The sequence below is a fragment of the Hemiscyllium ocellatum genome, unplaced genomic scaffold (assembly GCF_020745735.1).
Source record: "Hemiscyllium ocellatum isolate sHemOce1 unplaced genomic scaffold, sHemOce1.pat.X.cur. scaffold_686_pat_ctg1, whole genome shotgun sequence".
In the NCBI taxonomy this organism is placed as follows: Eukaryota; Metazoa; Chordata; class Chondrichthyes; order Orectolobiformes; family Hemiscylliidae; genus Hemiscyllium; species Hemiscyllium ocellatum.
In genome coordinates, this window is record NW_026869171.1 from 1 (window position 1) to 69,499 (window position 69,499).

General features: G+C 53.1%; 1 long non-coding RNA gene across 1 annotated transcript; it reads right to left on the reverse strand.

Moving 5' to 3' along the window:
- Positions 1 to 19,336: 19,336 nt before the first annotated feature.
- LOC132814119 (uncharacterized) lies at positions 19,337 to 47,411 on the reverse strand. Its single transcript, XR_009644312.1, has 3 exons — positions 47,191 to 47,411; positions 32,700 to 32,915; positions 19,337 to 20,435 (listed from the first exon to the last, which is right to left on the reverse strand). It is a non-coding gene; the product is annotated as an uncharacterized LOC132814119 (long non-coding RNA).
- Positions 47,412 to 69,499: the final 22,088 nt, after the last annotated feature.

Below are 69,499 nucleotides of genomic sequence, written 5' to 3' on the forward strand. Positions count from 1 at the left end.
CCATTCCCGAAACAGGCGACTGACTGTGTGGAGTTTGTACATTCTCTCCGTGTCTGCGTGGTTTTCTCCGGTTTCTGCCACAGTCCAAAAATGTGCGGTTAGGTGAATTGGCCACGCTAAATTGCCCGTAGCGTTAGGTGTAGGGGAATGGGTCTGGGTGGTTGCGATTCGGGGGTCGGTGCGGACTTGTTGGTTCGAAGGGGCTGTTTCCACATGTAAGTAATCTAACCAAATCTAAATGTCGTCACAAACTCTCAGATGTTAGGAAGGATGTTTATGCATGGTCAACAGGACTGTGTTTCCCATTCCCTTTCCTTTAACGAGGTTGATGCCGGTTGTTCTGTCAAGTTTTATCCTTTAAGACCTCAGAGTAGTTTGATACGATATGAGTGTCTCACTTGGCCGATTCAGGAGACCATGTCTTTGCGTCTGGAGTCACTTTTCGGCCTGACCAAGAAAGCACAGGAGATTGACTTCCTGAAAGAACATTGGTGTAGAGATTGATGTAACAATCAACATTGGACACAAGATCACTATTACTGACACCAGATTTTAGGTCTCGATATTTTATTAATTATTTTTAAATTCCACCAGCTGCCAAAGCATTGGCCTAGTCTGGATTTGCAATCCAATGATATATCCACTACAGCACCTTCCACATGGGGATCTATCGGAAACCACACTGACCTGATACTTCGGTGTACTTGACAGCTCTAAGAAAAAAGTATTCCCACCAATTTGACTGTCATGATTCGATGAGGGTGTGGTTAAAGGTCCGATTGTAATTATCTCTATTCACGGACTGGGCATAGCTGAGTAATTTTCTATATTGCCAGAGAGATGTCAGAGTTGGAGCTGGAATGAAACACTTCCCCAGGAACACGCTTGTTGTGCAGCACATCTTCAGTCCTATTGCAGGAATGGGGTCAGGGCCATTGTCTTTTGTAATTACTGTTTCTTCACGTCACGGGCAGAGAAATCGAATGTGTTTGAACACTACCATATGTGATTCTGTGGGAATCACGATGAGTGTAAGGTGGATCATCATTCACTCAACACGTCTGGCTGAGGATAGTGCAGACACCACATCCTTGACTTTTTCATTGACGTACAGAGCTGTTCCGATATTTAGGATGAGAATATTTGTGGAGTACTCTGCTCCAGTAAATTGTTTAATAGTCCATCGACATTATGTTTGCATTTGGCAGGACGACAGAGCTTAGGTCTGATCTGTTAGTCTTGGATCATTTCCCCTCTCCATCAGACATTAGTTCTGCTGGTCGGATTTAACCAGTTGATTGCAGTAGCTTTAATGAGTTGTACAGGTTTAGGTTCACGTGATTCCGACCCTAGGCATGTTCACCCACACTCATCACTGAATATGGATCGGCTGATGGTAATGGTAGATTTATCATCAGGAAAATGTTACAGATTGTCGTTTGAATACAATTCTGTTTCTGCTGCTGCTGTGGTCTACAATATCTACAATTCAATTCTACTGACTGTCCCCCAGTTCACACCGAGACCCATTCACCCATCAGCCCTGTATTCAGTGACCTAACCTGGTTTCTGATGCGGTAACACTTGCATTTTCATATTCTCATTCTGCTGAGGGCCTCTCCTGGTGTCACTCCTCTATTTGTTACTTTACTGAATCCATTTAAAATAATGATCTAAATCGATTCTCTTCCACAACGTCAACTTCTGTATTTGAAGTGAATGTGTTCCCCTCTGTTATTCTCCCTGACCATGATTAAGAGTTCTGTAGTGTCAGTGATGCCAGATTTATGAAGTTTCAGAGTCAAGGAACTTGTGCACCATGCGTTATTGTTCAGTTCCAGTGTACAGCTCTCCATGTTGGACAGATGTTGAGCATCTTTGACATACTTCTTTGGAAATTTTCCAAAAACAGAAATTGCTTAAGAAATTGCTGAAGATGTTGCAGCATCTTCTGGAATGAATGCAGTGTTAAACATTCAGGTCCAGTGACCCTCTACAAAGATCTCCGTTTCTCAAGCAATTTGGTATTTTTATTACCAGTATCCATAGTTAGTTGTTTGTGAAAGTTTGTTCTTTGCCTATTCACTTCTGAGGGAGCTCAGCAGGTCTGTCAGCATCTGCAGAGACAGAGAAACGGCGTTAGTATTTCAAGCGCAGTGTGACACTTCTTCACAACTGAAAAGCATTGGAAACTTGGCTTTTTAATACCTTGCAGAGGTGGGAGATAGGTGACAGGGAAAATAGGGTGTGGCAAAGGAAACTGGCTTTTAGCAGTGGTGAATGTGAAGATGATACAAAATGAGTTTAAATTAAAGTGTGAATGGGGAAAGGAGTTCTCTGTATGGAGTGCAAGATAAAGAAGACACAATCACACAAGGTCATAGGAGGCCAGGAGGGAGAATGTTGACTATGTGGCATTATAAAGACCTGGCCATAAATACGTTTTCACTGTCGAGATCATCACCCCCTTTAGACAAAGGATATCAGGTGCTTGACTTCTTACTGGCACTAGTAAGCGTTTCATGCTGCCTTAGTATTGTAATAGGGAGAAAAAAACAAATCACAGTATGAAATGTGGGCTGAGTATTGTTTACCCTAGTTTCAAATTTGCAGTATTTATCTTTAAATGCTTGTTCTTAAAGTTAGTATTGGATGGAGTGTAGAAGGTTGAGGGATGACATTATAGAAGTATCTAAAATTATGAGAGATATGGATAGGGTGAATAGCCAAGGTCTTTTCCACAGGACGGGGAGTTCAGCCCTAGATGGCATTGGTTTAAGGTGAAAGAGGGAAAATTTACAAGGGAGGCCGGGGCAGTGTTTTTCCACAGCGGGTGGTGTGGGTATGGACTGAGCTGCCAGAGGAAGAGTGGTAGATCCATGTACAGCTGCAATATTTAAAACTCATTTCGACAAATATACGGATGGGAAACATTTTGAGGCATATGGGCCAAATGAAAGCAGATGGGACGAGGTTAATTTGGAAAACCTGGCCAGCACGGACATTTAGAACAGCTTCACGCAGGTTCACAATGGTTTTGTGAAAGTGAAATTATACTTTGCCCTGTAAAATCATGCAAAGTATTTCTGGAGAGGCCTGAGAATGTAACAAGCAGACTTGATAAAGGGGATCTGGCAGACACCAGGCTTTCCAGAGTTTTTCCACAAGTTTTACAAAATAAAATTTCTTACACAAGATAGAAGCTCGTAGGATGATGGGGAATGTATTAGCACGGGATGATGATTGGTTAGCACATAGAAATCGGAGAGTCAGGAGAATGAATCATCAATATAAAGGTGGTTCTGCTGGAGGACCACGGCTATCAGTCCGATGGCATCAGTTATTTACACTCTATACTGACAGTTTGAAGGAGAGAGCTGAGTGAAATATACATCCGAGTTTGAGAACAACATTGAGAATCAAAAGGCAGGCTGTTATTTAATGGAGAGGACTTCCACAAAAAGAACAGTACAAAGGGATTGGAGTGTTCCTGTGTATGAAACATAAAGTCAGCATGCTGATGCAGCAAGTAACTAGGTTGTTTCATTAGCCGGCTTCCAGGGATGAAAGGGCTATGTTAGTGAGAATCTCTAAGATTGTAAGGCGATTATTCATTGGGGTTTAAATAAATGAGGAGTGATACTGCTGAAAAATACAAGACACAGAAGGGACTTGAGAAGGTAGATGTGAGACGTCGTTACCATTCCTGAGTGGAGTCTTGAACTCGAGGACATAGATACCGAATATGGAATATCAATTTCTATCTGAGATACAAAGTGATGTCTTCTGTCAGACGGTAGTGAATGCCTGGAATTCCCTAACCCGGAGAGGTGTGGAGAGATACAAGGAGTCGGCGAGAAAGTGGAGTTAGACCTGGAGTAGATCAGCCATATTCGTATTAAATGACTGGGCATTCTTGAGGGGCCGAATAGCCTACTCTTGTTCCTATTTATTAATTTCACGTGCTATGCTTTTGAAAAGTTACTGGTTATTTTTCCGGAAGTTGTGTTGTGTAATGCTGCATTTGGGTGAGCAGAGGATTTGAGTTAACACTGGGTAGGGTATGGGGGCTGTATTCACAGTAAATCCGGCTCTGTAACATGACCCACATCTGGAGCAGACTTTGCAGAAAGGGGGAAGCCTGGAAACAGGGATTGGGAGTGAGTGTCACTTCCTGACCCAGCCTGGATTTTCCAAGTACATTTCCAAAACTGCACCCAACCATCAGAGTGGCCTTGATCTGCCCCTGTGTAGCACATCCCAAGAGCTGAATGGAACATCAGAACATAGGGCTGCAGGACACGAGGGGGCCATTCAGCCCTTTGACACTACTCCACCAGTAAATAAACTCGTGGCGTATCTCATTGTGGTCCCAGCTGCACTTTTCTCTCCATGCACCATTATCCCTGATTCACCTGTCTATGGACAATCAGACGAAGCCAGCCTCGATATAATATAACGATTCAGCCATTCCAAACTTCTGGGAAAGCGAATTCCCACTTGAACGAATTCGCACTTTGTGATTTTTTTTTCTTACTCCAGTTGTGACTGAGAATGGAGGATGTAACTCTTTCCTTTCCTAGTCCAACTCTTCCACGGCTCACAACAAATGTTAAATGTAACCAGGTTGGTGATATTGCCGATGGTAAAAGTCTCAGATTGTGTCAGGTTCAGTGATAAGAACACGTCAGGCAGATTTCTTTAGTCAGCCACAAGTTATTAACAGAACTAACGGAGGAGTATGTTGGATCTGTGGGTAACACTGCTGCCTCACATCACCAAGGAGCTGGGTCTAACTCCAACCTCAGGCGACCCTCTATGTGGAGTTTAAACATTCTCTCCGTGTCTGTGTGGGTTTCCTCCCAGTGCTCCAGTTTCCTTCCACTGTCCAATCATGTGCAGTTTGAAGTGGATTGCCCATAGTGCCCAGGGATGCGTAGGTTAGGTGGGTTAGTTATGGGAAATGCCGGGTTACAGCAATAAGATTGGGGGCCAGGTCGAGTTGGGATGCTGTTTGGTGGGTCAGTGTGGACTTAATGGACGGAATGCCCTGTCTCCACACTGTAGAGATTCTATGAAAATGACAATAGATTTGAACTATACAAACACCAGTGGGTACATACCTAATCCACTCTCCTCGAGGTCTTGCATGTTTCATTTTCATTCCAAGAGTAACCTGTTAAAGCCCTCATAATATAAGCCCTTTACCTCAGAAATACGTGAAATGAAATCTCTCTGAACTGCTTCCAATGTAATTACATCCTATCTCAGATAAGGAGACAAAAATACTAATCTCACAGTCAGATCATAATGTTTATAATTGTTTTCTCAAAGTGGTGTGTGAGTCTTTGGAACACGCTTCCCCACAGAGCATTGGAGGCAGAAATATTGAATATTTTTCAGGCACAGATGGAAGGTTCATAAATAACAACAGAGTCAATGATTATTGAGGAATGGGCAGCAATGTGCAGTGTGGGGTAAAATGTAGACAGTGGTATCAAATAACACAGCTTCAGAACCTCCAGGAATGTAATGCAAAATTAAATGATAATATTGATAAAATGTTAAGGGAGAATACAAGATGGTGGCGATCCAGAAGGTCTGATTGCTGGGCGCTGCATCAACACACGGGCAAAGTGCTTCTCTAATCCACCCCATCCCAACCATTTACTTAAAATTCAGCACTAAAAGAGCGACAGAATCTTTACGAATCCCGATTTGTAAAACGGAAATGACAGAACATGGGGAAAGGATCGAGTAAGTCCCAACAAGTGGTGCACCCGTCAGAAGCATCGAGCTGCAACCCACTCTGCTCGTTCGATCGACCCAGTTATCTCAGCACCTTCCATGCTCTCACAACTCTCTGTGTAAAGAACCCGCCTCCGACATCCCCTCTATACTTTCCTCCTACCAGCTTAAAACTTTGCAATACCTCCCACACAGTTATAGAATATTCTTGAGATTGCTGATTATGGAATGTTCCAGATAATGTTCCAAATAATTCCCAGTTTGAGGAAAATGGCAGTGTCCCAGTGTGTAACACATTAGAGGAAGGAGTAGAGATGTACATTTTTTTAAATCACACATAATTCAAACCATGCTGAGGCCATTCAGCCCTTCAAGTGTGCTCTAGCATTTAATAATATCCCGGCTGATCTGATGGTTTTCTCAGCTCCATGTTACAGGAACATTCAGTCATTCAACCCCCTGGGTTCCTGTCACTGACCAGACAGCACTCAGGCACTTTTACCCCAGTATTTTTTCAATCGCCTTTTTGAGGGCATTTCCCATAGGGACGGACACTCCTAACAATATTTTCCATCATCTTTATACTTTCATGCAACGGTCAGCATGCTTTACACAGGCCAAACAAAAATCTACACTTATTTTATGGTTATAAGTATCCCATCACACTTAGTAATTCAGGTTATTTCACTTTTCCCAAAATGCTCCCCCACTTTATCTCATTCACCTGTCCTGCCCTATTTCCCAATTGTAGGTCAAGTTTGTCCCTTCCCGAGTGGCTTCTCTATATATTACTTGTGGAAACTTTCCTGAACAGACTTAACAAATTACATTCTTTCTAAGTCCTTAACCATCTGGAAGCCCCAGTCTATGTTAGGAAAAGTGAAATCACCTATTATAACAATCCTATTGCTCCCGCAAGTCTCCCCAGTCTCCCTGCATATTTCTTCCTCTAATTCCCATTGGTTATTTGGAGGCTTATAGTGCAACCACTATAACATCACCATCCCCCTCTAACTACTTTGCACCATTCACCAAACCTCATTGGATATTATCTAAGTTATTTCAACTTTAAATACAGGTGTGGTACCCGCCTTAATCAGTACTATTGGCATTTAAACTGTTCCCATTTGCATCTCTCCATCGCAGTGATTTCCACATCCACGGCACCCCTTGTCAAGGTACAGTGGAGATATGGAGCTGCACATCCTGTCACTTACAACATTGGCTGCAAGTTTCCCCACACTGGGCAGCGATCTAACACAGTGTTACCGAACAGTGAAACAGCCTGGTTTTCTGTATGAATGAACCAGTGCGGACTGCACAGCTCCCCACGCTGGACATTTAGCCCATGACTATAGATCAAGCATTGGTGTGGGCTGCACAGAGTTCCATTCTGGATATTGCTGGGTTGCATTCAGCAGTACGGTAGCCAGATCTACACAGTGCTCCATCCTGAAAGTATCATGAATGGGCTGGTTTTGTGAGTTGGATTGCGAATGTGAGAGAATTAAACATCTGGCAATACCTTTATTTTGTGCTTTCATTCTTGTGATTGGACCCTTCAAATCCTGACTCATCCGGTTAGACCCATCCTTCTGGATAAGTCATGGTGACTGTTGTTACAGCATCTGGGTCTGCAACATGACCAACAAATGGAGCACAGGCTGCAGAGAGAACAGTCTCCGTAAAATGGAATGAGGGAATCATAATTAGATCAGCCGTGGTCTTAGTGAATGGTGGGGCAGGATTGAATGGACCACTAATGCAACTTATCATACATTTCTGTTTGTGCCATGCAAACCCACCTTCTCTCCCATTGTCCCATACTGGTGGGGAGTGAGGCACCTCCTCCTTTTCCTGCGTAACAGGATCCTCGGGCCTTACTAGCCTCCAGATTTCCCTGTTTCCCAGTTTCTAGCAGTTGAGTGATTGCCTCCTGTACCTGTGTCCCAGACTCGAGCTGTTGAATGACTGCCTCCTGTTCCTGTGTCCCAGTCTCGAGCAGCTGAGTGACTCTCTCCTGTCCCTGTGTCTCAGTCTGGAACAGTTGAGTGACTCCCTCCTGTTCCTGTGTCCCAGTCTCGAGCTGTTGAATGACTGCCTCCTGTTCCTGTATCCCAGTCTCGAACAGTTGAGTGACTGCCTCCTGTTCGTGTGTCCCAGTCTCGAACAGTTGAGTGACTCCCTCCTGTTCCTGTGTCCCAGTCTCGAACAGTTGAGTGACTCCCTCCTTTTCCTGTGTCCCAGTCTCGAGCAGTTGAGTGACTCCCTCCTGTTCCTGTGTCCCAGCCTTCAGCAGCCGAGTGACTGCCATCTATTTGTGAAAATTGATGTCCTCCACCTGTTCCTGTGTAACAGGCTCCAATCTCTCTGTGCTCACCTGCTGCTCCGGTGGAATGGAGTTGAGGGACTGAATGGCCTCTTCACATTCCTTACAGCTTCTCTTGACTAAAAGCCTTTCTCCTGTTTGTGGAAAACACCATTAAAATCTGAATGATGTATTTTTGTATTTGACTCTCAGTAATTGAGCAAACAAGCTGACTGACAGAATTCAGAACCTGAATAACCTCTTCCTGTTCCCGTGTTATACACTCAAAACTCAACAGAGTCTCAGTGATGTACAGCACGGAAAAGGACCCTTCGATCCAGTCGTCCATTCTAACCAAATATCCTAAATTAATCTCGTCCCCCTTGGCCCATATCCCTCTAAACCCTTCCCATGCATGTACCCATTCAAATGCCTTTTAAATGGTGTAATTGTGCCTGCCTCCACCAGCTCTTTGGGTGCTCAGTCCATAAACACAGCAGTCTCTCATTGAATGTGTTGTACCTCATTTCCCTTTATAAATCTTTCCCCTCTCACCTTAAACCTTTGTCCTGCAATTTTGGACTCGCCTATCCTGGGGTGACTGTTTACATTATCTATGCCCGTCATGATTTTATAAACCGCTTTAAGGTCCCCTCTCAGCCTCAAAACTTGAAAATACTCCCAGCCTATTCAAACTCTCCCTGTAACTCTAACCCTCCAACCTCTGCAATATTCTTTTAAATCACTTCTCCACCCTTTCAAGTTTGACAACATCTTTCCGACAGCAGGGAGACCAGAATTAAAGGCAATATTACAAAAGTGGCCAAACCAATGTCCTGGACAGATGGAATATGTCATGCAAATGCATTGACTCAAAGCACGCACCAATAAAGGGAAGATCACCGAGTGTTTTCTTCACTCCGCCATCTACCTGTGAGGGCACTTTCAAGGAACGAAGAAGCTGCACCACCAGGTGACACAGTAGCTCAGTGGCTGACATTGCTGCTTCAGAGCGCAGCGATCTGGGTTGAATTCTATCCTTGAATGACTACCTGTGTGGTGTTTGCACATTCTCCCTGTGTCTGCGTGCGTTTCTTCTGGGTGCTACGTTTTCCTGCCACAGTACGAAGATATACCGGCAAGTGTAGATTGGCCATGCTAAATTGCCCCAATACCCAGGGATGTGTGGGCGAGGTGGATTAGCCATGGGAAATGCAGGCTCAGAGGGACAGGGTAGGCGTTTCTCCAGTAGGATACTGTTTAGAGGGTGGGTGTGGCCTTGATGGGCAGAATAGCCTGTTTCGTCACTGGAGGGATTCTATAATTTCATTGGAGTTCCCTTTGAGTGGCAACTTTCGACAGAACTCTACCTACATATCTTGCCCTGATTTGTCTTGCCAAAATGCAACAGCTCACATTTATCTAAATTTAACTCCATCCACCACCCCTTGGCTCACCTAATCAACTTTCTCTCTGTTCGGAGATATCATTTTTCACTGTCGACTACACCACCAAATTTGGGATTATCTACAAGCTTACTGACCATACTTCATATACTCAAATACAAATGATTTGTATAAGTGACAAGAGGCAGTGAACTCACTGTTGATCTTTGTGCACACCATTGGTCACAGGTCTCCAAGTTTAATGAACAAATATCCAGTGTCACGCCCTGTCTCCAATATTCAAAAAAATGTTGGATCTAAATGGCGAGCTCTCCCTGGAGCCCAGGCAGTCTGACCTTGCTAACCAGTCTACCATGTAGAACATTTTGGTTTTCTTACTGAATTCCCTAAAGACAACCTCCCCTGTTCTGCCTTCATCAATCATCTTCATCGCTTCCTCAAAAAATTCCACTGAGTCAGTGAGACGTGATCTCCAATGTACAAAGCTCTCTTCAGTCCTTGTCCTTCTAAATGCATATACATCCTTTCCCTCAAAACCCCCTCCAACAATTTAGTCACCATTAGCGTCAGGCTCATCGATCTATAGTTACCTGTTTTTTTCCTTACTTTCTTAAATGATGACACTACGTTAGCAGCCCTCCAGAACCATGGCACCTCACCTGTGAAAATCAATGTTACAAATACATCAGCAAAATGCAGAGCAATCTCTTTCGTAGCTTCCCACAAACGTCTGGGATATAACTGGTCAGGTCCCAGGGATTTGTTCACCTTTATGTGTTTTAAAATGTCCAACACCTCCTTGTAATATAGACACTTTTCAAGATATTATTATACATTCTTCATTCTCTCGCGCTTGTAACTCCCTCCACATTAAATACTGAGGAGAAATACTCGTTTCATATCCCTCCCATCTCTTGTAGTTCCACGTATAGGTAGCCTTACTGATCTTTAAGGTGCCCTATTCTCTCCCTTGTTAATCTTTTGCCATTAAAAGATTTGTAGAATTTCTTCAATACCTCATTAACCCTATTTCTGAAGCCCCAATTTGTGTTCACATTTTTCTGGCCCGATTTCCCCGTTGACTATACACTTACTGCCTTTATACTCCTCTGGGGATCCACTTGATCTCAGCTCTGTTTACCTGACATATTCCTCCTTCCTTACCTTGACCAGAGCATCAATATATCTAGCCATCCAGCACTCCCTGCACCCACCAGCCTTGCCCCTCTCACTAACAGGAACACGTTGGCTCTAGACTCTCTAAAACCAAGTATTGATGGCCTTGCATTTTTCAACCATCCCTTTACCTGTGAATAGGGTATTCCAATCAGCCTTTCACAGGGCTCACCTAACACTTTCAAAATTGGTCTTGTTCAAAGTTAGAACTTTATTGTTTACATCAGGTCTTTCCTATTCCATAACTAATTTAAACATAATATTTATGCGTAACAGACTTGAAATGTTAAATAAACACTTCCTGCTCCTCTGTAACAGGCTCGAGGGGCTGCATGGGATCCTCCTGTCCCTTTATAACAGCCACAAGACATTAAATGACACATCAACCCCTGGATTATAAGCAGCCAATAAACTGTACCTGATGGAGGTCCATCCCTTCTCAGTTACAGAAACAATGAACTCCAGGTGCCCTCTCAGTAACACCTCATACAGCTGCAGCAACAAATCCTTTTATTTTGAATGATTTTGTTGGCAAAATGTGCTAATATTCCAGAGTTCCACCTTTTCAATTAGCAACAGGCTAATATGGACTGAATGGCCTTCTCCTATCCTTCTGTAAGAGACCCATAGGGACAGAATTGCTTCGGCCTGTTCCTGAGCAGCCGTCTCAGTGCTCTGTGTCAAGATTATAAAAGGATTTGAAAACAGGGTACTTAAAACCCAGCGTAGCCTCACACTGGTCAATAAGTATCATACTGTAGGTTAAGGCATCTAGAAACTTGCCCATCCGATGTTTTTTTTTATGTAGCTGATCTGTTATTTTATAACTACTTCCTTTCCTAAACACAGTGGAACACATATACACCCCTGCAGTGTTCTGTTAATAATATTGTATGCAAGGAAAAGTAAATAAAAAATTAAAGATTTATGGTCCATCCCTCAGCAACCATCATCCAATCCATCCAAAACCGGGAAATGTTCCCTTTTATAGTGATATGAAAAGTGATGTATGGAACTGGTTAACTGATTCTATTTTTTCAGTGACTGTGATTAATGCCAATCTCCATAGATTCTAATTGTCCCAGTGAAGGATTTACATCTTTTAATGATAAATGGGCGCCATTCAATGCGTTATCCCATAATATGAGTGGGACCATCACCGACAGCACTGACAGGGATCAGCAGATCCAGAGAGAGGGGGAGGAGAGATCATAATCTGAGAACATTAGACTGGAATGTTCCAACAATAGACAGGAGTTTATCCGATTATATTTGGTATCTTTCTGCATTTGATTCGTTGTCATTATCATCGCGGATCTATTACGCTCTTCTCTTTATGCAATATTTTTATTATCCCTTCCTGGCTATCGTTGGTGTTCCTGGTAAGTGTCACTATCCTTTTTTTTCTATAAACTGGTTATGACTGTATTACTGTTCTTTCATATTTTCTACACTTCTGTCCACTATTATTGTTCCTGTTGAAACTCTGAATCCAGATATTTACTCTACAGACCACTACTAACTACATAAATGAAGGTGTTCAATTACTGCCTCCCTCTGCTCTGGCAATGTTACTCATGCGTCTCTATGTTGACCTACTCAGTTTCAGCGGAGAACCGCAATGTATCGTATCTTTGTCTTTGTTATTTAAATATTAAGAGCATGGAGGTCACTGTCTACTGTTCTGGTTACAAACTCCACTTCCTTCCAGTGTTTCCATCCCATGCCTGGCCAATATCTGCAGCTGAAGCAGATGAGTCACAACTGTGGAAGATCCCTTTGATCATGAGCTGATTCCTGATACCATGCCCTGACCATTTCTAACTTGAAATACTTACCACTCCGCGATGTATCTCACTGGCTTATTCCATCTCCTGTTTGAACCTTGAGTTATAAAATACAGTCTTAATGAAGTTAATAATCTGCTGCTGACGCTCTCGGCTTCAACCCTGTTGAAGCAAATCTGATTCGAACACACACCAACCTCCCATCCATCTGTCATTCATGTTCACACGGATGTATATTGCTATTTTTATGGCAATGCCTTTATTTTAACATTCTCAAACACTTTACCTCATCTGTACACTCTGATGAACACACACACACGAAGCGAGAGCAAACCTTCCAATTGGAGACAGTAATCTGATGCGAGTATAGTTAGCATATAATAGTAAAGTTTGCAATGCTCTCCATGCTGGACAGATAGTGCAGTTTACTGAGCAACACACTAGCATGGTCTGTACAGCTGTCCATGCTGGGCTGTCATCTTGTCCCAGTTTATGTTGTTTGTGGTGTTCTGTGAAGCAGATTCAGAATTTGATGTAACAAACCATTTCAGATGATCTGACAATGCCTTTATTTAATGTTCTCATTCTTGTAATTTTACTCTCGAAGATCTTACTTCTCCAGTTAGTCCCACTGCTCTGTCTTTTCCCCCATTTTTCCACAACCTCCTTCCAGTTAATTAACTGTCTGTTTCTGTCTGTAATGTGAATCTCTCTGTCCCTCTGTATCTTTCCCTGGCCTTGGGTTTTGGCTATATTTTGTATCGAGTGCTGGCACTGTGTAGCTCAGAAACAGTGAAATGGTGTGAATCTGGCTGTTTTTCACTTCCCGGTATGTCCCATGTGATGGCCCATGGACAGGTGTGTTTCAGAAGTTATGAGACACATCCTTGTAACTTGGTCTGTACCTGTATTTGCCAACTCAGGTGACCTTGCGATCAGTAACACGGGGAAGCTCATTGAGTAAAGGACCAGGCATCTAAACTGTCTGACAATGCTGTCACTTTTTTTTAAAAAATGGTTATTTTATTTTTTTTAACAAGAGATCTTAAAGTCCATACTGCCTACTGTAAACATCTCAAGTAAATAACTTTTGGGGTTTTGGGTTTTTAATAAATAGTAGTAACAATGGCCAGCTCGCATAGACCAGGCTTTCTAGTTTTTTCCTTATAGCTGTAAGTCACCAGGTGCTTGTGTCCCAGAAGGGTTGGAAGTTTTAGTAAATTATCCAGAGCTGCTATTCTCTCTGAAGCTTCACTTGATGCTGTTTCCTCCTGGATTGGAGAACTGCATGTCTGAATGCTCCTTGTTACCATGGGGTGTGTTTAGGTGATGTTCATATATTGGAATAGTTCATTTGTAGACGGTTTTGTATCCATTGTTCGGTTAAGGCTTCCAATAGTTAAGTTATTCTCAAATCCTCTTCATTTTGTATGGATTTTCATTACATTAAATATATTGTGTTTTAATTAATGGTGAGTGGTTTGGCTAGTAGCATCATATCTGGAACTCTCACTTCGCATCTGCCTTTAAAATAAGAAAATGTTGGCATCCAAGCGACTTCCTTGAAATAGTTTGAGGCAGTCTGGTTGGTCTATAGCAAACTGGGGTTTCTTGTCTGGTTCTAAATTGATAATACCAAATTGGGTTTACAATTACAATCCCCACAATGTGCAAACAGGCCATTTGACCCAACAAGTCCACCCTGACCCTCCGAGGAGTGACCTACCCAGAAACATTCCTTTACCCTATTAGTACACATTTTCCCCAACTAAGGCATCTAAACCCCACATCCCTGAAAACCACAAACAATTTAGCATGGCCAATTCACCTGATATGCACATCTTTAGATTGCGGGAGGAAACCAGAGCATCCAGAATACTCTCATGCAGACACTGGAGAGTATGCAACAGAGACTATTGGGTTCAAAAGTCACATATAGTAGTTGTTGCGGATGTTGAATTCAGTTGGTTTAAAACGTGTTTTGTGTATAAAGATTCTTTCAGTGACTGAGAGTTCTCTGGGTGTGGACGAAGTGAAGTTGGGGGGTTTATAAAAGGGAATGAAGGTAAAGCTGTAGGAATTGACAGACAAGCTGGAGTTGGGGTTGTGTTTGTCTGTGAGAAAATGAGAGATAATTACAGCTATAGCTTGGCAATTACATTTGGTGGAACCGCCATCAGACTCTTTGGAAATGGCTCGAATTCAATTTGAAATGAGGCGACTTGAACATGAGAAGGAATTGAAACCAGTCAAATTAAAATGAGAAGTAGAAATAAAAGAAAAGGAAATGAAGAAGAACGAGAGAGAAGAAACCCAGAGCTTTTCAACTTCACAAGTTAGTAATTAGGAAAGTTGACATAGAAGTTGGAGATGAAGGTAGACGGTAGGTTGGATGAGGAGGATAGTAAGGATGAGCAATCCTTTAGTAGCCAAAGGCCTGATGGGGTTCTGTTTAAATATGCCCAGACATTGTCTAAATTTGATGAGAAGGATGGGGAAGGCTTTTTAATTTCATTTGAGAAAGTGGCTAAACAAATGCAGTGATCAGTGACCATGTGGATTTAGTTGATCCACCCAGAGCTGTAAGGTATTTGCATCCCGATCAGTGGGGGTATCTGGCCAGTATGAGGAGGTGAAGAAAGCCATCTGAAGGGCATATGAGCTTGGGCCAGAAGCTACAGACAGCGTTTCTGGAATCTAAAAAAAAACCTCCCTCGTTAAGCGTGCATTGAGTTTGAAAGAATCAAACAAAGTAATTTTGAAAGGTGGGTATTAGTATTAAAAACAGAGCAAAGGCTATGGCACTCTTAGAGAGATTCTTATTTTGGAGAAGTTCAACAATTCACTTCCTGCAGCCGTGAGAACTCGTGTGGAAGAGCAGAGAGTTACAACGGCAAGATTAGAAACTGAAATGGCTGATGATGATTGGGTTCAGAAATCAAAGTTTGGATTCTGTGAGAGATTGAGAAGAATGTGTGAGATCTTCTTAAAACATATGCCTATGAGAGTAAGGTTTACTGGTATAGGCCAGGAGTAGCAGGTAAAGAGGTTATAGCATTAAGAGGTACAGAAGTATGTAATTCTTTTATGCTGAGACATGAGGAGCTATATAATTCAGAGGGAGCATTGGAGAGATGAGGAGTGCTCCATTATGTAACGTGTGGTTGGGGTGTCCAGTGGAAACATCAACAGATTTATTCCACAATGGGGAAGGAGGCCTTGAGCTTGACGTTGGTGTTACAACATTTCAGCATTTAAATTGTGAATAACATACATGAGACAAGTCTTTATCACTGATCGTGATTCCTTAAAACTTTGGGGGCATTCAGGTGAAAAATTAGCAGTCTGTTTCAATTGAGCTTATTATTGCTGCCATTCAGTTTGAAATTATACAGGTGACAGGGCGAGAAAACTAAGTTTTGACACAGTCTGGAGACGTGGATGAAGAAAGACAAAGGCATTCTGTGGCAGGAGTAAAATGACTGAAATCGAATCTCGTTGTGAACATTTATATGCTCAGAGTCAATATCATATATATATATATATATATATATAATGCATTGCAGTCATAGAATCACAGAGTCATAGAGATGTACAGCATGGAAGCAGACACTTCAGTCCAACCCGTCCATGCCCCCAGATATTCCAACCCAATCTCGTCCCACCTGCCAGCACCCAGCCCATATCCCTCCAAACCCTTCCTATTCATATACCCATCCAAATGTCTCTTAAATTGTATCAGCCTCCCCCAAATCCTCTGGCAGCTCATTCCATCCACGTGTCACCCTCTGCATGAAAAAGTTTGCCCCTTAGGTCTCTTTGATATCTTTCCCCTCTCACCCTAAACCTATGCCCTCTAGTTCTGGACTCGCGACCCCAGGGAAAGATTTTGCCTATTTATCCTATCCATACCCCTCAGCCTCTGACTCTCCAGGGAAATTAGCTCCAGCCGGTTCAGCCTCTCCCTGTAGCTCAAATCCTCTAGTCCTGGCAACATTCTTGTAAATCTTTTCTAAACCTTTTCAAGTTTCACAACATCTTCCCGATAGGAAGGAGACCAGAATTGCCCGCAATATTCCAACAGTGGCCTAACCAATGTCCTGTCCAGCTGCAACATGACATCCCAACTCCTGTACTCAATACTATGACCAATAAGGGAAAGCATACCAAACACCTTCTTCACTATCCTTTCTATCTGCTACTAATAGAGGAAGATTAGGAAGTCTAACATGAATCCATCTTTGTATATTGATAGATCATTTTATTAAAGGTGGAGTTGTGAGGATACTATCACTGTATAAAGGTTATTTTCTCTTGTTTTTTTAAGAGAGGTTTTAAAGGCAGAGGTGCGGAACTGCTGTCTGAAAACAGTTTAAGTAAATAACTGAGGAGGCCTTTAGGTTTTATTAAAACGGTGATAACAATGGAAGGGCAGTGGCCAGCTCTCCCTGACCAGGGTTTCTCATTTTGTTTTTGGCTGCAGCATTCAGAAGCTGTTGGAGATCCTAGCAGGGTTAAAAGTTTCAATACATGATCCCCAGCTGCTTTTCTCTCTGAGATGGTTGTTGATGTTGCTTTTTCCTGGATCAAAAAAACTGCATGTAAGAATCTGTATTTGAATTTATCTTTGTGCCAAGCAGTATATACCAAGAAGGTACGGTATCTATTGTTTGTGTAACTGTTCCAACATATAAGTTCTCCCAAAATTTCTTTGATTGTATTTTAACTAAAGCATTTGAATAGATTATACTTGGCTTAACGTTGAGTGCTTTGACCAGTCACAACATATCTGGAAAATACACTTCACATCTCTCTTTCAAATAAGGAATGGTTTGGGTCTAAGTGGCCTTCTTAAAATATTTTGCGGGGATCTGGTCTGGTCCACAATATTTGTAGCCGAGGGGTTTCTGACTGACTCCTGTTGTTGAAAAGTTAGTGGAGGTGCTGGGGATGGTTTGCTGGAGGTTTTGCTCTGAGCTGCCTCAGACATTCAGTGAGACCGGAGGATTTGGTGACCCAACTTTGGATGGAGCATGGGGACTATGGTAACAGCATCTGGGTGTGTAACATGAACACCAAATGGAACAGAAGCTGCAGAGAGGGGAAGCTCTGAAACCACGGAGTGAGTGTGTGTTGGGAAAGGGATCTGCTGTATCCACCTCGGGTTTTCCAGGAGCAGCTTCCCAAGCTACACTTAACCCAGGAACAGAGTGTTGAGGGGATCTGGTCTGAAGTAGGAGCTGGTCACAGAGCGGTGTCACCTTCTTCAACACGACCTGCAGCTTCACGCCAGGGGGAAGATGGTGCTGCCGGTGGCTATTAGGGTCAGGGTTTCATTCAGCTTCTGTGATCCGAAACTTTCCAGGCCGGAGTCGGTGACAGCTCCGTCTTCTCCCAGTATCTCAACATCAGTGTCACCATTCGGTGATGGAGGATGTATATGGTGGATGAGATCAATACATTGCTTCTCCCTCAGCGGGAAGCTGCCAGGTGTATCCTTATTTTCCCAGTATAGTGAGATTCCCGAAGGTGAACATGGAATCTGCCGAGTAGCCATTACATGGGGAGAGGTAGAGGAACTGAAGGAGCTCACACTCTATTAATGTTACAGGTTGTCCATGTACAGTATATTATGTTGGTGAATACCCCTGTCCTGAAAGCAGCCATAGTTCCTTCATTCAGAAGCAGGCAGCCATTCCCATCGTCTACGGGTCTCCATATAGAAAGGAATAATTGTATCTTGGATAAAGGCCATCCCCTTACTACACGTTTCAAAACCCCATCCCCAACACCAACCAACCACATCAAAAGTATTCCATGTGTACAGAGAGCAATGGGGTCACTCGGATTGTCAATGAGCAGACCATCAGGGATGGAGAAAAACCTTCCATGTCTGAACGGGTCTGAGTGAACCCCCCAGTACACAGTATCATGAAGTCCTGTAATCCCTCTCCATTTCAGTAACATACTGCCTTCCATTATTCCTGTAAATGAAATTACAGGTTATATTATGTTGTATTGCACCTGCCAGATTATTATCCATTGTCTTTAACTTTCTGTATCTATTCGCAGACACTCCACCCTCTCTTGATAATTTAATCTCTTGCTTATCCAAGCGACATCACCAAACTCAGTATCTGGATATCTGTTCCAACCTCCTGATCATTGATGTAGATTGTAAATAGTTGAGGTCCCCGCACTGGTCACTGTGTGACTCCACTGGTGACGTTCTGACAAACTGATTAAGACTGATTTATCCGGAGAGCCTGCTTCCTGTTTGATAGACAGTCTTCCCTCTATACTGTGTATTACGGTCGAAAGGCTGAGTGTGGACGAGGAGCATCAGTCAGGAATCCAACCCCTCGAACCAGCTCCGCCATTGAATACAATCATGGCTGATGTTATCGAGGCCTCGGTTCCACTTTCCTGATAACTCTCCATCCTAAGACACTTTCTTTGCAGGAATCAGTTGAGGGAACTATCTCTGAGCTCCTTCCAATATAACAATACACTTTCTTCATTGAGTAGAAAAATTCTTTACACACTACTCCAATGTGATCTCACTAAGATCCTGTACAGAGGCAGCAAAAACATTACCAGGCTGCTGAAAGGTTTCCATCCAGTTCAGAGCAATCTCAGCTCTCTAGGGTAATACACAGCATTGTTTAAAATCATTGTCCTTCTCTACTCTACATGCATAACTCTAGAGAAAATCTCACAATAATGCTTGCGAAGAGCATGAATAACGTGGCGAGATGACCTCTAACATTAATTTTATTTAGAATCTGACCATTGGGGAGGTGCCAGAGTGCTGGAGAACGATTAGTACGATTCCACTTCACAGTAATCATGATTTGGAAATGCTGGTGTTGGACTGGGGTGTCCAAAGTTAAAAATCACACAACACCATGTTATAGTCCAACAGGTTTAATTGGAAGCACAGTAGCTTTCAGAGAACCGCACCTTCTTCAGGTGATTGTGGGGGACAAAATTGTAAGGCACAGCATTTATAGCAAAAAAAATTACGATATGATGTAACTGAAGCTACACATTGAAAATTACCTTGATTGTCTGTTGAGTCTTTCATCTGTTCAAAAACCATGATAGTTTACCTTCTTCCGTGTGTAAATCAAAAAACTTTTTTTTTAAGTTGCATTCTCAGGTTAACTGTAACAATTGGGTTATTTAGACAATATGTCGAAGGTGTTAGCGCCCTGTGTTCTCTGTCTATGCCATGATTTTAGATCAATTCTAACCTAAAAAGCCAGATAACAGAGTTTTACTGTTTTTGAGCAAAGTACAATGTAACTCTGCAAGTACAAATTCACCCCACAAAACGTATGGGCGCATGTGGGTCTTTGTGTCTGTCTGTGTGTACGTCTGTCTGGTTTGGGGGTTGTAAGTGTGAGAGAGAGTGTACATGTGTGTGTCGTGATTGCAGAGTGTCTTAATTCAGTGAGGGGGTGCATGTGTGAGTGGAAGTGTGTATGTGTCTGGGGTGGGGGTTTGCGAGTGTCTGTGAGAGAGAGGGTATATGTGCCTGCATGAGTGTAGAGTGGTCTAAGTCTCTGAGAGGATGCATGTGTGAGTATGGGAGTGTGTGTGTCTGTAAGGGTGTGCATGAGTGTCTGTGTGCATGTCTGTGTATATGTGTGTCCGTGTGTATGTGTGTGTATAGGAGTGTGTGTGTGTGTGTGTGTGTAACTGTGTCTGTGTATGTATATAGTGCAATGGTGGTCACCTGTAGTATGATGAACCAAAGGGCCCAGTTGAGGCCCTCCCTATGGGTACTGAACTTAGCTATCAGCCCTGTTTGGCTATTTTTCGCTGTTGACTGTCCTGAAGTCTGCCTTGGAGGATGGTCACCCAAGGTCGAATGTCCAGTACCGCAGAAGTGTCCCAACTGGGAGGCAACACTTCTGTCTGTTGATTGTGGTGTGGTGCCCATTCATCCTTTGTCGTAGCCTTTGCTCGGTTTCCCCAATGTACCATGCCTCCAGGCGCCCTTGCCTGCAATGTATAAGATAGACAATGTTGGCTGAGTCACATGAGTACCTGCCATGTACATGGTGGGAGGTGTCCTCACATGTAATGGTAATACCCATGTCCACATTCTGACACGTCTTGCAGTGCCTACCGTGACAGGGTTGTATGGCGCTGTCCTGAAAGCTGGGCAGCTTGCTATGAACAATGATCTGTTGGAGGTTTGGTGGTTGTTTAAAGGCAAGCAGTGGAGGTGTGGGGAAGGTCTTGGCGAGGTGCTCATCCTCATTGATAATGTGTTGGAGGTCACGAAGAACATGGTATAATTTGTCAGCTCCTGGGAAGTACTGAACAATGAAGGGTACCCTGTCAGTTGCCACAGCAAGGTACCGTAATAACTTCCTTAGGAGATAGACATGTGCTCCCTATAACAAAGTGACAAAACCTGAACAGAATACTCCAAGTGCGGCCTTACCAAAGTCCTGTATAACTGCAGCATAAATTCCCAACTTCCATACTCAATGTCCGGCCTGATGAAGGTCTGTGTGCCAGATGCCTTCTTCACTGCCCTGTCTACATGTGACTCCACTCTCAGAGAACCATGCTCCTGAACACCAAGGTCTCACTGCCCACTACACCCCTTAAGGCCCTCCCATTCGCAGTGCAACTCCTACCTTGAGTTGAGTTTCTAAAATGGAAGACATCACACTTCTTTATTAAATTCCATTTGCCATTTCTCGGCCCACTTCCCAACTGATTAAGGTCCTGCTGCAATTTCTGATAAACTTCCTCAATGATTATGCTCCCACTTATTGTAGTGTCATCTGCAAACTTACTAATCATGCCTTGTACATTCTCAACCAAATTAACCAAAACAGACAGCTATGGACCCAGCCTCCAGTCTGACAAGTATCCTTCCACTAAACCCCCTGCTTCCGACCATCAAGCCAACTATGCATCCAATTGGCCAGTTCCCCAGCATTCCACATGATGTAATTCTCCAGAGCAGTCTGCCATGTGGAACCTTATCAAAGGCCTTACTGTTATCCATAGAGACTATGGTTACCGCGCGGCCCTCATCAACCTGCTTGGTCACTTCATCAACGAACTCTAACAAATTTGGGAAGCATGATCTCCCACTCACGAGTCTCTGCTGACTGCTTCGAATCAAATCCTGTGTAAGTAATGGGTGCAGTCAATGGTGTGCTGTCCTTCATTGTAAGATAATTCGAGTACATAAGTAATGCCATCTTCCTGCTGTTTTAGGGCCTTGTTGGGACACACTCTACGGATTTGATCTCCTTTGTAAGGAATGATCTCCTTACCACAGACACGGGTGATGGTATCACGAGGATAGAGTGAAGAAGCTGAGCGTTTAATCAGTAGAGCTGTGAGAGACGAAGACACGGTGACGTTAAACATGAGGAGTGGCAGCGATCAGTTACTTCCAAAAGAGACATTGACAGGGAGAGAAATTCCATACTTTATCAAGGATTGGTTGGTTTGATTTATTGTCACGTGTACCTCAGGACAGGGAATCACTTTATTTATGAGCAGCGGAGGAAGATCATAGTCAGCATGGCCAGACAGATCATAGGGTGGAAATAGACTTGGACAGAGTAAGGCATACAGGTTACACTGAACAGGACGTGCACTAGACAAGATTAACATGAAGAAGATCAGCATTATTTGAACTTAGAGAGTCCATTTATCAATCTAACGTGACTTTCCTAATAGTTTATATGCCTAAATTAACTCTCCTCACGTTATTGTGTAGGCGGCGTGTGAACCCGTACTGAACGCCATGTTGCTCACAATCCCCAACAGCAGCCACAATACCTTCCATCTGAAACAGGTAGCCGTTCCCACCAGCTCCCGCCTTACACAGAGAACACCAGGCTGGCTTCTCGGAGATGGAAGGTGCCTTCTTGTGACTTCACACAAGACATATGGCTTCCCTCCTCACCGCGAGAAAACCGCATTAAAGTCCCACGTGTGTATCATGACAGATGGAGCTACGAGGAACAACGTGGAGCAGTCTGTCTGTGCAGCCTCTGCTCCACTTGTTCATCATGTTAGAGCATCAGTTAGGAGTCAGCGAGGACTGTTGATGCTGAAGATCAGAGCAGACAGTGGTTTGCTGGAAAAGCACAGCAGGAGAATTGACGTTTCGGGCATAAGCCGTTCATCAGGAATCAGCATCAATTACCTCATTCTGCCCCTGTGTAAGTGCATTGAGGTGGGAATGGCCTCCTCCTGTTCCTGTATAAGTGACTCAAGGGACTGACTGGCTTCTTCCTCGTCCAATTGGACAGGGCCAAGGGCCTGATTGGGTAACCCTGGTTCCTGTATGACAGCTCGATGTGCTGACTAGTGTGATGATGCTGTAGGTTTTAAGAAGGTATTTTGTTCTGGTTTCTTTTACGAGAGAGATTGAATGACCGTTACCAAGCTGGCTAGTTAAGACCACTTGAGTAAACAACTAGTGAGGCCTTAGGTTTATTTTACTGCAGATGGAATGGGTGTGGTCAGCTCTCGCAGATTAGGATTTCTGGGTTTTGGTTTCTCAGTAACATCAGAAATCATTGGGGTCTCCACCAAGTTGAAAGCTTTAGTGAATGTCTCCTGGCAGCTACTCTCTGTGAATTTTCTCTTGGTGCTGTTTTTAAATCCTGAATTGGAGAAATATTTGTGTCATTCAGTGTCTGAATATTCCTTTTTGCCAAGGGCTGTGTTCATGTGATTTTCCAGTATTGGAACAGTTCATTAGTATTAGGTCCTAGATCTATTATTCTGTTAACTCGTCCAATATAATTACGTTATTCTAAATTCTTCTTTCTTTGGTTTTATTTCATCTATCGTGTTTAAGTAAATGGTGTTTTGCTTCACACTGAGTTGTTTGACCAGTCACATTGCATCTGGAACAGACACTTTACATTTTCTTTAAAATAAGAAAACATTAGAGTCTCGGCTACCGCCTTCAAATATTGTCGAGGGGCTCTGGTGTGGCCCATCACACTAGAATCCTTCTCTTCCTGAGTAATAGGCTGGAGGCACTGAATGGGCTGTCCCTGTTCTTCTCCAATAGTGTCAATGGGCTGAACGACTTCCTCATATTCCTGTGAAACCAGTGTGAGGTGCGGAATGAACTGTTATTTTACTGTGGCAATGTGCAGTGTCAGACAGTCCTTTATATGAATGTTACGGACTCTTTAAAAGCACAAGCCTCAATGCAGTCCATGTCCTGCTGCACATGGACACAGTCCAATTCAGGAGCTGACGGGGGTGTCAAATTATTCTGAACATTGTGGAATCCTCAGTGACCATCCCCACTTCTGATCTTATGGTGGGGAGGGTGGGGGCGGGGAGACATTGATGAAGCAGCTGTAGAAGTTTGTGAAGAGGAAGCTACCCTGAGGATCTCCCACAGAGGTGACCCAGGACTGAGATGTTGAACATCTTCCTTTGTGCAATGCATGATTCCAAACACTGGAGAGTTTTCTCTGATACCCATTAAGTTCACATTTGTTAAGCTCCTTGATGTCAACAGAAGTCAACAGAAGCCTTGATATCAGGGCCAGTCATTTTTACCTGACCACTTGTGTCCTATCAGAGAGTTGAGGGCGATGAAGAATTGGGTATGAAAGAGGATTTGAGACCAAGAGCAGATCAGTCATGATCTTAGTGGAGGACAAGGCAGGTTTGGGGAGTGAACGACCTGGCCCTGTGTCTGATGTTCTCACATTCTGTTATTGGAAAGTTAGTGGGTGTTATTTTCATGAATGTTCTGTTACTGAATGTTGCCGTCAGGGAGACCAGAGGATTTTGTGAGCCATCTCTGGGTGAGGTATGGGAGCTGTATTCATAATGAATTTGGGTCTACAACATGACCAACAAATGGAGCACACGTTTCAGAGAGGGGAAGCTCTGTAAAGAGAGATGAGGGGCCTCTTTCATCCCCAGCCTGGGTTTTACAATTACATTTCCCAAATCACCTCAACGGGTGTGGGACAGTCTTGCAGGGCTGAATGATCTCCTCTGTTTCTGTGCAACAGGTTATAGAAGTAAGTAGTCTCTAAATGCTCCTGCCTAACAGGCTTAATGGTCTGAATGGAGCACAGGACCACGGGATTGAGGGACAGGAGTGAGTCATTAGATACGTTGAACCTTCTCCACCAGGCACTAAGATTGTGGATGATCAGGTTGGGGTCTCAGCCGCACTTTCCTGTCTGTGTCCCATTATCCATTACTCAGTTCTTTGTCAAATATTTCACTAACGCAACTTTCAATCAATGTGAACATAGAGGCACGATAAACTTCCAGTGAAGAGGATTCGGATTTGAACGGTACTTTCAGAATTTTTCGTCATCCCTCTTACAGAATCAGAGAGTCATACAGAACGGAAACAGACCCGTTAGTCCAATCTGTTCACTCCGATCAGATTTCAAATCTGATCCAGTCCCATTTGCCAGCATTTGGCCAATATCCCTCCTCTTTCGGATACTTTTTAAATGTGCGATTGTAACCGCCTTCAGCACTTCCTCTGACAGCACTTTATGTACACACACCACTGTGTGTGTGAAACATTTATCTTCAGGTCCCTTCTAAATCATTCGCCCTCTCCCCTCCAACCTATGCTCTCCTGTTCTGATCTCCCCTACCCTGGGGAGCAGAACATGCCTGTTCAGAATATCCATGCCCCTGATGGTTTTATAAACCTCTGAAATGTCACCCTTCAGCCTCTGACACTCCAGGGAGAAACACCTCAAACTAATCAACCTCTCGCTCAAGCTCAAACCTCCAGTCCTGGGACATCCGTGTAAATCCTTTCTGCAGAAAACCAAGATGTACGCAGTATTCTTAAAGTGGTCTCACCAACATCCTGTACAGATACAACATGCCACCACAACTCCTATACTCAATGCTCTGACTGATTAAGGCAAATTTGTAAAATGTGTTCTGTACCGCATTGCCTGCATTCGACTCCACTTTCAAGAACAATGTACCTGCAGCCCTATTTCCCTTTGTCTCACAACACTCACCAGGCCCTTACAATTAAATGTGTAATTTCTGCCCTGATTTGCCTACCCAAAATGCGTAACCTCGTATTTATCTAAGTTAAACTTCATCTGTCACACCTTGCCCCTTTGTTCCATCTATTTGTGATCTTGTTGTACTCTGAGATAATCTGCAACACCACTTTTCTGATGTCATCTGTAAACTTACTCCCTATGGTCCCAATATTTGCGTCTTCTCCCCTTGTCTGCGTGAGCTTCTGATGGGTGCTCCAGTTTCCTCCCACAGCCCAAAGCTGTATAATTCAAGTGGGTTGGTCAAATAGTCCATAGTGTTCAGCGATTTCTACTTTAGGTGCACTAGTCAGGGGTAACTGTAAGGGCATGGGAAGGTTAGTCTTTGAAAGGTTAGTATGGACTTGTTGGGCCGAAGGGCTTGTTTCCACACTGCAGGGATTCTATAAAAATAAGAATGGTAACAATAACAGGAGAGTCTTGTTTTAGCTCGTACACGTTACTGTGATGAGGAATAATGCAGGAGAGAGAGTGCAACAGGCAGTTTCTTCTCGGGCAGATGACATTTTCTCCCTCCCTGAGTTGAATCACACAATAATGTCATTCTCTCCCAATACTGGACCATGTGAGGTCTCCTTGTACATTGTCCAAACTATGTCTCCATCACATTCCCTGTTCCATGTCGGTGCATCATTGCTGCTGTCATACACAGAGCCATACCCTGAGCAGAAAATGGTCTCGGTCGATTTGAAGATATGTTTATATGTCCCTGTGTCATTAAAAAAATAAAATGGTTAATGTATTCAGAATACATAGAACATGGAACATAGAACAGTCCAGCACAGAACAGGCCCTTCAGCCCACCATGTTGTGCCGACCATTGATCCTCATGTATGCACATTTACATTTCTGTGACCATATGCATGTCCAGCAGTCTCTTAAATGTCCCCAATGGCCTCGCTTCCACAACTGCTGCTGGCAATGCATTCCATGCTCTCACAACTCTCTGTGTAAAGAACCTGCCTCTGACATCCCCTCTATACGTTCCTCCAACCAGCTTAAAACTATGACCCCTCGTGTTAGCCATTTCTGCCCAGGGAAATAGTCTCTGGCTATCAACACTATCTATGCCTCTCATAATCTTGAATACCTCAGTTAGGTCCCCTCTTCTCCCCCTTTTCTCCAATGAAAGAACTTCGAGCTCAGTCAACCTCTCTTCATAACATAAGCACTCCAGTCCAGGCAGCAACCTGGTAAACCTCATCTGAACCCTCCCCAAAGCATCCACATTTTTCCTATAATAGGGTGACCAGAACGGGACGCAGTATTTCAAGTGCGGTCTTACCAAAGTTTTATAGAGCTGCAACAAGATCTCACGACTCTTAAACTCAATCCTCCTGTTAATGAAAGCCAAAACACCATATGCTTTCTTAACAACCCTGTCCACTTGGGTGGCCATTTTAAGAGATCTATGTACCTGCACACAAAGATCTCTCTGTTCCTTCACACTGCCAAGAATCCTATCCTTAATCCTGTACTCAGCTTTCAAATTCGACCTTCCAAAATGCATCACCTCGCATTGATCCAGGTTGAACTCCATCTGCCACCTCTCAGCCCATCTCTGCATCCTGTCAATGTCCCGCTGCAGCCTACAACAGGTCTCTATACTGTCAACGACACCTCCAACCTTCGTGTCATCTGCAAACTTGCTGACCCATCCTTCAATCCCCTCATCCAACTCATTTATAAAAATTACAAACAGTAGAGGCCCAAGGACAGATCCCTGTGGAACACCACTCACCACAGACTTCCAGGCAGAATATTTTCCTTCCACTACCACTCGCTGTCTTCTGTTGGCCAGCCAATTCTGTATCCAAACAGCTAACACAGATACCGGTGTTAAAATTAATGTTTTAACAAATACAGAAATTGCTGGAAAATCTTGGTAGGTCTGTCAGCATCCAGATGCCTTTTACATGATGGAGTTGTACCAGCCTCCACCACTTCCTCTGGCAGCTCATTCTATATACACACCACCCTCTGTGTGAAAAGGTGCCCCTTAGGCCTCTTCAAAACCTTTCCCCTCTCAATTTCCACCAATATCCTCTAGTTTTGAGCGCCCCTAACCTGGGGAAAAACCTTGACTACAAACCCTATCCATGACCATTCTGATTTTATAAACCTTTACTGCTGCGAAATGTGACTTCAATCAACACGAATGGCTGTACTTTCAATGATCCTGGGCCGAAATGCTGACATTCAACACCGACACCTGTTCTTTCTCCATCAAGTCACAATTCTAAAACTAGTTTAATCAGTTTGTTCAGATATATTAGGAGACACTTCTGTGGGATTTACACCTAGACCTTTGTGCCCGGAGGTAGGGACACGAGCACCACTCAGCAATACCCATAAAGCTGTAACATTATTCTCCCGTGTGTTTGTTCATCAGTCTGTTATGACATGCTGAGACATACCTCTGCAACAGGCAGGACATGAATCCACACCTTCTGGTCCAGAGCTAGGAACACTACCAAACAATTTCAGGAATTGGAATCAAACCCAGAGTCATGGCTCAGAGACAGGGACACTACCCACGACACTACTATACCCAGATTTTGGGTCACATTTTAAGGTACAGCATTCAGCTCGGTGTGGATTTATTATAATCAGGTTACCATTACTGAACTACACAAAACACTTTGTTTTGTTAAACAAGTGCAAGATCGAAATTAACTCTGACCATCTTTAATCGCTATTATCTGTAGTCTACTATATTAGGGAAAGGAATCCTGCAGACATATTCTGCCCAATGAAGGGTCTCAAGTAGATCTTTATTACTGAACATCAGACACGGAGAAAGACCATAATTTCTGGTCCCAAAACACCGATCAGTATAACTCAACTCTCACATGTGTCTCAAACCATGAAATGATACCACGCCATGAAAGGATACTTTCCAGCCTCTCCTCCCCACTGACTGTGTCTGCAATCTGTCCCTCCTCCCTCTAACCACACAAGGCAAACCAAGCTCAGGGTCTTTGTGAAAATGAAGGCCGGAGTGTGCAGGCCTCCTGGAGAGGGGGGGGGACATTTTAAAATTAAACGGGGAAGGTGAGGAGGTGGTAATGTCACTCACTGGCTGAGGGGTGGCAGATGGAGTTTAGTTTGGACTAATGCGAGATACTGGGTTTGGTAAATCCAACAAGAGCAGGACTTATACAATTAAACGCAGGGCCTTTGGCGGTGTTGTAGAACAGAGACCTCGGCCATCAGGTATAATTCTTTAAAATTTGCATCTCATATAGGTAATGTGGTTAAGAAGGTGTTTAACACACTTGTCTTCAATGGTCAGACCTTTGAGTATCGGAATTGGGACGTCATGTTGAGGTTGTACAGGACATTGGTGAGACCTCTTCTGGAATACTGTGTCCAGTCTGGTCATCCTGCCCACTCATTCAACAGGCACACCAACCTGTGGGTGAAACATCTGCCCCTTAGGTCACTTTTAAATGTTTCCCCTCTTACCTTACAACTATGTCCTCTAGTTTTGGTCTCCATTACCCTTATAAAATACATTGACTGTTCACTTTGATATTATTGACCTTGATATTATTAACCTGGAGAGGGTTCAGAAGAGTTTAACCTGGATGTTGCTGCAAATGGAGAGATTGAGCTATAAGGAGAGGCTGGGTAGGCTGGGACTTTTTTTCCCTAGAGTATATTATATAGAGGGGAAACTTTGCAGAGGTTTATAAAATGATAAGGGGTACAGATAAGCTGAAGGGCTGATGTCTTTTACCGAGAGTTGGGGATTCAAAACTGAGTGATATTTTAAGGTGCGAGGAAAGAAGATTTACAAAAGTCATGAGAGGTAATTATTTTAGAAGAAGCTGGCTTGTGTGTGGAATGAACTTGCAGAGCAAGTGGTGAAAACAGGGACAGTTACAACGTTTAAAGGATATTTAGATCAGTACATGGATAAGACATCAGTTTGGATGGTGCTGTGAGCAGCTGCCCTCTCCCTCCCCCTCTCTGAGTGAATTCCTGTTGGTTTTCACCCTCTGCCAATGCCGGTGCAGTGGCGTGGGGAGGCCAGCAGAGGGTGACATTGCATCACTTTAAGCACCACAGAGACAGCCAGACTTGCCCCACACAGAGACACACAGATACACACACAGCAATTGTTAGGGCACAGCATAGATCTCATCTGGTAATTTAAACTAAACATAAATAAATGCTCAATTCACCTCGAAACTGTTAAAATATGAGTGACAGAGAACTCCCAAATTCCACTGATTAAATAAAAACAACAATGTATTTTTTAACACTGAAAGTGATCTGAAAGACCCTCTATCTCTTAACTGCTTATAACCAGACTCCAGCTCTGTAGTAATATACTGTTTCTGGGTCTGCCATCCTCTCATATCACAGGTACTTGTAAGCTCTCAGTTCAGAGCAGCATTCACTCTCTCTTAAAGGTACAGTACACGCTTTCAACTTCATCCCATTATACCCTGGTGAATATAGATAAGTGGAACCTATCAGGATTTCTCTTGCTCTGTGGTTTGTCAATATTTCATCTACTCTGTCTCGTATATGTCAGGATTTTTGTTGATCCATTGACAGTATGTCATTATTTGACTCTGTCCTTGGGAATATATCAGTATCTCACTTGCTCACACTCCTGTGTGTGGGACAGGATTTCAGTTGTTTCATGGGGACTGTGACAATCTTAATGTTTCTAAATGGTACCAAACCTGCAAGGATTGTAAAGTCTATGGAGGACAGTGTGGAACTCTAACAGGACAGTGACACGCTGGTAGATAGGGATCAACGCAGAGCAGTATGAGGTGATGCACTTTGATATGAAAGATAAAGAAAGACAGTTTAAAACAGGCCGTGCCATTATAAAGGGGCTGAAGGAACAGAGAGCGCCGCGTGTATATGAGCAAGAGCTTTGTTCGGGGGTCGGTGCTATAACAGATATACCGTGAGTGTGAGGGAGCAGAGAGAACACAGTGACCCTTATCCTGACAGAGCGGGGAAGGTTTTTGATGCATGTGCTGTATTGCTGGACATTTCTTCAGATCACAGAAACTGCACTGAGCTGGGTGGGGAGCACAGACCATGCTCAGTGGGTCTGCTGGTGTGGCTCTCTCTGGGAAGAGAATGGTCACCCTCTGTACTAGCCCATCCACCAGGACCTCCGTGCCCCAGTCGACAAACCGTGGTGTAATTGCCCCATATCTTTCATGCTCGGGGTAAACTGTACAGGGCAGCTCCTAACTGAGAAAGGTCAGCCGTGTACCCATTGGCCTTTTAAAGACGGCACCAGTGCCAGGGGTCATGGAATATCCAGGGGCACCCGGGCGACTGTGAGTCCCTCCAGCCATGATGGGTGGGAGAACCAAGCTGGTACTGAATGAGAGGGACACTATGGTGGGGGTGGGGTGTGTGGGTCGTCAATGAGTTGTGTTTGATAGGATAGCACCAGGAATCTAGCTTGGCCACGTACAGATAATCTCTCTGCCCAGTGAGTCAGAGATTCTGTTGTAACTACTCCCAATTACAAAGCTGTAGAACAAACGTTCATCCAAACTCCATCATTTCACCTCACACCAATGTCCCCTTTTCCCGTCTTTCCTGGGAAGACTGGCTCATGTAACCGGATGCTATCGAAGTGTCTACATTTCAGTATTCTGAAACCTGAGAACACAGCCGTCCATGACACTATCTCTCAGTCTCCTCCTCTATGTCTATACCACAAACCCATCCCATGTGATGATATTTAAACTGATTCCCCCGCCATCTCTCTCTGGCAGTGATGTTCACACCCACAGCACCCCCTTGACATGGCACAATATCGATATGGAGCTGTAAATTGGTGGGAGCTGGAGGTCCTGTCACTTCCAGCATGGGCTGCAAGTTTCCCCACACTGGGCAGGGATCTAACACAGTGTTACTGAGCAATGCGCTGGGGTGGTGTACACAGTCCTACATGCTGGGAGGGTAACTGCTCCTGGGTTACAGATCAATGCACTGGGGTGGGGTACAGAGTCCTACATGCTGGGAGGGTAACTGCTGCTGGGTTTACATATGAATTCACGGGTGATCACTGCACAGGTCTCTGTGCTGGTCAGACTGTCTGGTTGAGGTTTATAGATAATACAATGATGTGGTCTGCACAGCTCTCGGTGCTGGACAGATATGTAACCTGTGCACAGTGTATCATGGTGGTGGGGTGAATAGGGGTGAAAAGTGATAGACAGGTCAAGGAGCTCCACGGGACGTTCTGTCCCCGACATTCTATAACTGACATTCCCCGGAACGTTCTGCCCCCGACATTCTATAACTGACATTCCCCGGAACGTTCTCTCCCCAACATTCTATAACTGACATTCCCCGGAACGTTCTGTCCCTGACATTCTATAACCGACACTCCCCGGAACGTTCTGTCCCTGACATTCTATAACTGACATTCCCCGGAACGTTCCGTCACCGACATTCTATAACCGAAATTCCCCGGAACGTTCTGTCCCTGACGTTCTATAACCGACACTCCCCGGAACGTTCTGTCCCTGACATTCTATAACTGACATTCCCCGGAACGTTCTGTCCCTGACGTTGTTTGTTTGTGAACGGCCGGACGTCAGTGAATTGAACAAACGATAAGATCCCGAGGGAGGAGATCCCGTTCCAGGGAGAAGGAGACACTGTTCCGAAGGCCCCTCAGGCAGTTAAAGGGGTGAATACGTTTTCCCTGCGTTTACATTTCTTCACGACACAGGATCGACCACAATTTAGACCAAAATACAGGAATTCCCAAACTCTGTTTGTCTTCAGGAAACTGGGAGAGAATCCTTCAGGACAGCAACATTCCCACCCTCCGTATTAGGAACTGGGAAGGAGTGACCTGTGCCTGCTCTCGAGTGATCGAGTGTGTCGGAATGTTCTAGAAACCATCTGTCCTTATGGATGTGTCTCTGTGTGTTTGGGGAGGGAGGGTTTCTTGTGGTTTCTGTCACATTTTTGTCAGTAATTCCGACCTTCCCATTTGTTATTCCAGGTCCAATTATTTTAATAAATCCCTGAATACAGGGACACATTTGAAAATCTCACTGGGTCCCCGATCAAACGGGTCCCTTTGCCTCCAGGCTGATGGATAATGGGTTTGTTTTCCTTCCTCACAGTTAACGTAGTGACCATCTACGTCCTGCTTTATAAAGATTGTGGATTGTCTCCATGTGTCAGACGTTACCTGGGGGCCATGGCAGCGGCGGATCTCCTGGTCATTATCCTCGACCTGATCCTGAGACACATTCCCATTGTTTATCGGGAACAGTTTTATTTCCTGAGGTACTCTGTCCCCGTGTGTAATATCCACGCCGCCCTGCTTTATGCAGCCACTGACTGCTCTGTCTGGTTCACCGTCACTTTCACCTTTGATCGGTTTGTGGCCATTTGTTGCCAGAAGCTGAAAAGTAAATATTGCAGTGAGAAAACGGCGGCTGTGGTTCTGGGAGCAGTGACTGTGCTGAGCTGTTTAAAGAACATTTCCTGGTATTTTATGCTCATGGCTCGGTATCGGCTGATGAACGCCCCCTGGTTTTGTGATGTAACAGACGCTGTTCAATTGTCCAGTGTCTGGGTCACAATCGAGTTCCTCCACCACATTCTAACCCCGTGTGTCCCATTTCTCCTGATTCTGCTGCTCAATGTTCTCACCGTCAGACACATTTTAGTGACCAGCAGAGCCCGCAGGAGACTCCGCGCTCACACCAATGGGGACGCTCAGTCTGACACTGAAATGAGAAACCGAAAAAAATCCATCATTTTACTGTTTGTGATCTCGGCCAATTTCATCCTGTTATGGTCAACGTTCATGCTGTATTCTATATGGAACCGGATGAGGTTTATTGTGCATACCCCTGTGTTTCTCGATTGGTTTGTGCGGGAATTGGGCTTCATGCTGCAGCTCCTCAGTTGCTGCACAAACACCGCGATTTATGCCGTGACCCAGACTAAGTTCAGGCAGCAGCTGAAGAATGTGCTGAAATATCCCTTCACCCAAATCCATCCATCCATCAAATTCCCTCATTAATCACACCATCCGGGATTTTCTCATTTCAGTTCAGTGTTTCAGCGATGGAGCAGCCTGTCGCTATGGTAACAGACTGAGGGGAGCGCTGGTTTGTCCCTCCTTATCCCACAGGGGGGTTACAGGGAAACATTTCAATGTTTCTCACAACTCAGGGGCCAGTGAGAAAAGGCACCATCCCACTGACTGTATCCATCACTTCCATTTGTAACCAATAAAAATGCTGATTACAGCGTGCCGAGCAGCAGAGGGACCGATGTTGTTGTGTGTCTTTGTGTTGGAGAAGCTGAGCTGGAGAGAGACAGACTCAGCCCCGAGTCCTGGTCCTCAGGGAAGGGGAGGGCACCGCGCCCTGAGCTCAGGAGCTGGGGTTAACTCCCTCTGTCCCCCCACTGCAGCCTGGCCTCCCCATTACCTCTCCCCTTCACTTTCTCCTCAATTCTCTCTCTCTCCCTCATCACCTCTCCTCTTCACACTCCCTCGTTTCCCCTCTCACACACAATTCCCCCAACCTCGGTTTCTCCACCTGCCCACATCTTCCCTATCCCCTCACCCTCACTCTCTCTGTCCTGCTGTCTCTGTCTCCCTCCAGCAGTTCCATCTCTCCCCCATTTTCCCCTCCTCCTACCTCCCACATCTCACCCCCCCACACACACGCAGCCTCACGACCAACCAACCCCACACCGCACAGTCTCTGGGTCAGAGGGAGAGGGAAGGAACAGGGAGACTGAATGTGTCTGAGACAGAGGGAGGGAGGGAAGGAGGGAGAGCGATTCAGTCAGAGGGAAAAGGAGGAAGGTGGGGGAGAGAGAGAGAGACACTGATTGAGGAGGGTCAAGAGTGAGAGAAGGTGGAGGGAGAGTGAAGGAGAGGGGGAAGAGAGAGAGGGGGCACGGGAGAGATAGGGTGAGATAGGGGAGGGCGAGAGATGGGATGGAGGTTGGGGAGGGAATGTCAAGAGGGAGGGAGAGGGCGAAAGAGGGGATGGGAGAGAGAGGGAGCGCGAGGGGGGACGAAAAGGGAGGGAGAGGGCGGGAGATAGGAAGGAGGGAGGGGACGAAGAGAGAGAGGGGAGAGTTTGAGAGACGGAGGTTGAAACAGAGGAGTGAGGGAGTGAAGGGCAAGAGAGAGAAGCACGAGAGGGAGAGAGAGTGGGAGAGGGAGGAGAGAGAGGGGGGAAGGCGAGAGTGAGGAGGATGAGAGAGGAGATGTCGAGAGAGGGGAGACCGGGAGACGAGAGGGAAGGGAGGGGAGGGTGCGACGGGGGGGGGGAGGGCGAGAAAAGGGGGAGGGTGTGAGAGGGGGAGGGCGAGAGACGGGGAGGGCAAGAGAGCACAGTGCACGAGAGGGGAGAGGAAGGTGAAGGCGAGAGTGAGGGTGTGAGTGAAAGAGGGGAGGGCGAGAGAGGGAGGAGAGGGAGGGGGATGGGCATGAGGGAGGGAGAGGGCGAGAGGGAGGGAGAGGGCGAGATAGAGGAGTGCGAGACAGGGGGAGGGTGAGAGAAGGGATGGTGAGAGGGGCGATGGCGAAAGAGGGAAGGGGGTTGGCGAGAGAGGGGAGGGGTGAGAGAGGGGAGGGAGAGAGAGAGTAGGGAGAGACAGGGGAGGGAGGGGAGGGTGCGAGGAAGGGAGAGGGCGAGAGAGGATAGGGTGAGAGGGGGGTGGGCGAGAGAGGGGAAGGAGGGAGGGGAGGGGGTGAGGGAGGGTGAGGGTATGAGAGGGAGTGGAGGGTGAGAGAGGGGTGAAGGTGAGAGAGGGGAGTGTGAGAGGTGGGAGGGCGAGGAAGGAGAGGGCGAGAGGGAAGGAGAGGGCGAGAGGGAAGGAGAGGGCAAGAGGGAAGGAGGGAGGGAGGGGGAGACAGGGGAGATACGGAGGGGAGGGCGCGACAGGCTAGGGAGGGAGGGGAGGGTTAGAGAAGGGTGAGGGTGAGAGAGAGGAGGGCAAGAGAGGGGAGGGAATTAAGGGCGAGAGATGGAGTGCAAGAGAGGGGAGGGCAACAGAGAGGAGGGAAGGGAGGGCGAGAAGAATGGAGAGGGTGAGAGAGGAGGGCAAGTGAGGGGAGGAAGGGAGGGGAGGGCGATAGAGGGGAGGGCGAGCGCGGGGTGGGCTTGAAGGAGGGAGAGGGAGTGAGATGGAAGGGAGGGAAGGAGAGGGTGAGAGTGGAGAGGGATGAAGGGGAGGGCAAGAGAGGGGGGAGGCAAGATGGATGGAGGTGAGGGAGGATGGGGAGGGCGAGAGAGGGGGAGAGGAAGGGGAGGGGACCGTCAGAGAGGGGAAGGAGGGAGGGGAGGCCGAGAGGAAGGGGAGGGGACCGTCAGAGAGGGGAAGGAGGGAGGGGAGGCCGAGAGGAAGGGGAGGGGACCGTCAGAGAGCGGAAGGAGGGAGGGGAGGCCGAGAGGAAGGGGAGGGGACCGTCAGAGAGGGGAAGGAGGGAGGGGAGGCCGAGAGGAAGGGAGAGGGCGAGACAGGGAAGGGAGGGAGGGGAGAACAAGAGAAAGGGAGAGCGAGAGAGGATAGGGCGAGAGAGGGGGAGCGCGAGTGAGGGGGGCAAGAGAGGGGGAGGGTGAGAGAGGGGTAGAGGGAGGGGAAGGCAAGATGGATGGAGAGTGCGAGAGAGAGGCGAGGGCGGACAGAGAGAGGGCGGACAGAGAGAGGAGGACAGACTTAGGGGAACAGAGACGTGTGGACAGAGTGGGGGACAGAGAGCTGGGGGACAGAGTGAGGGACACAGAGAGGGGGGGACACAGAGAGAGGGGGGACACAGAGAGAGGGGGGACACAGAGAGAGGGGGGACACAGAGAGAGGGGGACACAGAGAAGGGGACAGAGAAGGGAGACAGAGAGAGGGGACAGAAAGAAGGGGATAGAGAGAAGGGGATAGAGAGAAGGGGATAGAGTGAGAGTAACAGAGAAAAGGGGACAGAGAGAGGGGAGACGTGGAGAGGGGGACTAAGAGAGGGGGACAGAGAGAGGGGAGACAGGGGGGGGGAAGAGCGAGGGGAGACAGAAGACAGGGGGGCAGGGAGGGTGGACAGAGCAAGGGTGGGACAGAGAGAGGAGGAAGAGAGAAGGGATACAGAGAGGGCGGTGACAGAGAAAGGAGGACAGACTGAGGGGAACAGAGAGACGTGGGGACAGAGGTGGGGACAGAGATGTGGGGGAAAGTGAGAGTGGGGGACAGAGTGAGGGGGACAGAGAGTGGGGGGACAGACAGAGAGCGACAGAGGGAGGGGGACAGAGCGAGGGGTGGCAGACAGAGGTGGGACAGAGAGAGGTGGGACAGAGAGAGGTGTGACAGAGAGAGCGGGGACAGAGAGAGCGGGGACAGAGAGAAGGGGGACAGAGAGAAGGGGGACAGAGAGAAGGGGGACAGACGGGGGGACAGAGAGAGGGTGGACAGAGCGAGGGTGGGACAGAGTGAGGGGCAGAGAGAGGCTGGACAGAGGGGGGTGACAGGAGAGGAGGACAGACTTAGGGGGACAGAGACGTGGGGACAGAGACGTGGGGACAGAGTGGACGACAGAGAGCTGTGGGAGAGAGGGGGGTACAGAGTGAGGGTCACAGAGGGGGAACAGAGAGGGGGGACAGAGAGAAGGGGGTCAGAAGGGGGAACAGAGAGAGGGGGGAACAGAGAGAGGGGGGACAGAGAGAGGGGGGGACAGAGAGAGGGGGGACAGAGAGAGGGGGGACAGAGAGAGGGGGGACAGAGAGAGGGGGGACAGAGGGAGGGGGACAGAGGGAGGGGGACAGAGGGAGGGGGACAGAGGGAGGGGGACAGAGAGAGGGGGACAGAGAGAGGTGGGGCAATGAGGGGGACAGAGAGAGGTGGGGACAGAGAGAGGTGGGGACAGAGAGAGGGGATCGGAGTAGGGGACAGCGAGACAGGGGACAGCGAGACAGGGGACAGCGAGACAGGGGACCGAAATAGGGGGACAGAGAGAGAGAGAGGGGACAGAGTGGGGGGAAGAGATAGGGGGATAGAGAGAGAGAGCGGGGACAGAGAGAGGTGGTGCAGAGAGGGGGGCAGAGTTAGGAGCACAGAGAGAGGGGATCAGGTAGGGGGTGGCAGAGTGTGGGGACAGAGAGTGGGGGACAGAGAGTGGGGGACAGAGAGTGGGGGACACAGAGTGGTTAAGAGAGATGGAAAACAGAGCGGGGGACACGGGGGGAAATAGAGGGGGTACAGAGACATGGGGGACAGGGAGAGGTGGTAAGGAGAGAGGGGGGTCAGAGAGAGGGGATAGAGAGGGGGGATAGAGAGAGGGGATAGAGAGAGGGGATAGAGAGAGGGGATAGAGAGGGGGGAATAGAGAGGGGGGAATAGAGAGGGGGGATAGAGAGAGGGGATAGAGAGAGGGGATAGAGAGAGGGGATAGAGAGGGGGGATAGAGAGGGGGGATAGAGAGGGGAGACAGAGAGGGGAGACAGAGAGGGGAGACAGAGAGGGGAGACAGAGAGGGGAGACAGAGAGGGGGGACAGAGAGGGGGGACAGAGAGGGGGGACAGAGAGGGTGGGAATGGAGCGAGGGGTGGACAGAAAGTGGAGGACCCGGGGGCAGAGAGTGGGGGACAGAGAGTGGTTAAGAGAGATGGAAAACAGAGCGAAGGACACGGGGGGAAATAGAGGGCGTACAGAGTCACGGGGGACAGAGAGAGGTGGTAAGGAGAGAGTGGGGTCAGAGAGGGGGGATAGAGAGGGGGGATGGAGGAGAGAATGGAGCTAGGGGTGGACAGAAAGTGGAGGACCCGGGGCAGAGAGAGAGTGACAGCGAGAGAGGGGTGACAGAGAGTGGGGGAGAGAGTAGGGGACAGAGAGTGGGGACAGTGAGAGGTGGTAAGGAGAGAGGGCGGTCTGAGAGGTGGGATGGAGAGGGGGGACAGAGAGGGGGGAACGAAGCGAGGGGTGGACAGAAATTGGGGTACCCAGGGGCTGAAAGAGGGGGACAGAGAAAGGGGCGAGAGACAGCGGGGGACAGAGAGAGGGGGACAGCGAGAGAGGGGGGCAGAGAGTGGGAGACAGAGGGGGAAACGGGGGGTACAGAGAGGGGGACAGAGAGTGGTGGTGACAGAGGGAGGAGGCAGAGAGAGGTGGAAAGTGAGAGGGGTGGACAGAAAGAGGGGGGAGCAGAGAGAGGGGAACAGAGAGAGAGAGCGCGGACAGAGAGAGAGGGCCATCAGAGAGGAGGGACAGAGAGAGGGGAATCAGAGAGAGGTGTTAAGGAAAGAGGGGGGAACGGGGAGAGGGGGAACAGAGAGGGGGGTACAGAGAGAGGGGGTACAGGGATAGGGGGACAGAGAGCGCGGGCGGGGGGGCGCGGAGAGAGGGGACAGAGAGTGGGAGACAGAGACTGGGAGACAGAGACTGGGAGACAGAGTGGTTAAGAGAGATGGAAAACAGAGAGAGGGGGACACAGGGTGGGACATAGAGAGGGTACAGAGATACGGGCGACAGAGAGAGGTGGTAAGGAGAGAGGGGGGTCAGAGAGGGGGGACAGAGAGAGGGCATAGAGAGAGGGGGAACAGAGAGGAAGTGGGGCAGAGATGAGGGGGCAGAGATCAGAGAGACAGAGCGAGGGGGCACAGAGAGAGAGAGAGGGCAGACGAGGGGACAGAGAAAAGGGGACAGTGAGGGGGGACAGAGTGAGGACGGACAGAGAGGGGGAACAGAGAGGGGGTGGACAGAGAGGGTGGGACAGAGAGAGGGGGGACAGAGAGAGGGGGACAGAGAGAGGGGGGACAGAGAGAAGAGGACAGAGAGAGGGGGACAGTAAAAGGGGGACAGAGAGAGTGGGAGATAGAAAGGAGGCACAGAGAGGGGGAACAGAGAGGGAGACAGAGAGATGGGGAATAGGGAGAGAGGGTGGACAAAGGCGGGGTACAGAGAGAGGGACAGAGAGAGGGGGACAGAGAGAGAGAGGGGGACAGAGAGAGGGGGGACAGAGAGAGAGGGGGACAGAGAGAGAGGGGGACAGAGAGAGAGAGGGGGACAGCGAGAGGGGGGACAGCGAGAGGGGGGACAGCGAGAGGGGGGACAGCGAGAGGGGGGACAGCGAGGGGGGACAGCGAGGGGGGACAGCGAGGGGGGGACAGCGAGGGGGGGACAGCGAGGGGGGGACAGCGAGGGGGGGACAGCGAGGGGGGGACAGGGAGAGATGGTGGACAGAGAGGGGCTACAGAGAGAGGGGGACCGAGAGGAGGGGACGGGGGGGGGATAGAGAGATGGGCACAGAAAGAGAGAGGGCAGATATAGAGGTGGGGACAGAGAAGGGGGCACAGTGAGAAGGGGACAGGGGGGGAAAAGAGAAGGGTCAGGGTGAATAGAGAGAGGGTGGACATAGAGGGCCGGACAGAATGAGAGGGACGGGGGCAGAGCGGGGTGGGGGGTGAACAGAGGGAGGTGTCAGAGAGTGGTTAAGACGGATGGAAAACAGAGAGTGGAGAACACAGGGGGGGGAATATAGAGGGGGTACAGAGACACGGGGGACAGAGAGAGGTGGTAAGGAGAGAGGGGACACAGCAGGTCAGAGAGGGGGGTCAGAAAGGGGCGACAGAGAGAGGGGATAGTGGGGGAATCGGTGTGTAGGGTCAGAGAGAGGGAAACAGAGAGAGGGGGACAGGGGGGGGACAGAGAGGCGGGGACAGAGAGGGGGGACATGTGAGGAGGACAGAGAGAGGGGGACAGAGAGAGGGGAACAGCGTGATGGAGAAAGAGGTGGGGAGAGTGAGAGGGAGGGGAGTGAGAGGCGGAGAGAGAGGGGGTAAAGAGAGAGGGGGACGGGCAATGGGGTTAGAGCGAGGGGGACAGAAAGCGGGGAACAAAGAGTGGGGAACAAGAGAGTGGGCCAGAGAGCGAGTGGTGGACAGAGAGAGGTTGTCAGGGAGAGGGCACAGAGAGAGGTGGAATAGAGAGAGGGGGGATAGAGTGAGGGTGACAGAGAGAGGGGGAGAGAGAGAGGGCGAATGGGGGGAAGAGAGAGGGGGGCTGGTGGGGGAGAGAGAGAAGGGGGAGGGAGATGGGGACAGCTCGAGAGGGGGAGAGAGGGGTGACAGAGAGCGGGGGACAGAGAGGAGGGAGGTAGAGACGAGGGGTACAGAGAGCGGGGGAAAGGGTGCATTGGGATAGAGTGGAGGTGGCACAGAGAGAGGGGACCACATGAGGGATAGAGAGGTGGGGGGAGAGAGCGAGTGGAGTGAGGGGGGAGAGATAGAAGAGGTACAGAGAGCGGAGTACAGAGCGAGAGGGACAGCGAGCAGGGGGCAAAGAGAGTGGGGAACAGAGCGAAGGGGACAGAGCGAGGGTGACAAGGTGCGGGGGACAGAAAGCGGGGAACAGAGAGCAGGGGACTCAGAGAGGGGGGATAAGGAGAGAGTGGGACACAGAGAGTGGGACACAGAGAGTGGGACACAGAGAAGGTCATGGAGAGGGGGAATAGAGAAGTGGGGGACAGAGTGAGGGGGACAAACTGACCATGTTTCAGACACATCCTGCTGTTATTTTTCACTGATTGTTTAAAATGATCTGAATCTTCTGAAATGGGGAGTGGCTTCCATTTCAAATGACAACACCAGAGTGCCTCGGGGACGCTGAGGAAATGATCAGGGAATTGCATCTGTTCCTTTCTATCCTCTGCACTCTGTACCACAAGATAGTGCTCCCTCAGTACCACAGATAGTTCTCCCTCTATACCTCAGAAAGTGCCCCCTCAATACCTCAGAAAGTGCTCCCTCAGTACCTCAGAAAGTGCTCACTCAGTACCTCAGATAGTTCTCCCTCAATACCTCAGATTGTATTCCCTTAATACCTCAGACAGTACTCCCTCAATATCTCAGATAGTTCTCCAGCAATACCTCAGAAAGTGCTCCCTCAATACCCACGTAGTTCTCCCTCAATACCTCAGACAGTGCTCCCTCAATACCTCAGACAGTGCTCCCTCAATACCTCAGACAGTGCTCCCTCAATACCTCAGAAAGTGCTCCCTCAATACATCAGATAGTATTCCCTCAATACATCAGATAGTACTCCCTCAATACCTGATAAAGGGCTCGCTCAATACCTCAGATTGTTCTCCCTCAATACCTTGCTTAGTTCTCCCTCAGTACCTCAGGATGTGCTCCCTCAATACCTGAGATAGTTCTCCCTCAATACCTCAGATATTTCTCCCTTAATACCTCAGAGAGTGTTGCCTCAATACCTCAGACAGTGCACCCTCAGTACCTCAGAAAGTGCTCCCTCAGTACCTCAGAAAGTGCTCCCTCAATATCTAAGAAAGCACCACTTTGTTGTGTTTAACCCCCAAAGCCCCTCAGACAGTAGCTCCACAAAACATTCACACCCTCAACACTTCAGGGCTCAGCCCAGCTCCCCCCTCAGACTGTGTTCAAACCCCTTCAGACGGTAAGGACCCACATCCACCCCTGTTCAAGGTTGGAGCCCATGTTCCCAGAACATGACTTGTCTCTCTGGATTAATTTTAGAATTCCTACAGTGTAGAAGCAAGCCATTCCGTCCATTGGCCCCACACTGACTGTCTGAACAGCATCCCACCCAGACTCACATCCTCTACTCTATCCCTGTAATGCTGCATTTCCCATGGCATCTTTGGGCTGTGGGAGGAAACTGCAGCACCCGGTGTAAACGCGTACAGATACAGAGAGAATGTGTAAACTCTACACAGACAGTCACCGGGAGTTAGAATCAAACCACTGAGGCACCGTGCTGTCCTCTCTCCCTGGATGTCATCTCATCTAACCTTTTACTAAGCAGTCTCCCATGTGAAACCTTCTCATCTGTCTCCTTGGTCATCCCTTCAAAAGCTCCATCAAGTTGGACACATCATTTCCACAAACAAAGCCAAGCTGACCATCCCTAATCAATTCTTGTTTTTCCAAATGTATGTAAGTTGTCTCTCAGAATGCCCTCCAACAGCTGACCCACCACTGCCATCAGGCTCACAGCTCCATAGTACAATGGCTGTTCTTTGCAGCCTTACTTCAATAATGGCCCATCATTAACCACCCTCCAGTCTTCAGGCACCTCACCCGTTGTCACTGATCGGTCCATCTGACAAGGCCATCTCCATCCTTCTGTAACCTAAGGCTATCCTCCTCAGTATTTATCACCCAACCAATCTTCATATCATTCATGAACCCAATGATTAACCATCCACCATTCAAACCTACATCTTTTCTATCAGCCACATCAGCAAGTCCCCAACAGTGAGACATGAACGGACAGAGATTTCTCATTGGGCCGTCACTGTCTGCTTCCTGGCACTCAGCATTCTGCGCCAAATTCCTGGGATCTGGAGTTTTTGTGTTCACTGTCAGTTTCCGGTATGGATCCTGATAAAAGCCTCACTGACCTCCAAGCAGGCGACAGGAAAGTATTGCCCTTATTTACACACCTGGTCACCTCCTTAAACAGTGCAATCCTATTGGTCAGACCTGACCTCCCCTTAACAGAACCATTCTGACTGTTCTCCATGAAATCCAGTCTCTTTAAATGCTGATTAATTCTATCTCCCAAAATTGCTTCCAACAGACGTCCCACCCACGATATTAGCCTGACCGGCCTGGAGCTGCCTGGTATATCCCATGCTCCCTCTTGAATAACAGTACCACATGGTCAGTCTGCAGACACCCCTCCTGTGGCCAGAGGGGATTTGGAAATGTTTGCTAGTGTACCTGTCACTTCCTCCATCACCTCATTCGGTAAACTGAGATACATTTCCCCCGTCTTTGGAGATTTATTGGGTTGTAAGAAGGCCAGACCACTCAGAACCATCTCTCTCTATATATGTTTACTCATTTAATTGTATCACAGAGCATCTCCACGATTTATTATCAACCCTGTCCCAGTGAGCACTGACAAAATGCATCCATTCACTACACCCTCTGGGTCCATGCACAGACTCTCACTGTCTTCCACAGCCAACTCTTTCTGTCATTATCAATTCACCCTTAATGTCACTGTAAGGAACTTTCAGGTTTTTATTTCCCCTCTTAGCCCTCCTCTCTCCCAGACAATTACCCTGCGATACGATTTGGAGGAGTGTGGATGTCATTCTGGAAGTGGATTAGCATTGGGAAGCTCACAAATAAGAAACACACGACTGTGCTGAGTGTGGGGCAGTGGGATCCATTTGGGATGAGCAGACGGAAGCTGAGGAATAAACCTCAGCCCTGCAGCATGAAAATATCCCTTTGAGCTGGCAGGTCAGTCACGTGAAACGAACCCTCCAACCCTGGGAAAAGAGGATGGAACCTCTTCAAGTTCAAAAACCAAATGAAGACGGTCTGTTTGAACACAGTCTCTGGAATCTGGACACGGGAATCATTGCTGAGCAGGGTCTGTAGGACGCAGAAGCAGAAATGTACTGAACAATTCCAGATATTCCTCGTAGACCACAAGACATGAGAGCAGAAATTAAGCCATTCAGCCCATCTGACAGTGTGGCACTCACTCAGTACTGACTCTCTTACAATGCAGGTATCCCCCAGCCTGATGCGCTGACAGTGCAGCACTCCCTCAGTATTGATCCTCTGACAGTGCAGCACTCCCTCAGTACTGATCCTCTGACACTGCAGCACTGCCTCAGTACTGACCCTCTGAAACAACACACCCTCAGAACTGACACACTGACCGTGCCGCACTCTCTCAGTAATGACCCTTTGACAGTCCATCACCCTCTCAGTACTGACCCTCTGACAATGCAGCTCTCCCTCAGTACTGACCCTCCAACAGTGCAGCATTCCCTCAGTACTGACCCTCCGACAGTGCAGCTCTCCCTCAGTACTGACCCTCCGACAGTGCAGTATTACATCAGTACTGAACCTCTGAGTGTTGCAATCTCTCTGGACTGACCCTCCGACAGTGCAGCATTCCCTCAATACCGCCCCTCTGACAGTGCAGCTCCCCCTCAGTACTGATCCTCTGACATTGCAGCACTCCCTCAGTACTGATCCTCTGACAATGCTGCACTCCCTCCACACTGATCCTCTGACAATGGTGCACTCCCTCCACACTGACCATCTGGCAGTGCAGCACTCCCTCAGTACTGATCCTCTGACACTGCAGCACTCCCTCCACACTGACCCTCTGACACTGCTGCACTCCCTCCACACTGACCCTCTGACAATGCTGCACTCCCTCCACACTGACTCCCTGACAGTGCAGCCCTCCCTCAGTACTGACCCTCTGACAGTGCAGCACTCCCTCAGCACTGACCCTCTGACAATGTAGCACTCCCCCCACACTGACCCTCTGACAATGCTGCACTCCCTCCACACTGGCCCTCTGACAGTGCAGCACTCCCTCCACACTGACCCTCTGACAGTGCAGCACTCCCTCAGTACTGACCCTCTGACAGTGCAGCACTCCCTCAGTACTGACCCTCTGAAACAACACTCCCTCAGAACTGACACACTGACCGTGTAGCGCTCCCTCAGTAATGACCCTTTGACAGTCCATCACCCTCTCAGTACTGACCCTCTGGCAATGCGGCAATTACTCAGTACTGACTGTCCGACACAGTGTGGCGCTCCATCAGTACTGACCCCCTCACAGCGCGGTGATCCCTCAGTACTAACCACCTCAGAGTGTGGCGCTCCATCAGTAGTAACCCTCTCACAGTGCGACACTCTGACAGCATGGCCATCCATTAGCACTGACCCTCAGAGAGTGCGCACTTCATCACTACTGACTCTCTCACTGCATAACAATCCCCCCGTCCTGACTCTCTGTCAATGCTGCACTCCCTCCACACTGATCCTCTGACAATGGTGCAATCCCTCCATATTGACCCTCTGACAATGCTGCACTCCCTCCACACTGATCCTCTGACAATGCTGCTCTCCGTCCACACTGATCCTCTGACAATGCTGCACTCCTCCAACACTGACCCTCTGACAATGCTGCACTCCCTCCACACTGATCCTCTGTCAATGCTGCGCTCCCTCCACACTGATCCTCTGACAATGCTGCACTCCCCCAACACTGACCCTCTGACAATGCTGCACTCCCTCCACACTGATTCTCTGACAATGCTGCACTCCCCCACACTGATCCTCTGACAATGCTGGACTCCCTCCACACAGACCCTCTGACAATGCTGCACTCCCTCCACACTGACCCTCTGACAATGCTGCACTCTCTCCACACTGACCCCCTGACAATGCTGCACTCCCTCCACACTGACCCCCTGACAATGCTGCACTCCCTCCACACTGATCCTCTGATAGTGATGCACTCCCTCAGTACTGACCCTCTGACAGTGTAGCTCTCCCTCAGAACTGACTCTGACAGTGCAGCTCTCCTTCCGTACTGACCCTCTGACAGTGCAGCACTCCCTCAGTACTGAACTTTGGATAGTGCATGCTCCCTCAGTACTGACCCTCCGACAGTGCAGCACTCCCTCATTGTTGACCCTCCGACAGTGCAGCACTCCCTCAGTACTGACCCTCCGACAGTGCAGCACTCCCTCATTGTTGACCCTCCGACAGTGCAGCACTACCTCAGTACTGACCCTCCGACAGTGCAGTACTACCTCAGCACTGACCCTCTGACAGTGCAGCACTCCCTCAGCACTGACCCTCTTTTTTCTATTTCATGGAGTCTTGTGGAAATGTGGAGACATAGGGTTTGCAGATTCTGAGGAAGTATGAGCGAGACACACAGTCCAGGCCCTGTCTGAAACTCTCTGTAATAGACTATTCAGAGGCACAGTGTCACAGAGGTACACAGCTTGGAAACAGACCCTCCTGTCCAACGTGACCATACCAACCAGATATTCTCATCTCATTTCATTCCATTTGCTAGCACTTGGCTGATATCCCTCTGACCCCTTCCTATTCACATACTCATCCTGATGGCTTTCAAATATCACAATTGTACCAGCCCCGATTACTTCCTCTGGCAGCTTCCTGCATGCCCTTGAATAAGTGCTCAAACATTCATACTGTCAATACAAACTCCAATAAACACCAACCTACGAAAGGCTATCACTGTCATCTTCAACCCACCCTTTGCTTCATCGTTATGCTGATTTCAGCACAGGGACAGAAACTGTCTTAGTGACCATCCACCGTCACCCTGTAATAAACTTATTTTCAAATGGGGCTTGCATGTGATTCCCACCCCCTCTAATAGTTACCTGGAAGGTGGGGGTGAGCTGTACTCTCCTGCTGCAGTCCCTGGGTGCCCCACAGTGATGTCAGGGAGGGAGCTCCAGGATTTTGACCTGAACCCTGTAAAGAGCTCTCTTCCTGGAGTACCTTTTTAAAGTTGGAAAGTTAGTATAGACCAGGAGGACCCGAGAGCTGCTGTCCTGTCAGAGAGAGAGGCCTGGTGGGTGACACACCTCAGGTGAGGGGCGAGGTTGAGAAGCTTGGGCCTTCATGGTAATTTCAGACATGATAGAGATTGAGCCAACAGTGTTGGCATCACGATCCAGTTAGCTGAGATAACTGACCCCACTTTGTAGCAGAGGGGATTCAATCCCTTGAACAGAGCAAGCTTGAGAATTCAACACTAAAACCAATCTGTACGGACCCGCTGGAGACCTGAAACATCAATACAGAGATTGCTGAAGAAGCTAAGCATGTCCGGCAGCATCTCTGATGGGAGAGGGAGAAAGAGACAGAGACAGAGTTCACCTTTCAATCCAGTGATTTCTGCGGGAAAGCTCCTACAGAACAGACCGTTTTGAGGAAGGGTCACTTGAAATGTGAATTGTTCCTCTCTCTCCTCACCGTTGTTACTGAATATCCCCAGCCATCTGTTTGCTTGAGAATTTGATCTGAGCTGATCCAAGCGTCACTGAGTCATTCAGTCTGTGCTCAATGCCCTGAGGCTGCTTCTGCTGAAAGTTGACAAACAGGTTTACGAGGTGTTCTGGGGATAAACATACTGGGGGATGGTTTCTAAGGTATTGAGGGAGCCCTATCTGTCAGTACAGGGTGCAGATGGTCGAAAGGTACAGATACACTTCATAGAACATAGGACATAGGACAGTACAGCACAGAACAGGCCCTTCAGCCCACGATGTTGTGCCGAAAATTGATCCTTATGGAACATAAACTTAATGTACAAACCCTCACATTTCTGTGACCATATGCATGTCCAGCAGTCTCTTAAAAGTCCCCAATGACCTCGCTTCCACAACTGCTGCTGGCAACGCATTCCATGCTCTCACAGCTCTCTGTGTAAAGAACCCACCTCTGACATCCCCTCTATACTTTCCTACAACCAGCTTAAAACTATGACACCTCGTGTTCACAATTTCTGCCCCGGGAAAAAATCTCTGTGTGGGTGGTAGTGAGGGTCAGGCTGGGGGCGGTGAGTGGAGAGCAGTGAGGGTCAGGATGGGGGCGGTGTGTGGGTGGTAGTGAGGGTCAGGCTGGGGGCGGTGTGTGGGTGGTAGTGAGGGTCAGGCTGGGGGCAGTGAGTGGGTGGTAGTGAGGGTCAGGCTGGGTGCGGTGTGTGGGTGGGAGTGAGGGTCAGGCTGGGGGCGGTGAGTGGACAGCAGTGAGGGTCAGGCTGGGGGCAGTGTGTGGGAGGTAGTGAGGGTCAGGTTGGGTGCGGTGTGTGGGCGGTAGTGAGGGTCAGGCTCGGGACGGTGTGTGGGTGGTAGTGAGGGGCAGGCTGGGGGCGGTGTGTGGGTGTTAGTGAGGGTCAGGCTGGGGGCGGTGTGTGTGTGGTAGTGAGGTCAGGCTGGGTGCGGTGTGTGGGGGTGGTGAGGGTCAGGCTGGGTGCGGTGTGTGGGTGCTAGTGAGGGTCAGGCTGGGTGCGGTGTGTAGGTGGTAGTGAGGGTCAGGCTGGGTGCGGTGTGTGGGTGCTAGTGAGGGTCAGGCTGGGGGCGGTGTGTGGGTGGTAGTGAGGGTCAGGCTGGGTGCGCTGTGTGGGTGGTAGCGAGGGGCAGGCTGGGGGCGGTGTGTGGGTTGGAGTGATGGTCAGGCTGGGGGCGGTGTGTGGGTGGCAGTGAGGGTCAGGCTGGGGCGGTGTGTGGGTGGCAGTGAGGGTCAGGCTGGGGCGGTGTGTGGGTGGCAGTGAGGGTCAGGCTGGGGGCGGTGTGTGGGTGGCGGTGACGGTCAGGCTGGGTGCGGTGTGTGGGTGGCAGTGAGGGTCAGACTGGGTGCGGTGTGTGGGTGGTGGTGAGGGTCAGGCTGGGGGCGGTGTGTGGGTGGTTGTGAGGGTCAGGCTGGGGGCGGTGAGTGGACAGCAGTGAGGGTCAGGCTGGGGGCGTTGAGTGGACGGCAGTGAGGGTCAGGTTGGGGGCGGTGTGTGGGTGGTAGTGAGGGTCTGGTTGGGGGCGGTGTGTGGGTGGTAGTGAGGGTCAGGCTGGGGGCGGTGGGTGGGTGGTAGTGAGGGCAGGCTGGGGGCGGTGTGTGAGTTGGAGTGAGGGTCAGGCTGGGGGCGGTGTGTGGATGGCAGTGAGTGTCAGGCTGGGGGCAGTGAGTGGATGGCAGTGAGGGTCAAGCTGGGGCGTTGTGTGGGTGGTAGTGAGGGTCAGGCTGGGTGCGGTGTGTTGGTGGTAGTGACGGTCAGGCTGGGTGCGGTGTGTGGATGGCAGTGAGGGTCAGGCTGGGTGCGGTGAGTGGACGGCAGTGAGGGTCAGGCTGTGGGCGGTGTGTGGGTGGTAGTGAGGGTCAGGCTTGCGAGGTGAGTGGGTGGTAGTGAGGGTCAGGCTGGGTGCGTTGTGTGGGTGGTAGTGAGGGTCAGGCTGGGGGCGGTGAGTGGATGGCGGTGAGGGTCATGCTGGGGACGGTGTGTGGGAGGCAGTGAGGGTCAGGCTGGGGGCGGTGTGTGGGTGGTAGAGAGGGGCAGGCTGGGTGCAGTGTGTGGGTGGTACTGAGGGTCAGGCTGGGGGCGATGAGTGGGTCGTAGTGAGGGTCAGGCTGGGGGCGGTGTGTGGGTCGCAGTGAGGGTCAGGCTGGGTGCGGTGTGTGGGCGGCAGTGTGGGTCAGGCTGGGTACGGTTTGTGGGCGGCAGTGAGGGACAGGCAGGGGGCGGTGTGTGGGTGGTAGTGAGGGTCAGGCTGGGGGCGGTGTGTGGGTGGTAGTGAGGGTCAGGCTGGATGCGGTGTGTGGGTGGTAGTGAAGGTCAGGTTGGGGGCGGTGTGTGAGTGGGAGTGAGGGTCAGGCTGGGGGTGGTGAGTGGGTGGTAGTGAAGGTCAGGCTGGGGGTGGTGTGTGGGTGGCAGTGAGGGTCAGACTGGGTGCGGTGAGTGTACGGCAGTGCGGGTCAGGCTGGGGTCAGTCAGTGGACGGCAGTGAGGGTCAGGCTGGGGCATTGTGTGGGTGGTTGTGAGGGTCAGGCTGGGTGCGTTGTGTGGGTGGTAGTGAGGGTCAGGCTGGGATCGGTGAGTGGACGGCAGTGAGGGTCAGGCTGGGGGCGGTGTGTGGGTGGTAGTGAGGGTCAGGCTGGGGTCGGTGAGTGGACGGCAGTGAGGGTCAGGATGTGGGCGGTGTGTGGGTGGTAGTGAGGGTCAGGCTGTGTGCGTTGTGTGGGTGGTAGTGAGGGTCAGGCTGGGTGCGGTGAGTGGGTGGTAGTGAGGGTCAGGCTGGGTGCGGTGTGTGGGTGGTGGTGAGGGTGAGGCAGGTTGCGGTGTGTGGGTGGTAGTGAGGGTCAGGCTGGGTGCGGTGTGCGGGTGGTGGTGAGGGTCAGGCTGGGTGCGGTGTGTGGGTGGTAGTGAGGGTCAGGCTGGGGCTGTGTGTGGGTGGTGGTGAGGGTCAGGCTGGGTGCGGTGTGTGGGTGGTAGTGAGGGTCAGGCTGGGGTCGGTGAGTGGACGGCAGTGAGGATCAGGCTGTGTGTGGTGTGTGGGTGGTAGTGAGGGTCAGGCTGTGTGCGGTGAGTGGACGGCAGTGAGGGTCAGGCTGGGGGCGGTGAGTGGACGGCAGAGATTGTCGGGCTGGGTGCGGTGTGTGGGTGGGAGTGAGGGTCAGGTTGGGTGTGGTATGTGGGTGGTAGTGAGGGTCAGGCTGGGTGCGGTGTGTGGGTGGTAGTGAGGGTCATGCTGGGTGCGGTGAGTGGGTGGTAGTGAGGGTCAGGCTGGGGCCGGTGTGTGGGTGGTGGTGAGGGTCTGGCTGGGTGTGGTGTGTGGGTGGTAGTGAGGGTCAGGCTGGGAGCGGTGTGTGGGTGGTGGTGAGGGTCAGGCTGGGTGTGGTGTGTGGGTGGTGGTGAGGGTCAGGCTGGGGGCGGTGAGTGGACGGCAGTGAGGGTCAGGCTGGGGGCGTTGAGTGGACGGCAGTGAGGGTCAGGCTGGGTGCGGTGTGTGGATGGCAGTGAGGGTCAGGCTGGGGGCGGTGAGTGGACGGCAGAGAGGGTCGGGCTGGGTGCGGTGAGTGGGTGGGAGTGAGGGTCAGGCTGGGTGTGGTATGTGGGTGGTAGTGAGGGTCAGGCTGAGTGCGGTGTGTGGGTGGGAGTGAGGATCAGGCTGGGAGCGGTGTGTGGGTGGTAATGAGGGGAAGGTTGGGTGCGGTGTTTGGATGGCAGTGAGGGTCAGGCTGGGTGCGGAGTGTGGTGGTAGCGAGGGTCAGGCTGGGTGCGGTGTGTGGATGTCAGTGAGGGTCAGGCTGGGTGCGGTGTGTGGTGGCAGTGAGGGTCAGGCTGGGTGCGGTTTGTGGGTGGCAGTGAGGGTCAGGCTGTGGGCGGTATGTTATTGGTGGTGAGGGTCAGGCTGGGTGCGTTGTGTGGGTGGTAGTGAGGGTCAGGCTGGGTGCGGTGTGTGTGTGGTAGTGAGGGTCAGGCAGGGTGCGGTGTGTGGGTGGTAGTGAGGGTCAGGCTGGGTGCGGTGTGTGGGTGGTAGTGAGGGTCAGGCTGGGTGCGGTGTGTGGATGGCAGTGAGGGTCAGGCTGGGGGCGGTGTGTGGGTGGTAGTGACGGTCAGGCTGGGGGCGGTGTGTGGGTGGTAGGGAGGGTCAGGCTGGGGGCGGTGAGTGGACGGCAGTGAGGGTCAGGCTGGGGGCGGTGTGTGGGTGGTAGTGAGGGTTAGGCTGGGTGCGTTGTGTGGGTGGTAGTGAGGGTCAGGCTTGGTGCGGTGAGTGGGTGGTAGTGAGGGCCAGGCTGGGGGCGGTGTGTGGGTGGTAGTGAGGGTCAGGCTGGGGGCGGTGTGTGTGTGGTAGTGAGGTCAGGCTGGGTGCGGTGTGTGGGGGTGGTGAGGGTCAGGCTGGGTGCGGTGTGTGGGTGCTAGTGAGGGTCAGGCTGGGTGCGGTGTGTAGGTGGTAGTGAGGGTCAGGCTGGGTGCGGTGTGTGGGTGCTAGTGAGGGTCAGGCTGGGGGCGGTGTGTGGGTGGTAGTGAGGGTCAGGCTGGGTGCGCTGTGTGGGTGGTAGCGAGGGGCAGGCTGGGGGCGGTGTGTGGGTTGGAGTGATGGTCAGGCTGGGGGCGGTGTGTGGGTGGCAGTGAGGGTCAGGCTGGGGCGGTGTGTGGGTGGCAGTGAGGGTCAGGCTGGGGGCGGTGTGTGGGTGGCGGTGACGGTCAGGCTGGGTGCGGTGTGTGGGTGGCAGTGAGGGTCAGACTGGGTGCGGTGTGTGGGTGGTGGTGAGGGTCAGGCTGGGGGCGGTGTGTGGGTGGTTGTGAGGGTCAGGCTGGGGGCGGTGAGTGGACAGCAGTGAGGGTCAGGCTGGGGGCGTTGAGTGGACGGCAGTGAGGGTCAGGTTGGGGGCGGTGTGTGGGTGGTAGTGAGGGTCTGGTTGGGGGCGGTGTGTGGGTGGTAGTGAGGGTCAGGCTGGGTGCGCTGTGTGGGTGGTAGTGAGGGGCAGGCTGGGGGCGGTGTGTGAGTTGGAGTGAGGGTCAGGCTGGGGGCGGTGTGTGGATGGCAGTGAGTGTCAGGCTGGGGGCAGTGAGTGCATGGCAGTGAGGGTCAAGCTGGGGCGTTGTGTGGGTGGTAGTGAGGGTCAGGCTGGGTGCGGTGTGTTGGTGGTAGTGACGGTCAGGCTGGGTGCGGTGTGTGGATGGCAGTGAGGGTCAGGCTGGGTGCGGTGAGTGGACGGCAGTGAGGGTCAGGCTGTGGGCGGTGTGTGGGTGGTAGTGAGGGTCAGGCTTGCGAGGTGAGTGGGTGGTAGTGAGGGTCAGGCTGGGTGCGTTGTGTGGGTGGTAGTGAGGGTCAGGCTGGGGGCGGTGAGTGGATGGCGGTGAGGGTCATGCTGGGGACGGTGTGTGGGAGGCAGTGAGGGTCAGGCTGGGGGCGGTGTGTGGGTGGTAGAGAGGGGCAGGCTGGGTGCAGTGTGTGGGTGGTACTGAGGGTCAGGCTGGGGGCGGTGAGTGGGTCGTAGTGAGGGTCAGGCTGGGGGCGGTGTGTGGGTCGCAGTGAGGGTCAGGCTGGGTGCGGTGTGTGGGCGGCAGTGTGGGTCAGGCTGGGTGCGGTTTGTGGGCGGCAGTGAGGGTCAGGCAGGGGGCGGTGTGTGGGTGGTAGTGAGGGTCAGGCTGGGGGCGGTGTGTGGGTGGTAGTGAGGGTCAGGCTGGATGCGGTGTGTGGGTGGTAGTGAAGGTCAGGCTGGGGGCGGTGTGTGAGTGGGAGTGAGGGTCAGGCTGGGGGTGGTGAGTGGGTGGTAGTGATGGTCAGGCTGGGGGTGGTGTGTGGGTGGCAGTGAGGGTCAGACTGGGTGCGGTGAGTGTACGGCAGTGCGGGTCAGGCTGGGGTCAGTCAGTGGACGGCAGTGAGGGTCAGGCTGGGGCATTGTGTGGGTGGTTGTGAGGGTCAGGCTGGGTGCGTTGTGTGGGTGGTAGTGAGGGTCAGGCTGGGATCGGTGAGTGGACGGCAGTGAGGGTCAGGCTGGGGGCGGTGTGTGGGTGGTAGTGAGGGTCAGGCTGGGGTCGGTGAGTGGACGGCAGTGAGGGTCAGGATGTGGGCGGTGTGTGGGTGGTAGTGAGGGTCAGGCTGTGTGCGTTGTGTGGGTGGTAGTGAGGGTCAGGCTGGGTGCGGTGAGTGGGTGGTAGTGAGGGTCAGGCTGGGTGCGGTGTGTGGGTGGTGGTGAGGGTCAGGCAGGTTGCGGTGTGTGGGTGGTAGTGAGGGTCAGGCTGGGTGCGGTGTGCGGGTGGTGGTGAGGGTCAGGCTGGGTGCGGTGTGTGGGTGGTAGTGAGGGTCAGGCTGGGGCTGTGTGTGGGTGGTGGTGAGGGTCAGGCTGGGTGCGGTGTGTGGGTGGTAGTGAGGGTCAGGCTGGGGTCGGTGAGTGGACGGCAGTGAGGATCAGGCTGTGTGTGGTGTGTGGGTGGTAGTGAGGGTCAGGCTGTGTGCGGTGAGTGGACGGCAGTGAGGGTCAGGCTGGGGGCGGTGAGTGGACGGCAGAGAGGGTAAGGCTGGGGGCGGTGTGTGGGTGGTAGTGAGGGTCAGGCTGGGTGCGGTGAGTGGATGGCAGTGAAGGTCAGGCTGGGGGCGGTGAGTGGACGGCAGAGAGTGTCGGGCTGGGTGCGGTGTGTGGGTGGGAGTGAGGGTCAGGTTGGGTGTGGTATGTGGGTGGTAGTGAGGGTCAGGCTGGGTGCGGTGTGTGGGTGGTAGTGAGGGTCAGGCTGGGTGCGGTGAGTGGGTGGTAGTGAGGGTCAGGCTGGGGCCGGTGTGTGGGTGGTGGTGAGGGTCTGGCTGGGTGTGGTGTGTGGGTGGTAGTGAGGGTCAGGCTGGGAGCGGTGTGTGGGTGGTGGTGAGGGTCAGGCTGGGTGTGGTGTGTGGGTGGTGGTGAGGGTCAGGCTGGAGGCGGTGAGTGGACGGCAGTGAGGGTCAGGCTGGGGGCGTTGAGTGGACGGCAGTGAGGGTCAGGCTGGGTGCGGTGTGTGGATGGCAGTGAGGGTCAGGCTGGGGGCGGTGAGTGGACGGCAGAGAGGGTCGGGCTGGGTGCGGTGAGTGGGTGGGAGTGAGGGTCAGGCTGGGTGTGGTATGTGGGTGGTAGTGAGGGTCAGGCTGGGTGCGGTGTGTGGGTGGGAGTGAGGATCAGGCTGGGAGCGGTGTGTGGGTGGTAATGAGGGGAAGGTTGGGTGCGGTGTTTGGATGGCAGTGAGGGTCAGGCTGGGTGCGGAGTGTGGTGGTAGCGAGGGTCAGGCTGGGTGCGGTGTGTGGATGTCAGTGAGGGTCAGGCTGGGTGCGGTGTGTGGTGGCAGTGAGGGTCAGGCTGGGTGCGGTTTGTGGGTGGCAGTGAGGGTCAGGCTGTGGGCGGTATGTTATTGGTGGTGAGGGTCAGGCTGGGTGCGTTGTGTGGGTGGTAGTGAGGGTCAGGCTGGGTGCGGTGTGTGTGTGGTAGTGAGGGTCAGGCAGGGTGCGGTGTGTGGGTGGTAGTGAGGGTCAGGCTGGGTGCGGTGTGTGGGTGGTAGTGAGGGTCAGGCTGGGTGCGGTGTGTGGATGTCAGTGAGGGTCAGGCTGGGGGCGGTGTGTGGGTGGTAGTGACGGTCAGGCTGGGGGCGGTGTGAGGGTGGTAGGGAGGGTCAGGCTGGGGGCGGTGAGTGGACGGCAGTGAGGGTCAGGCTGGGGGCGGTGTGTGGGTGGTAGTGAGGGTTAGGCTGGGTGCGTTGTGTGGGTGGTAGTGAGGGTCAGGCTGGGTGCGGTGAGTGGGTGGTAGTGAGGGCCAGGCTGGGGACGGTGTGTGGGTGGTAGTGAGGGTCAGGCTGGGTGCGGTGTGTGGGTGGTAGTGAGGGTCAGGCTGGTGCGGTGTGTGGGTGGTAGTGAGGGTCAGGCTGGGGCCAGTGTGTGGGTGGTAGTGAGGGTCAGGCTGGGGACGGTGTGTGAGTGGTAGTGAGGGTCAGGCTGGTGTGGTGTGTGGGTGGTAGTGAGGGTCAGGCTGGGTGCGGTGTATGGACGGCAGTGAGGGTCAGGCTGGGTGCTGTGTGTGGATGGCGGTGAGGGTCAGGCTGGGAGCGGTGTGTGGGTGGTAGTGAGGGTCAGGCTGGGTGCGGTGTGTGGGTGGTAGTGAGGGTCAGGCTGGTGCGGTGTGTGGGTGGTAGTGAGGGTCAGGCTGGGGCCAGTGTGTGGGTGGTAGTGAGGGTCAGGCTGGGGACGGTGTGAGAGTGGTAGTGAGGGTCAGGCTGGTGTGGTGTGTGGGTGGTAGTGAGGGTCAGGCTGGGGGCGGTGAGTGGATGGCGGTGAGGGTCAGGCTGGGGACGGTGTGTGGGAGGCAGTGATTGTCAGGCTGGAGGCGGTGTGTGGGTCGTAGTGAGGGCCAGGCTGGGTGCGGTGTGGGCGTGGCGGTGAGGGTCAGGCTGGGTGCGGTGAGTGGGTGGTAGTGAGGGTCAGGCTGGGGGCGGTGTGTGGGTGGTGGTGAGGGTCTGGCTGGGTGTGGTGCGTGGGTGGTAGTGAGGGTCAGGCTGGGAGCGGTGTGTGGGTGGTGGTGTGGGTCAGGCTGGGTGTGGTGTGTGGGTGGTGGTGTGGGTCAGGCTGGAGGCGGTGAGTGGACGGCAGTGAGGGTCAGGCTGGGGGCGTTGAGTGGACGGCAGTGAGGGTCAGGCTGGGTGCGGTGTGTGGATGGCAGTGAGGGTCAGGCTGGGGGCGGTGAGTGGACGGCAGAGAGGGTCGGGCTGGGTGCGGTGAGTGGGTGGGAGTGAGGGTCAGGCTGGGTGTGGTATGTGGGTGGTAGTGAGGGTCAGGCTGAGTGCGGTGTGTGGGTGGGAGTGAGGATCAGGCTGGGAGCGGTGTGTGGGTGGTAATGAGGGGAAGGTTGGGTGCGGTGTTTGGATGGCAGTGAGGGTCTGGCTGGGTGCGGAGTGTGGTGGTAGCGAGGGTCAGGCTGGGTGCGGTGTGTGGATGTCAGTGAGGGTCAGGCTGGGTGCGGTGTGTGGTGGCAGTGAGGGTTAGGCTGGGTGCGGTTTGTGGGTGGCAGTGAGGGTCAGGCTGTGGGCGGTATGTTATTGGTGGTGAGGGTCAGGCTGGGTGCGTTGTGTGGGTGGTAGTGAGGGTCAGGCTGGGTGCGGTGTGTGTGTGGTAGTGAGGGTCAGGCAGGGTGCGGTGTGTGGGTGGTAGTGAGGGTCAGGCTGGGTGCGGTGTGTGGGTGGTAGTGAGGGTCAGGCTGGGTGCGGTGTGTGGATGGCAGTGAGGGTCAGGCTGGGGGCGGTGTGTGGGTGGTAGTGACGGTCAGGCTGGGGGCGGTGTGAGGGTGGTAGGGAGGGTCAGGCTGGGGGCGGTGAGTGGACGGCAGTGAGGGTCAGGCTGGGGGCGGTGTGTGGGTGGTAGTGAGGGTTAGGCTGGGTGCGTTGTGTGGGTGGTAGTGAGGGTCAGGCTTGGTGCGGTGAGTGGGTGGTAGTGAGGGCCAGGCTGGGGACGGTGTGTGAGTGGTAGTGACGGTCAGGCTGGGTGCGGTGTATGGACGGCAGTGAGGGTCAGGCTGGGTGCTGTGTGTGGATGGCGGTGAGGGTCAGGCTGGGGACGGTGTGTGGGAGGCAGTGAGGGTCAGGCTGGGAGCGGTGTGTGGGTGGTAGTGAGGGTCAGGCTGGGTGCGGTGTGTGGGTGGTAGTGAGGGTCAGGCTGGTGCGGTGTGTGGGTGGTAGTGAGGGTCAGGCTGGGGCCAGTGTGTGGGTGGTAGTGAGGGTCAGGCTGGGGCCAGTGTGTGAGTGGTAGTGAGGGTCAGGCTGGTGCGGTGTGTGGGTGGTAGTGAGGGTCAGGCTGGGGGCGGTGAGTGGATGGCGGTGAGGGTCAGGCTGGGGACGGTGTGTGGGAGGCAGTGATTGTCAGGCTGGAGGCGGTGTGTGGGTCGTAGTGAGGGCCAGGCTGGGTGCGGTGTGGGCGTGGCGGTGAGGGTCAGGCTGGGTGCGGTGTGTGGGTGAGAGTGAGTCTCAGGCTGGGGGCGGTGTGTGGGTGGTAGTGAGGGTCATGCTGGGTGCGTTGTGTGGTTGGTAGTGAGGGTCAGGCTGGGGGCGGTGTGTGGGAGGCAGTCAAAGTCAGGTTGGGTGCGGTGTGTGGGTGGCAGTGAGGGTCAGGCTGGGTGCGTTGTGTGGACGTCAGTGAGGGTCAGACTGGGTGCGGTGTGTGGGTGGTGTTGAGGGTCAGGCTGGGTGCGGTATGTTATTGGTGGTGAGGGTCAGGCTGTGGGCGGTGTGTGGGTGGTAATGAGGGTCAGGCTGGGTGCAGTGTGTGGGTGGTAGTGAGGGTCAGGCTGGGTGCGGTGTGTGGATGGCAGTGAGGGTCAGGCTGGGGGCAGTGGGTTGATGGTGTTGAGGGTCACGCTGGGTGCGTTGTGTGGGTGGTGGTGAGTGTCAGGCTGGGTGCGGTGTGTGGACGGTACTGAGGGTCAGGCTGGGGGCGGTGTGTTCTTGGTGGTGACGGTCAGGCTGTGGGCGGTGTGTGGGTGGCAGTGAGGGTCAGGCTGGGTGCGGTGTGTGGGTGGTAGGGAGGGTCAGGCTGGGTGCGGTGTGTGGATGGCAGTGAGGGTCAGGCTGGGGGCGGTGTGAGGGTGGTAGTGAGGGTCAGCCTGGGGGCGGTGTGTGGGTGGTAGTGAGGGTCAGGCTGGGTGCGGTGTGTGGGTGGTAGTGAGGGCCAGGTTGCGTGCGGTGAGTGGGTGGTAGTGAGGGTCAGGCTGGGTGCAGTGTGTGGGTAGTAGTGAGGGTCAGGCTGCGTGCGGTGAGTGGGTGGTAGTGAGGGTCAGGCTGGGTGCGGTGTGTGGGTGGCAGTGAGGGTCAGGCTGGGTGCGTTGCGTGGGTGGGAGTGAGGGTCATGCTGGGTGCGGTGTGTGAATGGTATTGAGGGTCAGGCTGGGTGCAGTGTGTGGATGGCAGTGAGGGTCAGGCTGGGTGCGGTGTGTGGATGGCAGTGAGGGTCAGGCTGGGTGCGGTGAGTGGACGGCAGTGAGGGTCAGGCTGTGGGCGGTGTGTGGGTGGTAGTGAGGGTCAGGCTTGCGAGGTGAGTGGGTGGTAGTGAGGGTCAGGCTGGGTGCGTTGTGTGGGTGGTAGTGAGGGTCAGGCTGGGGGCGGTGAGTGGATGGCGGTGAGGGTCATGCTGGGGACGGTGTGTGGGAGGCAGTGAGGGTCAGGCTGGGGGCGGTGTTTGGGTGGTAGTGAGGGTCAGGCTGGGTGCGGTATGTTCTTGGTGGTGACGGTCAGGCTGTGGGCGGTGTGTGGGTGGCAGTGAGGGTCAGGCTGGGTGCGGTGTGTGGGTGGTAGGGAGGGTCAGGCTGGGTGCGGTGTGTGGATGGCAGTGAGGGTCAGGCTGGGGGCGGTGTGAGGGTGGTAGTGAGGGTCAGGCTGGGTGCGGTGTGTGGGTGGTAGTGAGGGTCAGGCTGGGGGCGGTGTGTGGGTGGCAGTGAGGATCAGGCTGGGGGCGGTGTGAGGGTGGTAGTGAGGTTCAGTCTTGGTGCGGTGTGTGGATGGCAGTGATTGTCAGGCTTGGGGCGGTGTGTGGGTCGTAGTGAGGGTCAGGCTGGGAGCGGTGTGTGGGTGGCAGTGAGGGTCAGGCTGGGGGCGGTGTGAGGGTGGTAGTGAGGTTCAGGCTGGGTGCGGTGTGTAGGTGATAGTGAGTGTCAGGCTGGGGGCGATGTGTGGATGGCAGTGATTGTCAGGCTGGGTGCGGTGTGTGGTTGGTAGTGAGGGTCAGGCTGGGTGCAGTGTGTGGGTGGCAGTGATTGTCAGGCTGGGGGCGGTGTGTGGGTCGTAGTGAGGGTCAGGCTGGGTGCGGTGTGTAGTTGATAGTGAGTGTCAGGCTGGGGGCGGTGTGTGGGTGGTAGTGAGGGTCAGGCTGGGGGCGGTGTGTGGGAGGCAGTCGAAGTCAGGTTGGGTGCGGTGTGTGGGTGGCAGTGAGGGTCAGGCTGGGTGCGGTGTGTGGACGTCAGTGAGGGTCAGGCTGGGTGCGGACTGTGGGTGGTGTTGAGGGTCAGGCTGTGGGCGGTATGTTATTGGTGGTGAGGGTCAGGCTGTGGGCGTTGTGTGGGTGGTAGTGAGGGTCAGGCTGGGTGCAGTGTGTGGGTGGTAGTGAGAGTCAGGCTGGGTGCAGTGAGTGGACGGCAATGAGGGTCAGGCTGGGTGTGGTGTGAGGTTGGTAGTGAGGGTCAGGCTGGGTGCGGTGTGTGGGTGGTAGTGAGAGTCAGGCTGGGTGCAGTGAGTGGACGGCAATGAGGGTCAGGCTGGGTGCGGTGTGTGGGTGGTAGTGAGGGTCAGGCTGGTTGCGGTGTGTTGTTGGTGGTGAGGGTCAGGCTGGGTGCGGTGAGTGGACGGCAGTGAGGGTCAGGCTGGGGGCATTGAGTGGACAGCAGTGAGGGTCAGGCTGGGGGCGGTGTGTGGGCGGCAGTGAGGGTCAGGCGGATGGCGTTGTGTGTGTGGTAGTGAGGGTCAGGCTGGGGGCAGTGTGTGGGTGGTAGTAAGGGTCAGGCTGGGGGTGGTGAGTGGGTGGAAGTGAAGGTCAGGCTGGGGGTGGTGTGTGGATGGCAGTATGGGTCAGGCTGGGTACTGTGTGTGGGTGTTAGTGAGGGTCAGGCTGGGTGCAGTGTGTGGGTGGTAGTGAGGGTCAGGCTGGGTGCGGTGTGTGGGTGGTAGTGAGGGTCAGGCTGGGTGCGGTGTGTGGATGGCAGTGAGGGTCAGGCTGCGTGAGGTGTGTGGGTGTTAGTGAGGGTCAGGCTGGGTGCAGTGTGTGGATGGCAGTGAGGGTCAGGCTGGGGGCGGTGTGAGGGTGGTAGTGTGGGTCAGGCTGGGGGCAGTGGGTTGATGGTGTTGAGGGTCACGCTGGGTGCGTTGTGTGGGTGGTGGTGAGGGTCAGGCTGGGTGCGGTGTGTGGGTGGTAGTGAGGGTCAGGCTGGGTGCGGTGTGTGGACGGCAGTGAGGATCAGGCTGGGTACGGTGTGTGGGTGGTAGTGAGGGTCAGGCTGCAGGCGGTGTGGGTGGTAGTGAGGGTCAGGCTGGGTGCGGTGTGTGGATGGCAGTGAGGGTCAGGCTGGGGGCGGTGTGAGGGTGGTAGTGAGGGTCAGGCTGGGTGCGGTGTGTGGGTGGTAGTGAGGGTCAGGCTGGGGGCGGTGTGTGGGTGGCAGTGAGGGTCAGGCTGGGTGCGGTGTGTGGGTGGTAGTGAGGGTCAGGCTGGGTGCGGTGTGTGGACGGCAGTGAGGATCAGGCTGGGTACGGTGTGTGGGTGGTAGTGAGGGTCAGGCTGCAGGCGGTGTGGGTGGTAGTGAGGGTCAGGCTGGGTGCGGTGTGTGGATGGCAGTGAGGGTCAGGCTGGGGGCGGTGTGAGGGTGGTAGTGAGGGTCAGGCTGGGTGCGGTGTGTGGGTGGTAGTGAGGGTCAGGCTGGGGGCGGTGTGTGGGTGGCAGTGAGGGTCAGGCTGGGGGCGGTGTGAGGGTGGTAGTGAGGGTCAGGCTGGGTGCGGTGTGTGGGTGGTAGTGAGGGCCAGGTTGCGTGCGGTGAGTGGGTGGTAGTGAGGGTCAGGCTGGGTGCAGTGTGTGGGTGGTAGTGAGTGTCAGGCTGCGTGCGGTGAGTGGGTGGTAGTGAGGGTCAGGCTGGGTGCGGTGTGTGGGTGGCAGTGAGGGTCAGGCTGGGTGCGTTGCGTGGGTGGTAGTGAGGGTCATGCTGGGTGCGGTGTGTGAATGGTATTGAGGGTCAGGCTGGGTGCGGTGTGTGGATGGCAGTGAGGGTCAGGCTGGGTGTGGTGTGTGGTTGGTAGTGACGGTCAGGCTGGGTGCGGTGTGTGGGTGGTAGTGAGGGTCAGGCTGGGTGCGGTGTGTGGGTGGCAGTGCGGGTCAGGCTGGGGGCGGTGTGTGGGTGGTAGTGAGGGTCAGGCTGGGTGCGGTGTGTGGTTGGTAGTGAGGGTCAGGCTGGGTGCGGTGAGTGGGTGGCAGTGAGGGTCAGGCTGGGGGCGTTGAGTGGGTGGCAGTGAGGGTCAGGCTGGGGGCGGTGTGTGGGTGGCAGTGAGGGTCAGGCGGGTGGCGGTGTGTGTGTGGTAGTGAGGGTCAGGCTGGGGGCGGTGTGTGGGTGTTAGTGAGGGTCAGGCTGGGGGCGGTGAGTGGGTGGAAGTGAGGGTCAGGCTGGGGGCGGTGTGTGGATGGCAGTGTGGGTCAGGCTGGGTGCTGTGTGTGGGTGGTAGTGAGTGTCAGGCTGGGTGCGGAGAGTGGATGGTTGTGAGGTTCAGGCTGGGTGCGGTTTGCAGATGGCAGTGAGGGTCAGGCTGGGTGCGGTGTGTGGGTGGCAGTGAGGGTCAGGCTGCAGGCGGTGAGTGGGTGGTAGTGGGGGTCAGGCTGGGGGCGGTATGTTATTGGTGGTGAGGGTCAGGATGGGTGCGGTGTGTGGGTGGTAGTGAGGGTCAGGCTGGGGGCGGTGTGTGGGTGGTAGTGAGGGTCAGGCTGGGGGCGGTGTGTGGGTGGTAGTGAGGGTCAGGCTGGGGGCGGTGCGCAGATGGTAGTGAGGGTCACGCTGGGTGAGGTGTGTGGGTGGTAGCGAGGGTCACGCTGGGTGCGGTGTGTGGGTGGTAGCGAGGGTCACGCTGGGTGCGGTGTGTGGGTGGTAGTGAGGGTCAGGCTGGGTGCGGTGTGTCGGTGGTAGTGAGGGTCAGGCTGGGTGCGGTGTGTGGGTGGTATTGAGTGTCCCGCTGGGTGCGGTGTGTGAGTGGTAGTGAGTGTCAGGCTGGGTGCGGTGTGTGGGCGGCAGTGTGTGTCAGGCTGGGTGCGTTGTGTGGGTGGTAGTGAGGGGCAGGCTGGGGGCGTTATGTGGGTGGTAGTGGTGGTCAGGCTGAGTGCGGTGTGTGGGTGGTAGTGAGGGTCAGGCTGAGTGCGGTGTGTGGATGGCAGTGAGGGTCATGCTGGGTGCGGTGTGTGGGTGGTAGTGAGGGTCAGGCTGGGTGCGGTGTGCGGATGGCAGTGAGGGTTGGGCTGGGGGCGGTGTGAGGGTGGTAGTGAGGGTCAGGCTAGGGCCGGTGTGTGGATGGCAATTAGTTTCAGGCTGGGTGCGGTGTGTGGGTGGTAGTGATGGTCAGGCTGGGTGCGGTGTGTGTCTGGTAGTGAGGGTCAGGCTGGGTTTCGGTGTGTGGATGGTAGTGAGGGTCAGGCTGGGTGCGGTGAGTGGACGGCAGTGAGGGTGAGGCTGGGGGCGGTGAGTGGACGGCAGTGAGGGTCAGGCTGGGTGCGGTGTGTAGGTGGTAGTGAGGGGCAGGCTGGGAGCGGTGTGTGGGTGGGAGTGAGGTCAGGCTGGGAGCGGTGTGTGGGTGGTAGTGAGGGTCAGGCTGGGTGCGGTGTGTGGATGGCAGTGAGGGTCAGGCTGGGGGCGGTGAGTGGGGGGTACTGAGGGTCAGGCTGGGTGCGGTGTGTGGGTGGTAGTGAGGGTCAGGCTGGGTGCGGTGTGTGGCTGGTAGTGAGGGTCAGGCTGGGTGCGGTGTGTGTCTGGTAGTGAGGGTCAGGCTGGGTGCGGTGTGTGGGTGGTAGTGAGTGTCAGGCTGGGTGCGGTGTGTGAGTGGCAGTGAGTGTCAGGCTGGGTGCGGTGTGTGGGGGCAGTGAGGGTCAGGCTGGGTGCGGTGTGTGTCTGGTAGTGACGGTCAGGCTGGGTGCGGTGTGTGGGTGGTAGTGAGGGTCAGGCTGGGTGCGGTGCGTGGGTGGTAGTGAGGTTCAGGCTGGGGGCGGTGTGTGGGTGGTGGTGAGGGCAGGCAGTGGGCGGTATGTTATTGGTGGTGAGGGTCAGGCTGGGTGCGGTGTGTGGGTGTTAGTGGGGGTCAGGCTGGGTGCGGTGTGTGGGTGGTAGCGAGGGTCAGGCTGGGTGCGGTCTGTGGGTGGTAGCGAGGGTCAGGCTGGGTGCATTGTGTGGGTGGTAGTGAGGGCCAGGCTGGGTGCGGTGTGTGGGTGGTAGTGAGGGTCAGGCTGGGTGCGGTGAGTGGACGGCAATGAGGGTCAGGCTGGGTGCGGTGTGTGGGTGGTAGTGAGGGGCAGGCTCTGGGCAGTGGGTGGATGGTGGTGATGGTCACGCTGGGTGCGGTGAGTGGGTAGAAGTGGGGGTCAGTCAGGGTGCGGTCTGTGGGTGGTAGTGAGGGTCAGGCTGGGTGTGGTGTGTGGATGGCAGTGTGGGTCAGGCTGGGTGCGGTGTGTGGGTGGTAGTGAGGGTCAGGCTGGGTGCGGTGAGTGGACGGCAGTGAGTGTCAGGCTGGGGACGGTGTGTGGGTGGTAGTGAGGGTCAGGCTGGGTGCGGTGAGTGGGTGGTAGTGAGGGGCAGGCTGGGGGCGGTGAGTGGACGGCAGTGAGGGTCAGGCTGGGTGCGGTGTGTGGGTAGTAGTGAGGGTCAGGCTGGGTGCGGTGAGTGGACGGCAGTGAGGGTCAGGCTGGGTGCAGTGTGTAGGTGGTAGTGAGGGGCAGGCTGGGAGCGGTGTGTGTGTGGTAGTGAGGGTCAGGCTGGGTGCGGTGAGTGGATGGCAATGAGGGTCAGGCTGGGTGCGGTGTGTGGGTGGTAGTGAGTGGCAGGTTCTGGGCAGTGGGTGGATGGTGGTGATGGTCACGCTGGGTGCGGTGAGTGGGTAGAAGTGGGGGTCAGTCAGGGTGCGGTCTGTGGGTGGTAGTGAAGGTCAGGCTGGGTGCGGTGAGTGGGTGGTAGTGAGGGGCAGGCTGGGGGCGGTGAGTGGACGGCAGTGAGGGTCAGTCTGGGTGCGGTGTGTGGGTGGTACTGAGGGTCAGGCTGGGTGCGGTGAGTGGACGGCAGTGAGGGTGAGGCTGGGGGCGGTGAGTGGACGGCAGTGAGGGTCAAGCTGGGTGCAGTGTGTAGGTGGTAGTGAGGGGCAGGCTGGGAGCAGTGTGTGTGTGGTAGCGACGGTCAGGCTGGGGGCGGTGTGTTATTGGTGGTGAGGGTCAGGATGGGGGCGTTGTGTGGGTGGTAGTGAGGGTCAGGCTGGGGGCGGTGTGTGGGTGGTGGTGAGGGTCAGGCTGGGTGCGGTGTATGAATGGCAGTGAGGGTCAGGCTGGGGGCAGTGTGTGGATGGTAGTGAGGGTCAGGCTGGGTGCGGTGTGTGGGTGCTAGTGAGGGTCAGGCTGGTTGCGGTGTGTGTATGGTAGTGAGGGTCAGGCTGGGTGCGGTGTGTGGGTGATAGTGAGGGTCAGGCTGGGTGCGGTGTGTGGGTGGTAGTGAGAGGCAGGCTGAGGGCGTTATGTTATTGCTGGTGAGGGTCAGGCTGGGGGCGTTGTGTGGGTGCTAGTGATGGTCAGGCTGGGTGCGGTGTGTGAATGGCAGTGAGGGTCATGCTGGGTGCGGTGTGTGGGTGGTAGTGATGGTCAGGCTGGGTGCGGTGTGTGGATGGCATTGGTGGTCAGGCTGGGTGCGGTGTGTGGGTGGTAGTGAGGGTCAGGCTGGGTGCGGTGTGTGGGTGGTAGTGAGGGTCAGGCTGGGTGCGGTGAGTGGAAGGCAATGATGTTCAGTTGGGTGCTATGTGTGGGTGGCGGTAAGGGTCAGGCTGTGGGCGGTATAATTTTGTTGGTGAGGTTCAGGCTGGGGACGCTGTGTGGATGGCATGAGGGTCATGCTGGGGGCAGTGGGTGGATGGTGTTGAGGGTCAGGTTGGGTGCCGTGTGTGGATGGCAGTGAGGGTCAGGCTGGGTGCGGTGTGTGGGTGGTAGTGAGGGTCAGGTTGGGTGCGGAGTGTGGGTGGTATTGATGGTCAGGTTGGGTGCGGTGTGTGGACGTCAGTGAGGGTCAGCTTGGGTGCGGTGTGTGTACAGCAGTGAGAGTCAGGCTGGGTGCGGTGTGTGGGTGGTAGTGAGGGTCAGGCTGGGTGCGGTGTGTGCGTGGCAGTGAGGGTCAGGCTGGGTGCGGTGTGTGGACGGCAGTGAGGGTCAGGCTGGTTGCGGTGTGTGGGTGGCGGTGAGGGTCAGGCTGTGGGCAGTATGTTAATGGTGGTGAGGGTCAGGCTGGTGGCGTTGTGTGGGTGGTAGTGAGGGTCAGGCTGGGGGCGGTGTGTTCATGGTAGTGAGGGTCAGGCTGGATGCGGTGTGTGGGTGGCAGTGAGGGTCAGGCTGGGGGTGGTGTGTGGGTGGTAGTGTGGGTCAGGCTGGGTGCGGTGTGTGGGTGGTAGTGAGGGTCAGGCTGGGTGCGGTGTGTGGGTGGTAGTGAGGGTCAGGCTGGGTGCGGTGTGTGGCTGGTAGTGAGGGTCAGGCTGGGTGCGGTGTGTGGATGGTAGTGAGGGTCAGGCTGGGCGCTGTGTGTGGACTGCAGTGAGGGTCAGGCTGGGTGCGGTGTGTGTGTGCGGTGAGGGTCAGGCTGTGGGCGGTATGTTATTGGTGGTGAGGGTCAGGCTGGGGGCGCTGTGTGGGTGGTAGTGAGGGTCAGGATGGGTGCGGTGTGTGGTTGGTAGTGAGGGTCAGGCTGGGTGCGGTGTGCAGATGGCAGTGAGGGTCAGGCTGGGGGTGGTGTGTGGGTGTTAGTGAGGGTCAGGCTGGGTGCGGTGAGTGGACGGCAATGAGGGTCAGGCTGGGTGCGGTGTGTGGCTGGTAGTGAGGGTCAGGCTGGGTGCGGTGTGTGGGTGGTAGAGAGGGTCAGGCTGGGTGCGGTGAGTGGACGGCAGTGAGGGTCAGGCTGGGTGCGGAGTGTGGGCGGCAGTGACGGTCAGGCTGGGTGCGTTGAGTGGGTGGCAGTGAGGGTCAGGCTGGGTGCGGTGTGTGGGTGGTAGTGAGGGTCAGGCTGGGTGCGGTGTGTGGATGGCAGTGAGGGTCAGGCTGCGTGAGGTGTGTGGGTGTTAGTGAGGGTCAGGCTGGGTGCAGTGTGTGGATGGCAGTGAGGGTCAGGCTGGGGGCGGTGTGAGGGTGGTAGTGTGGGTCAGGCTGGGAGCAGTGGGTTGATGGTGTTGAGGGTCACGCTGGGTGCGTTGTGTGGGTGGTGGTGAGGGTCAGGCTGGGTGCGGTGTGTGGGTGGTAGTGAGGGTCAGGCTGGGTGCGGTGTGTGGACGGCAGTGAGGATCAGGCTGGGTACGGTGTGTGGGTGGTAGTGAGGGTCAGGCTGCAGGCGGTGTGGGTGGTAGTGAGGGTCAGGCTGGGTGCGGTGTGTGGATGGCAGTGAGGGTCAGGCTGGGGGCGGTGTGAGGGTGGTAGTGAGGGTCAGGCTGGGTGCGGTGTGTGGGTGGTAGTGAGGGTCAGGCTGGGGGCGGTGTGTGGGTGGCAGTGAGGGTCAGGCTGGGGGCGGTGTGAGGGTGGTAGTGAGGGTCAGGCTGGGTGCGGTGTGTGGGTGGTAGTGAGGGCCAGGTTGCGTGCGGTGAGTGGGTGGTAGTGAGGGTCAGGCTGGGTGCGGTGTGTGGGTGGCAGTGAGGGTCAGGCTGGGTGCGTTGCGTGGGTGGTAGTGAGGGTCATGCTGGGTGCGGTGTGTGAATGGTATTGAGGGTCAGGCTGGGTGCGGTGTGTGGATGGCAGTTAGGGTCAGGCTGGGTGTGGTGTGAGGATGGTAGTGACGGTCAGGCTGGGTGCGGTGTGTGGGTGGTAGTGAGAGTCAGGCTGGGTGCAGTGAGTGGACGGCAATGCGGGTCAGGCTGGGTGCGGTGTGTGGGTGGTAGTGAGGGTCAGGCTGGTTGCGGTGTGTGGTTGGTGGTGAGGGTCAGGCTGGGTGCGGTGAGTGGACGGCAGTGAGGGTCAGGCTGGGTGCGTTGAGTGGGTGGTAGTGAGGGTCAGGCTGGGGGCGGTGTGTGGGTGGCAGTGAGGGTCAGGCGGGGGGCGGTGTGTGTGTGGTAGTGAGTGTCAGGCTGGGGGCAGTGTGTGGGTGTTAGTGAGGGTCAGGCTGGGGGTGGTGTGTGGGTGGAAGTGAGGGTCAGGCTGGGGGTGGTGTGTGGGTGGCAGTGTGGGTCAGGCTGGGTGCTGTGTGTGTAAGTGGTAGTGAGGGACAGGCTGGGTGCGGTGTGTGGGTGGTTGTGAGGTTCAGGCTGGGTGCGGTGTGGGGGTGGTAGTGAGGGTCAGGCGGGGGGCGGTGTGTGGGTTGCAGTGAGGGTCAGGCTGCGGGCGGTGTGTGGGTGGCAGTGTGGGTCAGGCTGGGGGTGGTAGTGAGGGTCAGGCTGGGGGCGGTGTGTGGGTGGTAGTGAGGGTCTGGCTGGGTGAGGTGTGTGGGTGGTAGTGAGGGTCACGCTGGGTGCGGTGTGTGGGTGGCAGCGAGGGTCACGCTGGGTGCGGTGTGTGGGTGGTAGTGAGGGTCAGGCTGGGTGCGGTGTGTCGGTGGTAGTGAGGGTCAGGCTGGGTGCGGTGTGTGGGTGGTACTGAGTGTCCCGCTGGGTGCGGTGTGTGAGTGGTAGTGAGTGTCAGGCTGGGTGCGGTGTGTGGCGGCAGTGTGTGTCAGGCTGGGTGCGTTGTGTGGGTGGTAGTGAGGGGCAGGCTGGGGGCGTTATGTGGGTGGTAGTGGTGGTCAGGCTGAGTGCGGTGTGTGGGTGGTAGTGAGGGTCAGGCTGGGTGCGGTGTGTGGATGGCAGTGAGGGTCAGGCTGGGTGCGGTGTGTGGGTGGTAGTGAGGGTCAGGCTGGGTGCGGTGTGCGGATGGCAGTGAGGGTTGGGCTGGGGGCGGTGTGAGGGTGGTAGTGAGGGTCAGGCTAGGGCCGGTGTGTGGATGGCAATTAGTTTCAGGCTGGGTGCGGTGTGTGGGTGGTAGTGATGGTCAGGCTGGGTGCGGTGTGTGTCTGGTAGTGAGGGTCAGGCTGGTTTCGGTGTGTGGATGGTAGTGAGGGTCAGGCTGGGTGCGGTGTGTGAGTGGTAGTGAGGGTCAGGCTGGGTGCGGTGAGTGGACGGCAGTGAGGGTGAGGCTGGGGGCGGTGAGTGGACGGCAGTGAGGGTCAGGCTGGGTGCGGTGTGTAGGTGGTAGTGAGGGTCAGGCTGGGAGCGGTGTGTGGGTGGGAGTGAAGGTCAGGCTGGGAGCGGTGTGTGGGTGGTAGTGAGGGTCAGGCTGGGTGCGGTGTGTGGATGGCAGTGAGGGTCAGGGTGGGGGCGGTGAGTGGGGGGTACTGAGGGTCAGGCTGGGTGCGGTGTGTGAGTGGTAGTGAGGGTCAGGCTGGGTGCGGTGTGTGGCTGGTAGTGAGGGTCAGGCTGGGTGCGGTGTGTGTCTGGTAGTGAGGGTCAGGCTGGGTGCGTTGTGTGGGTGGTAGTGAGTGTCAGGCTGGGTGCGGTGTGTGAGTGGCAGTGAGTGTCAGGCTGGGTGCGGTGTGTGGACGGCAGTGAGGGTCAGGCTGGGTGCGGTGTGTGGCTGGTAGTGACGGTCAGGCTGGGTGCGGTGTGTGGGTGGTAGTGAGGGTCAGGCTGGGTGCGGTGTGTGGGTGGTAGTGAGGTTCAGGCTGGGGGCGGTGTGTGGGTGGTGGTGAGGGTCAGGCAGTGGGCGGTATGTTATTGGTGGTGAGGGTCAGGCTGGGTGCGGTGTGTGGGTGTTAGTGGGGGTCAGGCTGGGTGCGGTGTGTGGGTGGTAGCGAGGGTCAGGCTGGGTGCGGTCTGTGGGTGGTAGCGAGGGTCAGGCTGGGTGCAGTGTGTGGGTGGTAGTGAGGGCCAGGCTGGGTGCGGTGTGTGAGTGGTAGTGAGGGTCAGGCTGGGTGCGGTGAGTGGACGGCAATGAGGGTCAGGCTGGGTGCGGTGTGTGGGTGGTAGTGAGGGTCAGGCTCTGGGCAGTGGGTGGATGGTGGTGATGGTCACGCTGGGTGCGGTGAGTGGGTAGAAGTGGGGGTCAGTCAGGGTGCGGTCTGTGGGTGGTAGTGAGGGTCAGGCTGGGTGTGGTGTGTGGATGGCAGTGTGGGTCAGGCTGGGTGCGGTGTGTGGGTGGTAGTGAGGGTCAGGCTGGGTGCGGTGAGTGGACGGCAGTGAGTGTCAGGCTGGGGACGGTGTGTGGGTGGTAGTGAGGGTCAGGCTGGGTGCGGTGAGTGGGTGGTAGTGAGGGTCAGGCTGGGGGCGGTGAGTGGACGGCAGTGAGGGTCAGGCTGGGTGCGGTGTGTGGGTAGTAGTGAGGGTCAGGCTGGGTGCGGTGAGTGGACGGCAGTGAGGGTCAGGCTGGGTGCAGTGTGTAGGTGGTAGTGAGGTTCAGGCTGGGAGCGGTGTGTGTGTGGTAGTGAGGGTCAGGCTGGGTGCGGTGAGTGGATGGCAATGAGGGTCAGGCTGGGTGCGGTGTGTGGGTGG